Raw genomic sequence first — 61,712 nt, forward strand, 5'->3', positions numbered from 1 at the left:
TCCGAAGTGTGACAGTGTGACGTTGGACGGTCGGACAAAAAACGGTATACCAATATACGTCCCGTCCAAAAGACGGGCGTATAAAAATTGACCAAGACTCAAAAACTTAACTTAGACTATTGAACCATGAAAATGAGGTCAAGGTCAGATGACACCTGTCAGCTAGACATGTACATCTTACAATCATTCCATACACTAAATATAGTAGACCTATTGCATATAATATAAGAAAAACAGACCAAAAAACAAAAACTTAACTATGACCACTGAACCATGAAAATGAGATCAAGGTCAGATGACACCTTACAGTCCTTCCATACACCGAATATACTAGACCTATTGCTTATAGTATCTGAGATATGGACTTGACCACCAACACTTAACCTTGTTCACGGATCCATGAAACGAGGTCAAGTGAAAACTGTCCGACGGTCATGAGGACCTTGCAAGGTACGCACATACCAAATATAGTTACCCAATTACTTATAAGAGAGAATCTAACATTACAAAAAATCTTACTTTTTTTTCAAGTAGTCACTGAACCATGAAAATGAGGTCAAGGACATTGGACATGTGACTGACGGAAAGTTAGTAACATGAAACATCTATATACAAAGTATGAAGCATCCAGTTCTTCTACCTTCTAAAATATATTTTAAAATAGCTTTTAAGAAGTTAGCTAACGCCGCCGCCGCCACCGGATTACTATCCCTATTAATACTAATGTATGCAATGTATATGTTTGCATTTTGTTTGATTTCTCATGATGAGGGCCTCGGGGAAGATTAGTTATATAGCTAACTGTGTAACCCTCTTAAAAAAAAGTATTGTTGTTGTATAAATTTATTTGTGGTCATATAAAGTTATTTTGCAACATAGCCAGCCTTATCAAAATCCTGGGTCTGCACCTTTTATGAACCATCCTGGCTATTTGATATATTTATCTGTTTTCATGGTTTATATGAAAAAGAGCCATACCAAGCAAAGTCGAGGGAAAATCAAATATAATAATTAGTTGAAGAAAAACTTGCAACTCCATGACACACAATGACAAACATCAAAAAGGCAAACAATATCAAAACATATCAAAGGAGTTTTGGTATACATAGATAAAGGAAGATGTGGTATGAGTGCCAATGAGACAACTCTCCATCAAAGTTACAATTTATAAGCCGTAAACCATTATACTGTGGATTCATTTATTTTCGTGGGTACCAATTTACTTGGATTAAGGAAATCTTTCATGTTCGTAGATATTTAATTTTGTGGTTTTGCCAAAGTTTGCATACTCACCTAAGGAAAATTTGTCATTCGTTGAACATTAAATTTCGTGGTTTACATATACCCACGAAAATTGGTATCCAGCGAATAATAATGAATCCACAGTAGGTCAAGGTTTGGCCTTCAACAGGGAGCGTTTGTTCAAGGAGACAACTATCCACCAGAGTTCAACGATGTGGATGAAAAGCAATTTTAGGCACCATAATGCATTCAACAATAAGCAAACCACAATGTTTAACCCCACCACATTATTTATGTATGTGCCTGTCCCAAGTCAGGAGCCTGTAATTCAGTGGTTGTCTTTTGTTTATGTGTTACATATTTGTTTTTCGTTCATTTTTGTCGAGCCTTCGACTTTTGTCAAAAAAGCGAGACTAAGCGATCCTACATTCCGTCGGCGTCCACAAATATTCACTCTGTGGTTAAAGTTTTTGAAATTTTAATAACTTTCTTAAACTTTACTGGATTACTTCCAAACGTGGACAGAAGCTTATTTATGATCATAAGATAGTATCCAGAAGTAAATTTTGTAAAAATAAAATTCCATTTTTTCTGTATTTTACTTATAGATGGACTTAGTTTTTTCTGCAGGGAAACATTATATTCACTCTGTGGTTAAAGTTTTTGAAATTTTAATAACTTTCTTAAACTATACTGGATTACTTCCAAACATGGACAGAAGCTTGTTAATGATCATAAGATAGTATCCAAATGTTAATTTTGTAAAAATAAAATTCCATTTTTTTCCGTATTTTACTTATAAATGGACTTAGATTTTCTGCGGGGAAACATTACATTCACTCTGTGGTTCAAGTTTTAAAAATTTTAATAACTTTCTTAAAAACTATCCTGGGTTTGTACCAAACTTAGACAGAAGCTAGTTTATGATCAAAAGATAATATGCATAAGGAAATTTTGTAAAAAAATAAATCCATTTTTTTCCGTATTTTACTTTTAAATGGACTTAGATTTTCTGCCAGGAAATAACATGTTCACTCTGCGGTTAAATTTAAAAAAAAAAAAAACTTTCTTTTGCTACTTTTAATTTGTACCAAACTTAGACAGAAGCTTGTTTAAGATCATAAGCTAGTATTTAGAAGGAAATTTTGATAATATTTTGTACCTGTGTATCTGTATTTTACTTATAAACATGATAAATGGACTAAGTTTTCTTCCAGTTAACATTACATACAGTCTGCAGTTAAAGTTTTTAAACATTTATTAGATTCAAAAACTATCCTGGATTTTTACTAAACTTGGACAGAAGCTACTTAAAATCAAAAGATAGTATCAAGAGGAATATTTTTATTGATTTTTTTCCTCATTTTGTTGAGCCTGTGAATTTCAGCAAAAGTAGGCGAGACACTGGGTTCCGCGGAACCCTTACAATTTTTTTTTATATAAATAAGGCTGTTAGTTTTCTCGTTTGAATTGTTTTACATGGTCTTATCGGGGCCTTTTATAGCGGACTATGAGGTATGGCTTTGCTCATTGTTGAAGGCCGTACGGTGACCTAAAGTTGTTTATGTTTGTGTCATTTTGGTCTTTTGTGGATAGTTGTCTCATTGGCAATTATACCACATCTTCTTTTTTTATACATGTATATTGTGAATTAATTGTACCTTTATTATATTATTGTTCTCTGCTATCTGTTGTTTTGTCACATTGTATATACATGTACTTGTTTATGTATTGACATAGCATATTATTTATGCTTTCGCAAATAAAATATTCACTCATTCATTTAATTAGCAAAACTTAAACTGCATACTTAGATTATAATTGCTGGATATTACAACAAACTACTGGTTCATGGAAAACTAAAGATAAACTAACTTAAAACTAGTAGGCAGTGCATACAAATGAAGATATAAAGAAATAAACATCATTTTTACTCGGAAAATATTTGTTAATAAAGATGAAATGAAATTTGTGTTTGAAATGAATTGATAACCTCAGATCTGCATAATTAAGTTCTGTACATATTTATTTATGGCACAAGAATAATACATAGAATACAATAGCTGCCATTTAGGCTGAACACAAGTGGGTACTTGTATAAGTAAAATACATACATAATTTTATCAATATATAAATAACAAGTTACAAACGAACGTGAACCAACGCCTGTAGTTAGACTTATTCAATTAGATAGTAGTTTTAAGCATATTTCATAACAACTGTCTAAATAATGTGTGTCTGTCTGTATAACAAAACCGCTGTTACTTTGATGCAGAAGCTGGCTTACATTATTTCATAAGTGAGGGTTATCAAAAAGGTAAAACCCTGATATCACTTTTCCTTATGAATATTTAAAATAGAAATTGACAAAATTATAATTAATTATTCATAAGACCTATTCTATTTCCAATGTTTACGACTAAACTTGTTTCTTTTGCAAGATTTAGAAAAAAAACATATTTCACTTGTTAATATCTAGGGTTAGCAACTGTAATTCATTATGTTTTATGCTTAATGTTGATAGTTTAGTTCATTTTCAAACAATATTGTACACCATCGATTGCGGTTTTCAACAGGTTATGTACATTTCATTGTGTTGTATATTTCTCCGCCTGCATGATATGAGGCCTTTTTATAAAAGGGTGAAGTTTTCTGATATTTAAATCAAATAACAACATTAACACATTAAACAACAATTATCTATTGAAAACGTATCTTTTTTAGATTGCATTATGAAGACAATAATAGTGCATTGACTTGACATATCAACAATAAAGATAAGTCAAGTCAATGCACTATTATTGTCTATATATGGTATCTCTGTGAAAAAAGTCTGAAACTGTGAAAAAGCTTGGCAGAGCTTCACATGTCCCTGTTTCTAAGCCTCATCCTTATATCGTTGATATGTCAAGTCAAGGCACTATTATTGTCTATATAATTATTGAGCACAAGTATGGTAGCTCAAACAAATGCAAAGGCACCAAGTTCTTTGAATATTATGAAAACAGGAAGTTGAAGAGAGATTGATGGTGTTACATGCCACTTTTATTACTTTTGGCTTTAACCTGGCAGGTGTTTGGTGGACGAAGCAGGAGTGCAGTGAGAGAACCATGACATTCAACAGGAAAACAGGCACTCTTGGTTGGAGTGGAAATTACCCGCCATGGCCCAAATGTTCACATGAATTTTGTAGTTTTTGAGAAAAATGTGAAATATTGCATGGGACAGATATATGGACAGTTAGAGGAAGAGCTTAGTACCGGTAGCTTCCATCAGACCAGGATACCGCTATATATCATTCATTTTGAATTGCATAGATCAATTTTCTTAGTATATTTGAACACATATGGTGTTATGAAATTTGTGCCACTACAGTATATTTGAACACATAGGGTTATGAAATTTGTGCCACTACAGTATATTTGAACACATAGGATTATGAAATTTGTGCCACTACAGTATATTTGAACACATAGGGTTATGAAATTTGTGCCACTACAGTATATTTGAACACATAGGATTATGAAATTTGTGCCACTACAGTATATTTGAACACATAGGGTTATGAAATTTGTGCCACTACAGTATATTTGAACACATAGGGTTATGAAATTTGTGCCACTACAGTATATTTGAACACATAGGGTTATGAAATTTGTGCCACTACAGTATATTTGAACACAGGGTTATGAAATTTGTGCCACTACAGTATATTTGAACACATAGGGTAATGAAATTTGCAAACATATTTACTTGAATATATACATAAAAAAAATATATTATAATATTGGAACACATTGCATAAGTATTTTGGAACACATTTGGGTATGAACATCAATATAATTGAACACAATTGAACTAGGTTAAAAAAATTACAGATAAAGAGAAAAATATTCCTGATTAATTCTTACATAAAATTGTCTTGTTTTATTAAATCATCATATTCTAAAAGAAATTGGAAAAATTTCACACAGAGCAAAAAAATTTTACATATTGGGTAAAAAAACTATTGAGCATTAGAGAGCTTTAAATAATTCACAAACAAAATGTAAATTTAATATCTATAGTAGTATTCAAAGCATCTTTTCTTTCAATGTTCCTACAGGAGAGCAAATAAAATAAACAAATTTAGTGGATCTCTTCATGAAAAAACACACAACTATGCAAAATCTTGAGAGGACACAATTCTATGCAAAATCTTGAGAGAACACAAAAAATTGCATAATATTGAGAGAACACAAAACTATGTATAATGGTGAGAGAACTAAAAACTATGCATATAAATCTTGAGAGAACACAAAACTATGCATAATCCCTAGAGAGTACATAATTATGCATAATCTTAACAGAACACATAAATGCATAATCTTGAGAGAATACATGAGTATCTAGAGAGAATACAGCACTGTGCAGTCTTGAGAGCCAGAGAACACAAAACTAATCATATGTTTGAGAAACACACAAACTTTTGCATAATTTTGGGAGAACACATAAACTATGAAAAATTTTGAAATAACACAAACAAAGCATAATTTTGAGAGAACAAGAAACTATGCATAACCTTAAGATAACACACTATTTGGTTTCTAGTATAATTTTTTTTATAGCATTTCTTTTTACATATAAACCATCATGTATAGCAAAAAACATTCCAAGAGGGCGCTTCCTAACATTAATATAATGTCATACTTAATTTAATGTTTTGAGCTATACATAAAAGATTTGAGCACTTTTCAATGTTATCAAACAAAGGACCTTCAAAATCATTCTAAATTCCACTGATCAATTGAATGCACTGCCATTTCCATGATTTCCATGGCAACTAATAAACAATAACAACACTGTCTCCATGACAACCCCAGAAATCACACAGCCATCTCCATAGCAATTTTTGGATGAGGATTATAACCAACAATTTCAAAATCTTCAAATTTAAAATCATCAATGTCTGTAACTTCCCTTTTGATGACAAGTTTTGGAAATTCTCTTGGCACTCGTTTCAGCTGCAATAAATAATAGAATATGTTATGTTTCATACATGTGAATCTCCAAATAATCCAGTTTCTAATGGATCTCCTCCCATTGAATAGAAAAAATCCACTCTTTAAAAGTTCATGAATGAAAATTTTCAGACATTTTTTTCTACCCTGTTTATAAATGTTTATTTATACTGAAGATGAAAAAACCCAAGTGTATCAAATGTTTCCAGTGTAACTTGCCATTTCCTGTTTTCACATTGATAGAAACATTGTTGTCATTCTAGTGAAATTGCAATAATAAACAAATCCAACTTTTTGTGAATTTACAGTTGTACAATATATTTCATTTCATTTGAAATTTGTTTTTTCCTGTTTGGTATTTGTATTAGTTATATATAGATAGGAACGAGTATAACTAGTTCTGAAACTAGTTCTGCAAGAGTATGTACTATTTATAAAGTTTGATGTTACATGCACAAGGCACGAGAAAAGTTTTGTCAGTTTCTACGTGTGGGGTTTTATAGTACTATATAAAGTTTAGCATTTAAATGTATTAGTATTGAAGGTGCTAGTAGTTACTTCAAATTAGTTCCTTTACTTATCTACTATCAATTTATAACAGTCTTTTAAAAAGGTTGTTATTTTGAAACCGAGTAGCAAACATCTTTAACTCTATATGTATAAAACTACTATACCTGTTCCTTTAAAGGGTCCATATGATTAATGTAAATGTGGGCATCTCCAATAGTATGTACAAAATCTCCTGGCTGTAAAAAAGAAAAGAAGAAAAGTCATAAATTAAGAAGCATGTACATGGATGCCCCACACACACTATCATTTTCTATGTTCAGTGGACCGGGAAATTGGGGTAAAAACTATTATTTGGCATTAAAAATTAGAAAGATCATATCATAGGGATCATGTGTACTAAGTTTCAAGTTGTTCGGACTTCAACTTCATCAAAAACTACCTTGGCCAAAAACTTTAATTTGAAACGGGACAGACGGACTGAGGTGGGGCATAAATACACTGTAAAGTTTATATAGATAGCTCACTTTTCAGTTAAGGCTGTTAACATACTATATGCAAGTAATTCACTTTTCCTTTGCTTTTATGTTTATTTGCTGAGCTTGAACTAATTTTGTGATAATAAATGTGTCATGAATGTATACCGCATATTCTTTCTGACATCTATTTTATGAGGATTCAAGCTCAATAACTTTTTCAGTTGAACTCTTAGTGTATAGTTGTATTATTGGCAATAATACCACATCTTATTATTTTTACATATTAATGATATTAGATTTTTGTTTTTCTCTTGTAATAACACTAACCTTCAGATTTGTTACCATAGCGATCATGTATACTAGAAGTGAGTAACTGGCAATATTGAATGGCACCCCTAAACCCTGAAAACAAAATAAAATGGTTTTAATTCAGGCTTAAGAAGTAGTAATTATCTAGGAAATGAAATTTTAATATGTAATTAAACTATAAGTGAATTCACAAGCTTATGAAATATTCATTTCCTGCCATTTTCAAATGGTATCAAAATTGGTATAGTGTTAATTAATTCTGGCAGATTTCATGGAAAACAGATGTTCATCAAATTTTAAATTTGCAAAAGAATAAAATTTTCTAGAAACAAACCACACTCAATGTACAAAAATAAAACAATTATTATGAGGACATTACATTACGAAGAATATAAATTTATAACATTTTTTATATAATTGTGAAGTGAAATGTCTACCATATAGTTTAGAATGATTGACAGAAACTGAAGAAGGCCAATAACCACACCGTCTCATCTATCTATATATATTTCTCGCTACATTGAAGACCTGTAGGTGACCTTCTGCTGGTTTTTTTTTATTTGGTCGGGTTGTTGTCTCTTTGACACATTCCCTATTTCCATTCTCAATTTTATATATGTGTTCTTTATTATAATTGTGAATCAAAAATAAGAGAATTGACAATACATAAATGTAAAATGTGTTCCCTAATGAAATTTAAAACCAGAATTGACAATACATTACCATATCACCAGATCTTTGGTACAACTGACACGATAGTTCACCATTAGCAACATAGAATTGTACAAAAGCATGGCAAGGTGGTAATGCCATCTTCTTCAGATCTGAAAAAAAATCAAATGAAATGTTGCCAATAAATTAACTGTTAAAAACAAACAAATTAAGTCAAGTGGTGCTTGGTTTATAAATCACACTAAAGATTTTTTTAATATAATCAAAGCACAAAACATTTAAAAGTAAAACTGTCAACACATGTTAAAGTAGCCTAGGATCCGGCCCAATCTAGCTGCGCGCCAGGTGGGGAACAAATACCATGTGATCGATTCAGTGCCAGTTGACTCTGAATCTAAAGTGAGGCTGAATAAATATTTGCATAAATTTTGATGTTTGATGTAAACCAGCACAATTGAATTCCAATTGACACCTTGGACATGTGAAATCTTAAAATTTTAACTTTTTCGCCAGGCGATTGCTGATAAGAATTAAACCTTTTCTGCTCACTAATTATCATCATACTACTAATTAGATATGATAACACTATACATCAATTCATAAAGAAAAATAATTACAGTCTAATTTTTACTAATTGATGTTAAACAAGAATTGATGGGATACAGATGTAAAACAAACATTGAGGAAAAAATAAGTATTAACCAATCATTGACAGGCAGTACATTGATACATGCCTGGCTATACTGACAAGATTAGCCAGGACCCCAGGCTAATGTTAAAGGTACAATTGCTTACTTCCCCTTCATTTCAAATGACTTGATAGTTGTCTAATTGGCATTCTTACCACATCTCTTCTGACATTGTTTATATTAAAAAAAAATTTGAGGTTTTAATTAAATTTTCTTCCTGTGTTATTATCAGCTTATATTTACATTTCTCTAATTCTTGGTCAATTTATCCCTTTCTCCACCTGTTGTATAAAAAAAACAAAAAACATGTGGTTCGTTTGATCTCAGTACTTCATTGGTCAAAATCCAATTATGACGTCGAATTTTCTTGCTCTCCTCTGAAATTCCTATTGTGACAGCATGAAAAAAGGCGACCATGTCTGATGACGTCACATAGAAAGAACACATCTTTTTGCAGATCATTCAAAAAGATAGAATAAGTTTGCCTGCATAATGTTAGAAAATCATTAGAGAAACAGATTCCACCACCAAATCTCGTGTTAAACGATATTTATCCACTCTCGACAGTTAAATTTTAAAAAAATATCTAAAACGCTCGGGCAAGCCTCACATTTTAAATTTGAAAATTTAACTGTCTCGAGTTGATAAATATCGTATTACACTCGATGTAGTGGTAGAATTTATATTTATTGTATAGCAATATAATATTTCCCACAGAAAATAACCAAAAGTTAGCGTGCAATAAATCTTTTAAAAAAACATGACGTCATCAATGTCAAAACCTCATTTAAACCAATTTTTACTTGAAATATCATATTGCTATACAATAAAAGGGTTATTGCAAGCTCGTGCAATATAAGATTCTACTCGGGACAATATTCCCCAATATTAATGCAATAACCCTATAATATCATCTATAAAATCTTACCCACAGGGTTCCATGCTGACATAATAATTCGTCTGTCATCAGGATTTGTTTTGATCTTGCTGATGACGTCTGCCAATTGGTCAACGCCTTGTCCAGTATAGTCTGCATGCATATCTTTGTACTCAGCACCAAAATGTCTCCATTGAAATCCATAAACTGGGCCTAAATCACCTGCAATCAAAATCGGTAGGAATTATAAAGCCTATTCCATTAAAATGTATGTGGGAAGTTTAGTTATTGATTATTGGTCATGACTCTTTTTTCAGAATGAGTCTATTAGTATTACCATTATGCAAAAAATGTTTCATGGTTGAAGGGATATTTTGAAAGTCCCTTCCTGCCCTCCCACATACATATTAATGCAATAGCCTTAACTTAAAAAGAAGTTGGATAATATTGATCAACACAATAATTTTCTATAAAATGAAGATAGTTTTTAAGAAATAAGTATACAGTACTTAAAAGAGTACAAAATGTTTGCTTGAAACACCTTATCCAGAAATTTGATAGATCTGAGAACTATATTAAGCTTTAATTCTGCCAGCATAACAAAGTTTCGAAGTACCCAAGTCACATTATGTTTCTTCTTTTCTACATTGAACACGTGAAGTTGTAGAAAATTAAATGAAGTTTTTTCTGATACTGGACAGAAGAGTGCGATAATCATATTATTTAAGAATTGAATGCTTCTTTTTGTAACTTCATTGGGGTGCAAAAACTTGGCCAGAAGTTATGTTATATGAAGAGGGGAAGCGGTTCATTCTAAACAATGTGCGCAGGGTCAAGGCTTTTACAACCCTATGAAGTTACAAAAAGAAGCATTCAATACTTATAATTACATATTTTAGCTAGGATCATAAAACACAATTTTTATAAAGTTTTTATTTAATTTACCTGTGCACTTTATTGAGGGACCTTGTGTCATCATGAACGATAATTTATAATGTAATGAAGTTGATTAAGGACTAACGAGAGATTGCATTAATATAAATCAATATTGCAATTCCAAATCCATTGGTACTTTTTGACAATACTGTGTGGTAAACTTCCATCAGGCCAAATAGAAAAAGATGTGTGTTTCCTCTAATACCATACCGTCCCTATTTTTTAAACCTAAAAATAGCCTACCTTAATGTCTTTTTTGTCATTTTTCAATAAGCACTGTTTAAGTTAGAATGTCCCTCTAATAGACTCAATGTAAAAAAAAACAGAAAAAAAAAAAAAAAAAACATACTTACCTTTCCATTTTTTTTCCCAAAGATGTAATAGGAAACACACCTTTTTATTCTTTTTGCCTCCAAGCACCTCCTAAAACTACTACTTTTGTAATTGCATTTTTTTCACAATTTCATATTGAATTTTCTAAACCAAAAAAATACCTTCTTCTCTGTGAGTAAGACCTAACCCATCGAGGAAATCTCGGGAACCATTAGCATCCCATATCTTTACATTTTTATCACTCAGTTTCTTTCCACTGGTACAACCTGCCACAAACCACAGTAATTCTTCAGCAACTCCTCTCCAAAACACTCGCTTCGTTGTCAGGAGGGGAAATTCTGAAAATAATATAAAGTCTTGATGAAAGCTGCTTCAAAATAAAATCTGTTGTGGGTAGCGAAATGGGAGACACTAAAATTAATAAAAAATATGGGTGGTTGCATTTTCAATGGAAACTAAGGTTTCAACTCCCTCAGGCAAAGTTGATTTTAGATAAATTTGGCTTTTTATTTTGGGTACTCTTGTCATAAAGCTCTTCAACGGTAATTATACATCCTCAGATTTCAAATGTTTGGCTTTGAGAGTTCCTGATGAAGGTTAATCCAGAAAAAGCACTGGGGACGCATGAAATTATTAAACGTGTTGTTTTCAATTTTTGTTGGAATTATATTTTTTTTTTATAATTTTAAGTGGGGGTCAGGTTTTAAAGGGCACTAGCTGCCAAATTCATGTTCACCGATTTGACTCAATTTCTCATATTTTATTTATAACAATGTAAACCATTTTTCCACACAATCAAAAGTATAAAATAAATAATTTACAGGACATGGTCTCAATATGATGTTTCGTGTGAATTTTAATCAAGATGCCATCTAATTAAATATCGAGTTGACCGTGCATGATCATATAAGCGATGTTAACATAAAAATACATATAAATAGATAAAGCAACTCGTGCAATTGGAATTTTATAGGTCTGTTAAATTTTGTATTATAGATTAAAAATTTATGTTTACCGATGATTTTTTGTGGATTGAATCAGTCAATCAACATATTTACCTTTGTTTCACTTTCAATGTTAACATTCTTTTCCTTTAAATAACCGTACACAGACAATACATGCATTATTCTATCCCTTTCTACAGGGTTAAATTGGAGTTCACATGAATATGGATTTAATGAGGTCGAATTATTCGCAATTGAATAATTCATTATTAATGTTTATTAGGTTAATTTGACAAATTTGAACCATTTTAGCTGATAAAAGCAAATTATTATTTCACATTTTTTAACTTTCATTAATTATGATTGAACAAAAAAAATCATACTTGGGATTTTTTATATATCTCGTAGCTAGTGCCTCTTTAAAAAAGTGCTTCCCAGAACCACAAATTACCTCATGATGTACATGTTAATTCTGGAACAGTCGTATGATCACTGATGATTTTTTTCTGTTTGTTATACTGTTAAGGGTAATCATGGTGGAAAATATTTGTTCATTATTAAAAATAAATTCATACGTACGATCTCGTAAACTGTACCTCATCTGCATTCCAAAAATAGATAAAGTGTCTATACCAGTTCTGTTACTCTTCCTAACACCGTGGTCCATTACTTCTTGTATGGCATCTAAGTAGTGGTATTCATCATGTCTATAAATAGAAAAAAATAATACAGTACATAATACCGCAGAAGAATGTGACATTTCATCTTGCCAGTGAACGGCGTTAGCTCTAATCCAGTACAATTTTGTTGTTGTTTGTAAAATATTGAATACAAAAACTTATTTCAGTTTTCATTGTTTGTGTTTTAAGTTCTTGTGAAGAAAAAGATTTTTGTTGTATTACATGAGAGTTTTATAGACAACAAGATTTCCTTTATATTCTTAAAAATTTATACATGGGGCCACAATTAAAAGAATGTATGTTTCCCCAAACCCCTACCCACATTTTTGTAGGTGGGTAGGTAGGTAGGGTTTTTTTTGGTTTTTTTTTATATCTTGATATTTTTTTAATATCCAACAGAGCAAAACAAATCGATTATGTGTATGTCTGGCATATAAAGCCATCTGTAGCAACTTAAATGTACGTGTTAAATTGTCTAAATGTTTGTAGCTCTCTGTGTCAGGTGTCAACTTGACATTAATTTTATTTGATTTTATTTGGATTTGTATCTCAGAATTGTTCATGACTGATTTTTTTCCCTCTTTGACAGTGAGTCTGACAACTAAGTAGCAAACTGTTTTAAATATATATATGCATGTACTGTAGTTGTTCAACCTGAAGAATGTTCCATCAAACAATTTACCCTCTGACAGCTCAGGACTCAGATTTTGCTTCTGACATTGAGGAAATCACCAATATTAATAAAATCAAATTTTCTTGCTTTCCTCTGAATTTCTTATTGTGACATCTAAAACAACGACAACCATCATGACCATGCCCAATGTCTTTACATAGAAAGAAAACATCTTTTTGGAGATCATTGGAAAAGATGCATATTGTCTACATTTGAGAAACAGATTCCAGTGTTCTCTCCAGGATTTTTGGATAGCGCTGTGGTAAGCGCGTGATTTTCGACAATTCTCAGTAACTTTGTCGCGTCGCGCGGTTGGTTTGTTATTGATTTTTAGAGGTTGTGTTTGATAATTCTATAAACAATTGATGCGTGCCACCAGATTAGTTCTTCAATCTTCAATCTTTGTCGTGATGACAGAGTAATCTCTCTTGTAAATTATCCTCTCTTGTAAAATAATTATCACAAATGTAGTTTCTCCTTTGTACTTATATATTGTAGGTGGCGCTTTAAAAATATTATAGAATTATTGTATGAAGTGAAATAAATTTAAAAAATGGTTTATTAGGTTATTGAAATGGCATGAAAAATTAAAAATATAAAAAATTTAAAGAAATTTGTATCAAATTATCCACTTAAACGGTTTGTTTCCTCTATGTACTCCGCTAATAATTGATTGATATTTTCTGCATTTGGCAAATTGATTGTTAATAAATTATCTAGATCTGTTGGAATTTGTCCTGTTATGAAGTATATTTGATGAAATAATTTGTCTCTGGCATCTGAATACAGGTCACATTCAAAAAGGTAGTGTTGTACATTTTCTTTTTGTTTTTTCAAGATTTGACAATACTTCTTTTAGGTCTTTCCCTCCCAAATTATCTCCCTTACTGGCTGACATAACTTCCTGTTTACATTTGTGGCCTTTTTAGCATTAAATACTATTCCTAATCCAAGCCATCCTCTGTTTACATTAAATTTAAAGCAATATTTAAATACCGTATAGCGGGTTATTTTCGCGGGGTGTAAATTTTCGCTTATTTTCGCGGATAGAACAAAATCGCCAAAATAAATTCCGCCAATTTAAAAGTGTACATGCACAGGTTATGCTAAACATGTTGAATCCGCCAAAATAATAACCGCCAAAATTTTTCGTATACCTTATTCAATGAAAATCGCGAAATTTTACACCCGCGAAAATAACCCGCTATACGGTAATATATATTGATGATTGGTTGACAAATATTGATATTTCATATATATTTACACAAAATGTTCCTTTTGTTTTATTCCCTTATCCATTTGAAAAAGTAATCGTAATATACGGGCTTATAATGATTCCCTTGATAACAGGGTTGCCTCCTTCAAACAATGCAGGTTTGACAGTTCGGTAGTAAACGCGAAAAAGTAATGATATAGTCATAGTAGTCCAAATAATTATGACGTCTTGAAAGGCTATTATAATTTTTATCTTTGACGCCTTACATCGATGTAAGGCGTCAAAGAAAAAAAATATAATAGCTTTTCAAGACGTCATAATTGTAAGGCGTCAAAGAAAAAAATTATAATAGCCTTTCAAGACGTCATAATTATTTGGACTATAGTCATAGATGGTTCAATCAATGGTCGAGACCACGTTGTCAGAGAAGGGGGTAACACTTCCCTTATATTTTTTAGAAATGAGCTTTTCAGCACCTGAGACATGCATTAAATGTCTCTGTTCATTCCTTTCTTAAGTTTCGGTATCTTTTAATTTAAAAGCGAAAAATTGGAGGAAGGAAATGTTAATCTGGCAGTAAAAGTTTTGCAAATGGCACCATTTTGATCATTTATTGAACTGGTCCCTACGATATTTGACATCGTTGGGTGAATTAACGATCTCTCAGATAAATAAACCAGTCGATCACATGATCGGAATGTGTACAAAATAATACAGGATGTTTGAAATTCAAAAACAATACCGCTGATTTTTGGTCACCATAAAATGATCATCGGCACCGGAAACAACCCCGAAAAATTTCCGGAAATAAAATAAAAATGTTGCAAAAAAACGGAATAAAAACTTTTGAGTTGGCGGGATTTCTCTGAGTCGGTCGGGCGAGGGGAAACAAACCATTTTTTTTATTTTGGCCTGGCTTACAAAACTGACTCCTCTTTCAAAGTTATTTACCATCTAGCTCATTATAATTAGTGTATCTTATAGCAAAGTTCACAACAGACAATTATGACATCAAATACAAGATACCATTTTTTTGTACTTCAAGGGTTCTAATTTTGTATACTGTGTCCTCATGATACTGATCTATTGGTCCGAGACCACCATTGTTGTCCCTTGATTTTCGTTGTTCACAAATATAGTCCCTAGTGTTGACAGTGGGTTACTTGCCATTAATTTTTATACCCCTTCCAAATTTATTTCTCCATGTTCACTGCCTCAAATTGCAAGAAGGGGGATGAAATTACACTGTAAAAAAATTTGGGTCCAGAATTTTAAAGGAAAGTAGTGATTTGGTCCAGCTGAAAAAGGTTGAAAATGAGCACTTCGGAAGCTGTCAAAAGATTTCAAGACGCCCTAAACATAAAATTGTCCATATTTTGAGTTAGAGACGATGAAGTTTTCTATAAATTTGATATAATTTGTCCCAAAAGTAGTACAACACACTGTAAAAGTTTCTTTGAGAAAGCGCAGGTGGGATTTTTTTTATTTTCATTTATGTTCTAAAAGAAATGCACTACGAATTAATTGTGTTCTCGGACCTAAGAGGTGAAATCTGTAAATATAGAATTTGTACTCTGGCAACTTCCCTAAATGATTTGATGGTGTCAACTTGTCAAATAGCATGAAACTAAAGGATTTAAGCTTTTATTTTATAGAATTTCTGCAAAAATGACCAATTTTGGCATTTTATGGTCAAAATAGGCATTTTATAACTTTTTCAATATTGATGCATAAATGGCATCCTGACTTTCTATCTGACAGGTTTTTATGGGTCAATATTTGTGTTTCTATGCCTTTACCTGCTTCTTTTACTTATTTATGAACTCTGAATCTACAGAAAAGAAGTTTATCTCAGATAAAATGTGCAAAATGTGTTGTATAAATGACCCTTGTCTAACGCCTTGTTTGGATGAAGGCAATAGTGGGGAGCTTGGTATATAAAATTTGATGTCCATATTACAGACCTCACTAAATTTGTATCAAATGCACTTCACAATGTCTATTGTACCTGTTCCATTTCACATAATAAATTTCTTTTCTTCTGTAGGATAGCAAGTGGTTTAAATATAAGCCTGTTGAGAATAAATTGCATGCAAGTTTTTCCCTAAAAAGGCAAAAATCTTTGTTTCAGCCCATACTGCTTGTAAGAAAAGTTAATTGCAAGAGTCTTTTTGTGCTCAGATTTGTTGTATCATGTCACATGAGTATAGAAATGATAAAAAAGACACAAATTTTTATTTCTTATAGCCTCAATATGCATTTTTTAATGTAAATATGTAGCACGGCCTTAATTGACCCTAAATTTTTTCCAGTCTTACTTGGCCTAAGACCCTTTTAAACTAATATGATATGTTATTTGTAACTTTTCTTTCCATTTAAAGTACTTTAAATACATATGTAAGGATTATTTATAACTAAAAAGCTTCACAAATCAAAAATTGCTGGAAAATATTACATCTTCATGTAAGGCTCCCCTTCATTGAAAAACCTGAATTTTTAGGCACAGGCTCATATAAATTTGACTTTTGAATAATTATGCCAAGTCTGATAAATCAAATGAGTACTCTATTGCTTTTAGTACATGATAAGTTATATGTTAAGGCATTTAAAAAGTATTTTTTTGCAATATTTTAATTTTTAAAGCCCCAAATGTTGATAGTTGAAATTTTTCAATTTTAACGTCAAAATTTTACACGCAAAGATGAGTATAGAACTTAACTCAATGTCTATAATGTACATCCTATTGTCATGAAACTTTGTAAGCAGTGTTATAATACATTAAGCTTTGTTCATACCAAGTTTTTTTAAGATTTGTCAACTCTTTCTACCCTATTAGGTCCGAGACCACCATTGTCGTCCCTTGATTTTCGTTGTTCACAAATATAGTCCCTAGTGTTGACAGTGGGTTACTTGCCATTAATTTTTATACCCCTTCCAAATTTATTTCTCCATGTTCACTGCCTCAAATTGCAAGAAGGGGGATGAAATTACACTGTAAAAAAATTTGGGTCCAGAATTTTAAAGGAAAGTAGTGATTTGGTCCAGCTGAAAAAGGTTGAAAATGAGCACTTCGGAAGCTGTCAAAAGATTTCAAGACGCCCTAAACATAAAATTGTCCATATTTTGAGTTAGAGACGATGAAGTTTTCTATAAATTTGATATAATTTGTCCCAAAAGTAGTACAACACACTGTAAAAGTTTCTTTGAGAAAGCGCAGGTGGGATTTTTTTTATTTTCATTTATGTTCTAAAAGAAATGCACTACGAATTAATTGTGTTCTCGGACCTATTAGCGAAACCTATTGTCAATGCAGCAGTATTTTATATATTTATCTGACAACCCTGCATTCCATCTGTTATCCACTTAAGGGAACTCTATTAGCACAGAACATACATAAAATTTAGTTCATCGTACATATGTAGTTCATGAATATTCATGACATGTGACCATTTGTCCGCACTTAAAACCCGTGTGGTCACCTTTCTGACCATCGACTCTCGCTATAGCCTAAAGTAGACACGTGTATTCACGGTTGATTTAATGTGAATTTGTAATTGGAATTATGATATTATTGTTATTATGTGATACATACTTTGTTGTATTATATAGAATTAAAGGTTATAGCGAGAAGCACACCTACTTTGTGTCGTTTGTTCTTTGATAAGGCCATAGAATATTAATTACTTTATATTCGGACGAATGTAGTGAGGGAGAATATAAAAGATCTTTATTTACCTTCTAGTTGTACCATTTGTGTGTCCATTACACCCGTTCTGTTTTATTTCTCCTGTTTTGACCAAATTGTCGCCATGTCCATTCATCTGTTTCTGTTCTACTTCCATAACTACAACTGTCTAAAAAAAATCAAGATCAGATCACATATACATATATTAAAAAATCTTTAAAATAATACCCTACAATACAGTGGTTATGGTTTGTTGCTGTATAACATATTTGTTTTTTTGTCATATTTTTTATTTTGAATATAAATTGGTTAATTTAGTATTGTTATACATTTATCATCTAAGGTCCCTTTAAAGGGGACTATGCAGTGTGGGCTTAGTTTAAATAATAATGACGTCTGGCAAGGCAATTTTTTCCCCCTATGACATCATAATGCTGAAGCCAATATTTTACGTCTGGACGTTGAGAGCAAAATTTTGGGGAAACTTTGTGACCTAATTTTGACATACTTACAAAGTCCTACCTTTTTAGTGCTTATTGGTGCATAATATTTCCAGAAATATCCAAAAGAAATGATAAAATATGATACGATCTCATTTAAGGTGGACAAATATCTATTTTGCTTTCAAAATGATATCCCAGAACTCCTCAGAAATATCACTTCCGGTGAATATAAAATATTCAACTCGGTAAAATTTATTGGACATGAATTTCTGGAATGTTCCATTTACATAATCCAAAAAGTCAAATTTTATTGAGTTTAATATTTTGTACTCTTGCATTGTCTTGTGAATTGACGTATTTTAGTAATTCTGGGATATCATGTTGAAAGCAAAATAAATAGTTGTCCACCACAAACGGAATCATATCTTATTCTATCAATTCTTTTGTATACTCCTGGAAAATTTTGTCTAGCCGGCAATGAAAATTTCTTGTCAAAATTATGTCGCAAAGTTCCTCCCAAATTTTGCTCTCATTTAAGGTGGCTCGTGGGTACAAAACTTTTAGCAAAAATTTAAACCGTTATTTTTTCATTACAAATTTTATTTATTACACTATTAGTTGTTACTGTATGATATGGTACAAAAAAACAATCCAAAAAATTGATTTGGTTTGGCCCCAGATGACTTTAAAAATTGAAAAAGCTCCAAATTATCTCCCTTTGGTGCAAAAATGCCATTTTTTGGCCTTAAATTTGAAATATAATTTTTAACTCATCGGTGACCTATATATTTTATTATTGTTTTCAAATAAGCTGTACATAAACTAAATAATTGTAAAATTTAAGCGATTTCTTATATTAGGTTATTTTTTTATTTCGATATTTCCTCTTTTTCTCCTATTAGTTCAACAGAAAACTAGAGGCTCTAAAGAGCCTGTGTCTGCTCACCTTGGTCTATGTGAATATTAAACAAAGTAAGCAGATGGATTCATGAAAAAAATGTATTTTGGTGATGGTGATTTGTACATCTTACTTTACTGAACTTCCTTGCTGCTTACAATTATCACTATCTATTATAATGAACTTGGCCCAGTAGTTTCTGTGGAAAATGTTACCAGTAGTAAAAATTTACAAATTTTATGAAAATTGTTTAAAATTGACTATAAAGGACCATTACTCCTTAGGGGGTCAATTGACCATTTTGGTCATGCTGACTTATTTGTAAATCTTACTTTGCTGAACTTTATTGCTGTTTACAGTTTATCTCTATCTATAATAATATTCAAGATAATAACCAAAAACAGCAAAATTTCCTTAAAATTACCAATTCAGGAACAGCAACCCTGATTTTATCTGAAAATTTCAGGGCAGATAGATCTTGACCTGATAAATAAGTTTATCTCATGTCAGATTTGCTCTAAATGCTTTGGTTTTTGAGTTATAAGCCAAAAACTGCATTTTACCCCTATGTTCTATTTTTAGCCATGGTGGCCATCTTGGTTGGTTTGGCGGGTCACGCCACACATTTTTTAAACAAGATACCCCAATGATAATTGTAGCTAAGTTTGGATTAATTTGGCCCAGCAGTTTCAGAGGAGAAGATTTTTGTAAAAGATATATAAAATTTACGAAAAATGGTTAAAAATTAACTTAAAAGGGCAATAATTCCTAAAGGGATCAACTGACCATTTTGGTCATGTTGACTTATTTGTAAATCTTACTTTGCTGAACATTTTTGCCGTTTACAGTTTATCTCTATCTATAATAATATTCAAGATAATAACCAAAAACAGCAAAATTTCCTTAAAATTACCAATTCAGGAACAGCAACCCAACAACGGGTTCTCTGATTTATCTGAAAATTTCAGGGCAGATAGATCTTGACCTGATAAACAATTATACCCCATGTCAGATTTGCTCTAAATGCTTTGGTTTTTGAGTTATAAGCCAAAAACTGCATTTTATCCCTATGTTCTATTTTTAGCCATGGCCGCCATCTTGGTTGGTTTGGCAGGTCACGCCACACATTTTTTAAACTAGATACCCCAATGATGATTGTGGCTAAGTTTGGTTTAATTTGGCCCAGTAGTTTCAGAGGAGAAGATTTTTGTTAAAGTTAACAATGACGGACGACGACGACGACGACGACGCCAAGTGATGAGAAAAGCTCACTTGGCCCTTTGGGCCAGGTGAGCTAAAAAGGGCATTAACAAAAATGTATGCTCCTTCCAAAGGCAGATTTTAGGTTAAATGAACGGTGACCCCATTTTTTTATTTCATTTTTCTTAAGTATATGATAAAGTTCATTTAAGAAAAAATATAGCGAAATCCTATATTAGGGAAAAAAAATCATTTATACCCAGGAGCCCCCTCAAGTCCAGACTAAATCAAGGCTTCAGTGTTATGATATCCCAGAAAAATATAAAAATTGCTTTGCCAGACGTCATAATTATTTAGACTAGTATGGGCTTAGTCCGAGATTACTCTGATGTCCAACAACCATAATTGCATTGGCGACCTCCCTACCAACACTGCAACAGCTGTTTTGCCAGACAAGCTGGGGCCGTTGGAAGTCAGAGCTCGTCCATATAAAAAAGTGGGTACCTATCCAAAGCAGATGCGCTGCTTCGTCGATTCTGGTGCCAAAGGGCAGCTTTGCTTTAGCCATTTTCAAAAGAGAAGCCAGAAGGGTCCTGACCATCAGACCTAGGTTAGGATCAAAGGGGATCATTATGTCCCTAATCGATTGCATAGATAGTCCAAAAAGGGGAAAAAGAGGGGGTCCAACTTTAGATTATATGAAAATACATAGATTAAAAAGTTATGAGTATATAATTTGTCGGTAAAATAAAATGTGTCTCTGCATCACAATGTGATTGTGAATCAGATATCGAATATTTGCAAAGCGTACAAGACTGACGATTATAGATAGTTTCGACGAATACACAGCTATCAACTTAAATATAAAGTAGAGAATAGAAAAATTAAGACTTTGCAGCTTTGTTTACCTTCTTCAATTTCCCCGCCTAAATAACGCGCCAAAATTGTATAGGAAAACTCTCGAAAACTTCCGAGTGAAACAATTTATACAAATTCGACCCCGATTAACGTTCACCAAGGATCCATTTGCCCTGATTTTTTTCTTTCTTATTGTTGTCTAGTTGCATAGTGTTTATTATTTGAAAAGTATATGAACATTAAAGTTTGTTAAAAAATTCGCCGAACATTTGTAATGCTACAACCAATTTATAAATTTCCCTTTAATTTGCATAGTGCTAGAACTAGTGGAATACAATGATTTATATCTATTTAAATATTTAATAACAAATAATTCTAATTCTCAGATCCGGACATCCTGGCATTTACATTTTTCAGAGGGTGATGCGAACAGGAATTCTCTAGATTTTTCTAATTACTAATTTTAGGGTGATAACTGATTATTGATATTGCCGCCGGATTATTTTTTAACCAGAGGTTATAGTATGTTGAAAATCAAAATCAAGAAATGATATAGTGTCTTAAACAATATTAAAAGAGTAAAATATTCTATACTCAACTGGTCACGATATACATCAATTAAATTAATTTGCATTTAAGTCTATGGAAAATGATTAATCTAGAAGATTCTTATTTGCATCACCCCTCAACATTGTTTACATAACACAAATTCTAATCATTGATTGGTCAGTTACATGTTGTGATGTCACTGCAGATCTGAGAATCAGTCAACGTATGCAGTATAACTGAGACTACAATACCAAATGTGTTATAATAGTATTAGAGTATGATATGTGAAATCCTTTTCATAATGAACAATATTCCGTAAATCATTTTTTAAATTAATGTTAAGCTGACTTCAGTGTTTCTCCAAACAAAACGTTATTTTTATTATTAATCCATCAAAGACAAGTTTGACAACTATCAGTGAGAATTATATATGTCATTGAAAAATTAGTGCCAGAGGCGGATCCGGCCATTTTAAAAAAGGGGGAGGGGTCCCAACCCAGGACAAAAAAGGGGGTTCCAACTATATGTCCCAATTCAAATGCATTGATCGGCAAAAAAAGGGGGTTTCCAACCCCCGGACCCTCTGCACCTAATTACAAGCCATCCACTTTTAAATATTTCAATGTGGTTTAAGTGTCAAGGAGACAACAACCCGACCAAAGAGCAGAGAACAGACGAAGTCCACTAAAGGGCCGGTCTTCATTGGATGCAACGAGAAACTCCTGCACCCGGAGTCGTGCTTCACCTGACCCCTAAACAAAAATGTATACTAGTTCAGTGATAATGGACGTCATACTAAACTTCGAAATATACACAAGAAACTAAAATTAAAAATAATACGACTGAGACATGGTAAAGTTTGCCTAAACATGCATAAATGGTCAATTTTAAGGCCCCAACCCGTACTACCGTATTACATAGGATCACATGCAAATAAACATATATTTGTAAGGATCTCATTCTGATTTTAGTGGTTTGCGGTAAATAATGTTTATGTCGTGTACATATTATTATTTTGTACAGGTTATATTACTTGTACCACTATTTCATACAAGTTATTACCTGTACAAAACAATTGTACAAGTAATTACTAGTACATTTTTTACTGAGAAAAAGATTAAAACTTGTACAAATCATTATTCTAGATCTACCTTGGCCTATTTGATGTTCTTAACAACTCGTTTCCCTTTACAGCATATATATATTTAACCAAAAAAAAATTGGTTCATGGTACCCCCCCAGACATCGAAGTCCTGGATCCGCCCCTGCAGCAGATTTCAGTGAGTACACATGTATGTAGCTAATGGTAATATCTTTGGTTAGCTTGCTTGTTAGAGAGATAGATTGGTTATCTGTTGGGCTAGTCGACTATTAAAGGAGGGTAGTTTACCTAACCTAACAATGACTTCACGGTTCAGCTAACAAGCAAGCTACCCACATATATTACCTTTAGCTACATACTCACTGAAATCTGCTGTAAACAAATAATACAAATAAATTATTACGTTGACTCAAAATTAAGGTGTAAAGATGCAAAACAGTGTAGAAAAAATATACTCTGATGAAATAATTAACGTCTGGCATGACAATAAATCTTCTAACAATTCGGTACTCACATGGGTAAAATAAAGAGAGAAAATTAATAATGTAAAGCATTTGTAAAAGAAGCCAAATTAAACACTTCAAAAAATATATCTTACGGCAATATGGTGTTTTGAATGCAGCAAAAGCGTATTCACAAAGTGGAGAAAATTACTAGTTATTGTACAGGTCATGAACTTTACCCTTTGATTAGGACAGTACATTCTAAAACATAATTAAAAGATTTAGAAATTGGCAACAATGTTTTGATACCAGTGAAAAGAAAGAGCAAGGTCCGATGGACTAGAAAAAACGAACGAGTTGTACTGAATAATCATGATAATGCCGAAAAATGGATATAGAATAGGAAAAAAAATTGGTAAATCAAATCTAAAAAGATTCAGAGAAAATATTTGACAATGTTGGACATACACATGCACCAGAGAACATTGAGATTAAAGTCATGAAAGAAGTACAATTGCTATCTTTAAGTGGTGACCAAGGCCATGCAGTTATTAGAGTGACTGTACGACAGGCACATACAATAGCTTATTGTGTAATTCCAGCTGGGATGCTTACTTGCATGTATTGTGCACATGAATAGTAAATTTGCTCTATTAGGCTTTACTTTTGTTTCCAAAACATGATATAACATATGCAACTTTTTATTATGGTTTATGTTTTGAAAGGAATGGTAGAAGGGTTTTATTTATTTTTTGCTTTTAATGACTTTTGATAACCAGTACTCCGAAATTGAGTGGGCTGACAACCAGCTGTTTAGCTGACACAACGTGTCATGTTATCTTATGCTGTTACTTCGGCGCGTTCGTCGTTTGTCTATAATCTTCTTATCTTTAAAAAAAAATACTAATACACACTTAAAAAGGGGGGGGGGAATAAACCCAATATGCAATTCAAAAATACATGTACTGAATAATATCTACTTTCTGCAAAATAAACAAACATATCAAAAGATAAGTGAAAATGGTAAAAGAAAAAATAATACCTGACACTCGAGGAAGAAATTTTAAACGTACAAACCCAAAGAAAGGAAGTTTCTGATAACAAATTTCAAGCAAAAGTAGAAACAAACATAACTCTCATTGTCTCATTGGCACTCATACCACATCTTCCTATATCTAATAACTCAAACTTTTAAGATAATGTGTTGTACAAGTTATTATCTTTTTCTCAACAGAAACTATACAAGTAATTACTAGTACAATTATATGTGTACAAGTAATAACTTGTATGATTGCATCATACAAGTAATTACTCGTACAATGTTTTTGTACAAGTTATAACCTGTACGAAATAATAAAATGTACACAACATGAATAAAAAGTTTGGCACGACTTCCGAAAACACAAAAAAATAATATATATTTTTTTTTATGAAAATACAATTTAATATCGCTGGCAAAGTTAAATTTTCTATCATTGGTCAGAACTGACATCAGGGCCGTAACTAGCCTCTTTTAATATTGAGACAAAATATATTCACCGAGCGTAGAATTTTTTTTTTGGCGAGGCGTCCGTTGGAGGCCTAGACGCTCTGAGATAAATAACGCAAAATCATGCATTCTAAGCGCTTCCAGAACTCTTTCTTTTTGGTCCAAATAAGCAGATTACTATCGGATATTTGGGATAAATATGGGTATTTTGTAAAGAGTTCATCCAGAAAGGTTTTTCTTTCCTTATTGTAAAGGGTACATTTGAATAAAAAAAAAAATCTTCGTCTTCAACCGAGTTCATTGAACAAAACTGGCATGTTCTCTCTGATCTTGGCAACTGGATTATATATTTTTTCCATGTTCATCAATTTTTCGTTCGTAACGGCCTCTCTCTATGCGGAGACAATGATTACTTATTCTAAACTTAGTTAGTATAACTCTCTTATCTCTGTATTTAATATTGAAGTAATCTTCAAAAGTGAAATTATGTTTAAATTTAAAGTAGTTCCTCAATTTACTGTGATCATCTTTTTTTATTAAGTCTTTTTGATTGCTCCAATATGAAAAATTTCTAATTAAAATTTTGAATTTATTTTTACTGAGCTTTTTACAAAGTGATAAATTTAACCCAAGTTTTTCACTAAAACACTTTATGTTTGCATACAACGATTGATTAGCCACAGCTTTATCAGAGGAGCTTTCAATATAAGCATCACTTAAGAGATCACATCTTCGCTAGCCAAGGGTTACGATTCACTCCCGCTTTCTTCTTTGAAGAGAGCGGGAGAGAATCGTAACCCTTGGCTAGCGAAGATGAAGAGATCAAGGCGATGCCAATACATACACATTTGAATTACTATGTTAATATATAAAGGAAATCTACCTAGCTCTGATATAACTCCAATATTTGCGCAATTTTTGGAGACACCAAGAACATACTTGCAAAATTTAAGATTTAATATATCAGGTTCCCAATCTTTGAAGATTTCAAAAAGATGCATGGCTCTTCTTTTTGGAGTCAAATTTAACATATCCCTTATTTCACAGCCATATAAAGCTATTGGCTTGCCGGATGGTGTGATCAAATATATGAAGTAAAGTCTTAAAAGATGGAGAACAAGACTTAAAGTTTTTGTAAAATTTAAAAGAAGCCTTTAGTCCTTTATCATATAGGTTTTTTCTAGCTGCATTAAATTTTCCAGTATAAGTAAGAACTAGTCCTAAGTATTTATAGAATTTCACACACTCTATTCAGTCTACTCTATTCTGTTTGCACCTATATTAAATTCATCTGACAGTCATCTTCCATTTTTATTGAAGATTATAATTTGTGTTTTCATTGTGTTTATTTCAAGACACCAGTCATTACAATATTGGTATAAAATATCAAGTTGGATTTGTAACCCCTTTTTATTATCTGAAAATAACACCAGGTCATCCGCATAGAGAAGGCAAGGTAAATCTAGATCAGAGTCTAACGGAGAAAAAATACAATATTGTATAAGGTGCTTGGAAAAAGTCTATCTCAATCAACTTTTGGATGAGAAGCTTAGAGTTTAAGAATTTGAAAGAACGTTTTTCATTTCATACATTGAATATCAACTTTAAACAAATTCCCAATTTAAGTTAAGAAGGAGGGATATCAGTGAAACAACTATGTGAATTAAGTGTTTTTTTGTTTTTTTTTTTATCCTACATTGAACTTTTGGTGTCGTCCCTTGGTCATGTCATTGTTTCCGTTATTGGTTAAAAAAAAGGGGGAGGGTACCGTACTTTAAGGATTTTTTTAGTCAGCAATGGCCAACATCGAAGGTCGTAATTTTTTCAAAATAAGTTTTTTAGTGCACAGGTTCTTTAGTTTGCATAAGGATTTTCAGTACCTTTAAATTAATTTTTATTGCGTAACATTTTACAATAAATCGATGATAAACATATTTGTGAAGCATGCATATAAAATACGGTGTTAACAAAAGACCTTAATATTGACTGAATGAATTACTGGCATCGTATATAACACATTTACTTGGAGGGTCTAGATGGTGCTTACAGAATTATGGACAATAACATACAGAAGCAACAGAAAAACTATCTAAATTATATTTTTTACACAAAATTAGCAAATATTATCTAAGTCGGCGCCCCTGTTCCCTTTGTGCATTCTTATATTTCCAAGTCATCGATAAATGTACGATCATTGTTACAAAAACTGAAGAACTCATAGATGTATGTACAGAAAAGGTGATAATAAATAATCCTATATATTATATGTACATGTACTATAGTTTTAAACGTGTTTTCAAACATGGCAATACAATGTATCTCGTAATTCAAGACAAGTATGGGCTTTGCTCATTGTTTGCAACTTGAAGGCCGTACCTATAGTTGTTAATTTCCGTGTTATTTTGGTAAAATCCGATATTGTTATGATTCTAATGGGACTGACAGAGTGTAATGATCCAAGTGGATATGGTGTAAAATTAAACCCCAAAATACAATCAAACGGGACAGATCTGTATGGTTTAAATGCATACACCATTTAAGAAATGTGCACAATTATTATAGAATTTGAGAAAAATGCATATAATATTTCGGAGTTTAGTATGACGTCCATTATCACTGAACTAGTACACATTTTTGTTTAGGGGCCAGCTAAAGAACGCCTCCGAAGCGGGATTTCATCGCTGTGTTGAAGACCCATTGATTGCATTCGCCTGTTTTCTGCTTTTTGGTCGGGTTGTTGTCTCTTTGACACATCCCGGCCCATTTCATTCTCAATTTTATTTTATATAGAATTAGAACAAAATCATACAGAAGTTGAAAAAATGCATACACATTCTTATTTAGGTGACACGGGTGGGGATTTAATCGCTGTGTTGAAAATCAATTGGTCGCGTTGGGCTGTTTTCTGCTTTTTGTCTGGTTGTTGTCTCTTTGACACAGTCCCGCTTCCATTCTCAACTTATATAGAAATAGAGAAAAATGCATATACAGTTAGAGAAAAATGCATATACAGTAAAAGAAAATTACATTTACCCAGAATTCTAAATATGTCTACTTGCCCCACCTAGACATAATCTGCAAACCCTACCGGATTACATGAGATCGCCCCGTTTTTCGATTCGGTCCAGTCTTTAGTTTTTTTAGTAAACGTTCGTAGAATTGTTAGTATTTTCGCCTTTTCCTCGTATTTTGTCATGGTAATGTCTGTTTTTCTTAGACTTATATATATATTTTTATTGGATACCTATATATATATATACATATACAACTCGTCTAAACATCAACCCAACAATGTTAGATCTGTAAATTTGCTTTCGCAAATTTTTGGTTCTTCCCTCGCCGGGATTCGAACCCATGCTTCTGTGATATCGTGACACCAAATCGCCTGCACTGCAGCCGTCCCGCTAGACCACACGACCACCTGGGCTCTCTATATAAACGAGTCTAAATTGAACACTACGTTCAAACCTATGATTGCGTTGGATAAATATATATATGCAATCACGGATGGAGCCATTTTGAAAAGGAAAAAGGGGGGTCATTTTTAACCAACCCCCTTCCCCGTTCTGTTTTTCTTAGGCTTATGATTTTTGATTGCATATCCATCTAGTCAGGGATGAAGTCCGTTTTATAAAAGGGGAAAATGGGGTCCACCGACCGGAACACTTCTCCTTCTGAATGGGCCGATGTAATCGCTATTTTTTTTAATCTACCATCTGAACATCCCTTTTCCATGGATCCGCAAATGTTATCGATCCCTTTTTCAACCCCCCCCCTCTCCAACCTTAAAGACTGTCCTTTTACTAATTAAAGCATACACATTTTACTTTTCTTATATTCAGATATATGGAAATTACAATCAAATTTTAATTTAAATCCATTTTGACACATGTCATTTCTTCAGGTTACCTATATAACAGTGAACAAGGAAGTCCTCGTCTATAATATATACGTTTACAATCATATAAAACCAATATTTAAATATTCAAAGGAACATTTTTTGAACGATTCTTTTATTCAAACTTACAATGCCTCGATGCATTTTAAAGTAATATAAGTTTTAAAAACTTCTAATCGACAACATTGATCATTTACATGTTGTAAATCAATATATAAAAAAATACAATATTAGACGAAATTCAAAATGGCGAAAGTAAGACGAGGTCGTTTTACTCTTTCAACCAATATTATTATGACAGCATCATTAATCACTAGGGTAAGTTAATATACTTTTTAAAATAACTTATAATCTGAAATTGTTCGTTAAAGTTAATCATATACTAATGTAATATGAGACGGTCACTCGCTGGAGAGGCGGTATTTTTTTTTTTGGGGGGGGGGGGTGCCTGCCACCCTTTTGTCGGAAATTTTTCGTGTACATGTATAGGGAATTACTGGAGCGGGCAAGGAGTGCCCTCTATGTTTATGAAATTTCTGGATCCGCCGGATGGTTTGCTTTGATATGATAATATTAGATATATATTTGTATATTTGCACGGAGCTATACATATTTTAGGAGTATTTGCATTTCCCATTGTTAGTACGGACTAAACCAAAGATGAAAAAAATATAAAATATATTTTCGTCTAAAGAATTTTCTTAATTATTTTATTGACTTGTAAATTCTTTTTATTCTTTCTTTCATTAACTTACCAGGTTACACCCCGCCACTATGATCTACTATAAAAAGACCGAATTATCATTCTCATCTTGTTTATTTTTGACATTTCATATTTCCTATTTATCATTTGGATTTTTCTTTCTTTTTTTAACACGGATAAAAAAAAAAAAAAAAAAAATATATCAAAGGTCAAAATGAGGTAAAATGAAATATCGAAAGGTTAGAATATGGACACTCGGGAGACAGAAAAAAAGGTCTACTATAAAAGAAGTGAAAAGAAAAGATGCAAAACTATAGATTTTCTTCAAATGGAAGTGGTCCGCATTATACAAAAAGAAAATCATTTCAAATGAACTATAACGTTACATTTGATTATAGCAAATGTTCGATTCGGCAAAAAACGTATGCCTCTGCTATACCTCATAGGTGTTTTTCCTTTGTTTTCACTGCACCCTATGATAGTACACCGGTAAAAGTGAACACATTTATGCTCAAACTGAATGCCGGGACATACACAAACAGATATAAACTTCGAGGATCTGATAACTGAAAACTGAACAAAAATTCATTTGCATCTCGAGGAAGGTATTACAAATTTGAACAAAACAATAGCCGTATCAATATTGTCACTATCTGTACAGACATAGTTATTTACTGGAGACACCAGGGACAAACAGTCCACCAAGCAGAGGTATCGATACAGTGGTATTAATAACATCAACGGACTCAAGGGGAAAACCCGGTAACCAAGGGGGTAAACCCGGTAAGACCTCTTTATGGTCCCAAAATTTAAGTGTTTTACAAAGATGTTAAACTGTTAACTTTTACTTATTTATTGGAACGTAACATACTTTTGTTACATATGATCAATTCGAGCTGTTTTTGATAATACAATAGACATGCATCAGATACTAGCATCATTTTTGCATGTAAAAATAATAGCATTCAAACTGTATCAGTTATCTGGAATAACTGTATACCCATAATGTGTTTACAAATTATATGACTTGAGAGAAAACGAAATTATAGTATTTCAAAAAGACACCACAGGACCGTATTTGTCAAAAAAATGTAGCCTCCACACTAATATGATTGAAGAACGGACTGACGGACGGCGAGGCTTTAATGAATACAACCCCAAGTTTCAGTTGTGGGGGCATATAATCAAACCACTTATATTCTATAAGATGTTTTAAAAGACATAAATGATATATCATTCTAGATAATTCGTTAGCTACCAAGCGCTTTGCTCACTCGAATCCACTACCAACAAATGTAATGACTTGAACCCACTTGGGGCTCTCAGATCCCTACCCGAGGTTCGGTTATTCACGTTAAAATGATCTAGCTACGCCACTCATAAGACCTCATTCAGACCAGTGGTGGCTTTAAACTATTTCTAGAGATATCATCCGCACCCATTATAATCATTATAATCATTGTAATCATGATAATCTCAATCAACGTTTTCAGACTCTGGCTTTCGGATATATCATGATGTCAATCTACATCAAAGTTGGCGATGATATTCTGGATGAAGACGTCATTAAAGTCGTGGATATGGAAGATGTAGCCGGCATGCCTCTTGGAACAACAATAAAATCCATTGTGTGGTCTTTGATTGGGGTTTTTGTTCTCGAACTTATTACTGGAATATTTGGTATTTGGGGAGCTATTGGACGAAGACAGCGGATGTTAGCGATAGTAAGTATTGCAAATTAAAGCAGAGGTGGATTAAGGGGGAGGTGGACCCACTCCTTTTAAAAGAAAAATCATGTATCCACACATGGAAAGCGATATGTATTTGGACTTTCTGTGTAGAAAATCGACATTAACAGTTTTTAATTTCTAAGAACTTGAATTTTTGATTTAAATCTCGAACAAATCGCTATGTATACATTTTGCGCTGACTTCGAGCAACGTTAACTTGGGTTAAGCAATCATCAATCACAGTTTGTTAGAATCATATAGAAATCATGTGATTCATTATACTAGTAAGTCTTTTCTGTTGGTAAGTCATGTTGCACCATTCAATTACTGACACATCCACGCATTGATTAAAAAAACCTAAACAGTAATATAATAAAAAAGGAAAACAGTTTTTAAATGAAAAGAAATCGAATGATTTATTGCTGTTTTCTTAATGTCCAGCGGCAGATATTTCATGCATGGTCAGGATGATAAAATGAAATATTAACGACAAAAGTGTAAATATTCACGATCGTGTGTACAAATTCTCATATTCTGTTTACAAATTATGTGACCTGAAAGAAAACGAAATTAGAGATTTTTTTAAACGACGCGACATAACATGTGTCCAAAAGTGTATGGCCACCGCACTCACTTGATTTTGTTGCTTCGTTATGCAATATCTAAATAATAACTTACGTTTTATTATAACAGTCATCATCTTCTAAAGTAATAAAATACGTCAAATTTATATAGTTAGCTGAAAACCAATATGTTTGAGAAAACTTTAAAAATAAAATAAGATTTTGATTATGAATTATTTTTCAATTACAGACCGTTTTGATGAGTTCATTGATGATAATAATCTACGGTATATACTTAGTGATTCTTTCTATATTATACCATCAGGTTAGTATATACATAATACAGTGAAACCTGGCTAAACCGAATCCTGTATAAACCGAAAACCTGTATAAACCAAACATGTTCTGAAGCACCTTTGTTTCAAATTGTATGAGTTGTGAATCTGATAAAACCGAACATCAGCTTAAATCGAATAAAATATTACGTTCAAAAGAGGTTCGGTTTAAACAGGTTTCACTGTATATACATACAGCCCCTTTTTTATGCATTTTGTATTTACATTGTGTCATAGATCAAATTATTCGTTCAGCGTATATTCTCTAGTTTGTGTTAATTAATACGTCTTTTGATTGAGTTCATTTCAATAGATAGTTTATGGTGTGTCTATCTATGTTGTAATGTTACACTATTGTTTCAGCTTAGGGTGAAGGTTGGTACCTATTAAAACGATTAAACTCGCTGCATTTGCTAAATAATATATCAGTCCTGAGTCAAGAACCTGTTGCTCAGTGGTTGAAGACTTTACTTTGACTTATAATGGGTTACTTTTACAAATTGTGAGAGGTGTCTCATTGGCACTCATATCACATCTTCTTATATCTATGTACTAGTACTCATGATTTGAATACCGCTATATGAGACAAAGATCTGCAAGTGTCTTATGGTAAGCGTTCTATTTCAAATCTACATCATAGTAAAACAACAACATATCATCTAACATTTTATTTTGTGGGGATGCTTCATTTGGCCTAATGTTTTACTGCCTTATTTGCACGAGGATTTGGTGGGGTCTACAGAGTACAGAATAATGTTTAAAAATAAAAGATAGAGAAACTGAATGGATCAACATATTAATAATTGCATAATGAGGTGCTATAACATGCAGAGAGAAGATATTGGTTATTAAACTGCTTGTAGTTCTCTGTTGTTAAATTGTTGTTTTCGTAACATCCAGTGGCAAATATTTCACAACTTCTTCATGTTTAAACAGGAAGAGAAAAAATATTAACGAAGTGATCTTGGCAAATCTTTTACGGAGTTGGTGTGTAAGTGATAACTGACAAGCCGACAGACTACAGTATGAGGAAAGCACATCTGAAGTCCAAAAGCTATAAAGGACATTCTGTTAACTCGTTCTGATCTTCGTCATCGTACCATGTCTTCAGAGAATGATTTTTTTCTCTCAAAACGATAGATTTGACTTGATACCAAAATTTGAAACTTAGAAATACTGAATTTTTGATATTGCATAGGTGGCATGCATAGTTCACCCCAACATCTTAAATTATTACCGGTCACACCGGTAATCTCACATCTTTTGAATATAAACAATGGTAATGTCAATATTCAATTTTCTCTGCGTGCATACATAAACTCTTATACATTCTTTTTTTATTTTTTGAAATACAAATTTTAAATCATTAAGATTTGATGTTCTTATCACAAGGACTCTCATAAACTAGTAAACTAATATTTGCCCCCTATTTTCAGTCTTTGTTATAAAGTCAATATTCGTATATTGTGTGGGTAGTAAAAGTAAAAACACAAAAATACTAAACTCCGAGGAAAATTCAAAAAGGAAAATAAAAAAACAAAAGGCAAAATCGAGAGTCCAAACATATCAAACGAATGGATTACAACTGTCATATTCCTGACTTGGTACATGCATTTTCTAATGTAGAAAATGGTGGTTTGGACCTGGTTTTATAGCTAGCTAAACCTCTCACTTTTATGACAGTCGCATCAAATTCCATTACATTGTCAACGATGAATGAACAAAACAAACATACTCAAAGAGTAAAAATGTCAAAAATAGGGGTACAGCATTAATAGTTAATACATGTATACTGTGGCAGATGTTATATTTTTTTTCTGAAATAGGCAGAAAATAGGAAAAATAATACGATGATTAAAAAGGTGTCTTCGGTATCAGACCCTTTAGATACATTATAAATGTGCCAATAACTTAAAACAACCGTCATTGTAAGATATAAAACATAAAAGAAAATGAAATAAAATGTCTGTTCAAAATTCTTGACTTTGCTTAAGAACGTCGAAATATATTATTGTAGAAGTCAAGCCTACGTGATACATTGTACACTTATACGCAAGCTTATCGCCAAGGTCCGTCTTATATGTCAAGCACATACTATTATGATACTTTTCCAAGCTTTTTATCTAAGGTAAGTTCTATCTTATTTTGATATAGCATTTTTAAGAAGAGTATATAACGTCCTTAGTTTCAAATACCAAAAGGACATCTCCAAGTGTATGGTCAGTGACTATTTGCTCGTTGAATCTATGCATACTAGAAAGAAAAACGCATAAGCGCGGATATAAATGACGTTTTGTTTATGTATCAATGATAACAGCAAACTCATATTTTTAGCTCACCGGGCCCGAAGGGCCAAGTGAGCTTTTCTCATCACTTGGCGTCCGTCGTCCGTCGTCTGTCGTCTGTCGTCCGTCGTTAACTTTTACAAAAATCTTCTCCTCTGAAACTACTGGGCCAAATTTGACCAAACTTGGCCACAATCATCATTGATGTATCTAGTTTAAACTTTGTGTTTTTTTACCCGGCCAACCAACCAAGATGGCCGCCATGGCTAAAAGTATAGGGGTAAAATGCAGTTTTTGGCTTATAACTCAAAAACCAAAGCATTTATAGCAAATCTGACACAGCGTAAAATTGTTAATCAGGTCAAGATCTATCTGTCCTGAAATTTTCAGATGAATCAGACAACCCATTGTTGGGTTGCTGCCCCTAAATTGGTAATTTTAAGGAAATTTTACTGTTTTTGGTTATTATCTTGAATATTATTATAGATGAAGATTAACTGTAAACCACAATAATGTTCAGCAAAGTAAGATTTACAAATAAGTCAACATTACCAAAATGGTGAGTTGACCCCTTTAGGAGTTATAACCCTTTATAGGCAATTTTTAACCATTTTTCGTAAATCTCCATGATCTTTTACAAAAATCTTCTTCTCTGAAACTACCGGGCCAAATTAATCCAAACTTAGCCACAATCATCATTGATGTATCTAGTTAAAAAATTGTGTTTTTTTACCCGGCCAACCAACCAAGATGGCCGCCACGGCTAAATAGAGAACATGGAGGTTAAATGCAGTTTTTGGTTATTACTCAAAAACCAAAGCATTTAGAGCAAATCTGACAAGGGGTAAAATTGTTAATCTGGTCAAGATCTATCTGCCCTGAAATTTTAAGATGAATGGGAAAACCCGTTGTTGGGTTGCTGCCCTTGAATTGGTAATTTTAAGGTAGCAATACACAGTTAGGAAAAAAACTTAAAATTGACACTCATAATTTTTAAACACCCTCTTTCCCCTCCTGTCTAACAAAGAAGGCTTTATATGTGTGTTATGCATGTATATGTCGTGTACAAGTTGCGATTTTGTACAGGTTATAACATGTACAAAAATGTTGTACATGTTATATATATACAACTTGTATAATGCAAAAATACAAGTTATAACATGTACAAAAGTACCTCTACTTTGAAAACATGTGTTTGTGGCCTTTGGATGTTGTCTGCTCTATAGGCGGGTTGTTATCTTTTAGACACATACCCCATTTGCATTCCCAATTTTATTTGTAGACACATCTGTCCTGGCTATACTCTTATGTCTTTTAGTGTCAACTAGAATGAAAGTATTTTACTATTGCCCTCAAAGTGGACACTCATAATTATAATTCATCAAATAAAGATATGACCATAGATAGACATAACAGTGATCATAAGACATGTTCTAAGATATATCATAAGATATGTCCTAAGATTTATTTTATGACAGGTCTTAGGAATGCTTCGTAATACCGACCCCTGGCCATTAACTATATCAAAAAAGGACAAAACACACTAACATGAAGGAATAATAAAAAAGTTATGAAAATATTATTGAGGTTAATAACGTCTGTTACGATAATAGAAACATATCCTTATTTTTCGATTTTGTACAAGTTAAAACCATTTTTAAGCAATATTTTGTACAGGTTATAACATGTACGAGGTACTTTTGTACATGTTATAACTTGTATTTTTGCATTATACAAGTTATAACATGTACAATATTTTTGTACACGTTATAACCTGTACAAAATCGCAACTTGTACACGACATATATACTTGTAGAAAGAAAATCTTCCATAGATTTGATTTCTAATGGTCATAAGGGTGAAATATAATCCCTTTTGGGTGTAACCATGGCAACAATCTGCATTTCTTAGATACAAAATATAGCGAAAAAGGGGAGTGAACATGTCACAAAAGTCTCCAAAATTTGGTCTAAGGAAAATTTCAATGAATTACAGTGATACTTTATGTGTACTAGTAATTACACCCATATGCTGCAACCACGAAATCTTTCGTTCATTTTTATGCATTATTTTACTTTTGTCATGGATAGCACGTGTTGTCCTAATTTTGAATTTTATACGGATATAAAATATAATTCTAGGAACCATTTTGAATTTAATGCGGAAATCAAATAGAATTTTAGGAATACGGCCAACCATAATAACTGAATGTAATGTAGTAATATATGTTTATTGTAGTTGGGATGTGAACAAATATACACGTCTGGTGTTTATTACTGCTATGAAAACTATAATGAACAACTAAGTAGTTACCTGAAGACCTATTTTGGTTTGATTGTAACATCTATCGTGTGTCAGGTATGTGAATACAATTAAATCATTGTAGAATCTCAGATTGATACGTTGTACGTCGTCTATCAATAAAAGCAACAGTAGTATACCGCTGTTCAAAACTCATAAATCCATCGACAAAAAACAAAATCGTGATAACAAACTAAAACCGAGGGAAACGCATTAAATATAAGAGGAGAACAACGACACAACACCGAAACGCAACACACACAGAAACGGACAAAGCATCGACAAAACACCACGAGAATAACAAATATAACATCAAAACCAAATACATGAATTTGGGATAGACAAGTACCATGCCACGTCTTATCTCAATATCTCAAAAATAAGAGAAAACACAAACGACTCAACGTTAAAATGCAACACAAAGAAACGAACAATAATATAACAATGGCCATCTTCCTGACTTGGTACAGGACACTTTTAAAGGGGAATAAAAGTGGTGGGTTGAAATGACGCTCTTATTAAAAAAAGGTAAAGAGCCAAACAATGTTCAAAGATAAGAGCAGTAAGGACCCAACATTCCAAATGATTGGTACCATTATCGATAAATCAGCATCATATATAATTATATAGTTAAAAAAAGAGTATGCTTATGTCTGCGAGAACACCATTATGTTGTAACATTCTAAATAAACTCATTGTATTACAAACAATAGACACCAAAGCTTCCATACATAAATCAATTGACAAATATTCTAAGAGGTAGGGCCAATATGCCGAGGATTTTTTTCACAGAAGGGCCAATTTCAAAAAATGCCAACAGAGTAAAATTTACCATAAAAACAAAAAATAAAAATGCTTTTTGATCTCGATTTACATATAGTATGATATGTGTGATCAATTGTTAATTTAACCCTAAAAAAGGATGAAAGTCCAATATCCGGATTTTCGGGTGTTTTTATGTGGAAAAAACAGGGAATCCCCCAAGAAGGACATTTCAAACTAAAAAAAAGTAATGCTTTTTATGACTGTTGTTATTCATTCTGAAATACACCATTTTTTTCTGCATCAAAAAGTAAATAACCTATGCCTTTATCAAGGAAACAATTACTCGGTTTCACTTATTTAAGTATCGTGTTTATATATTGTCTTAAAAGGCAACTTTTGTACTATTAATCTTCTTCGATGAATATTATTATAGCTCATAATCAGTAATGATTCCTCATTAGAAAACCATGATAATGTGATGTTTTATTTGTTTCTTTTTAGATAGTAACTATAGTTGCAGTAGAATATACATACAGGAAGTTTGAGTTTAAGGAAAAGAAACCGAGAATTTCAGATAACAAATACTATTTACTGTTGACGTTACAGCATGGAATATTTCGAAGATTTGCCATATTTGTAAGAGATAATTGGAAAAGGTAACTAAGGAATATGAATATGATATAGGAACAAATTGTTACAAAAAGAACAAATACAAATATCTTTTTTACATAAATGTCATTGTATCCTATAGTTACAACAAACTCATTACACTAAAAATATCCACCTATAGGCAAGAATAGCAAGACTTCGATTTAAAAGAGTAACCGAATAATCCTCTGGCATGTAACAGTTCCATTGTCATCTTATATTTACACCATCTTGCCATTGCATTACTAGTGATCTTAACACAATTCAACATAAATGTCTCCGAAAGTTATTCCATGGTCCTAGATGCAGAGAATCCCGACGCATCAATTGAAACCATTACTTCAAAATTATTATGAATGACACAGGGGAATCCGCCATAACTTAAAGAGAAGTTGAAATAGACACATTGTCAGAATGGATTAAAGCTATCGCTGGTCTAAAAAAAATCCAGTCTAAAAGTTGAAATATTGTGAAAAAGAGAAAAAAATGTGAAATGTCTCATTTTTTCCTGATTAATTGTCATTGTTCCTGTGAACAAAGATTTACATATTATTGTTTTTGTATTTGAACCGCACTACTACGAGTGTCTTGTAAACGAACTAGGAATAAATGAGCACTCAGGTTATCCCAACTCAATAACATATAATTTAAAAAAAGGATATGATTTTTGAGAATCAGAAGTTTCATGACTACCTTTAACATCAAATTCAACTGCAAACTGAGGAATAACTTTGTGTGAACTGGACACCTGAAACAATGGTAAATTGCCTGCTCATCTGCAGGTTCTACAAAGGAAGATTGACAAAAATCTTGACACAAATCCATCCACAGTGAAAGAAAGTTTTCCAAAATACTGTGTAACTGTTTACTCGCGTATTGGTATTAATCATATTTGGATTCTTAAGAACTCAAAAGAACTTCTGGATAATTTCAAATCTCAATATTAAATTAATTTTATCAAAATTTTGATTTTCATCCCTTTATACCATTGTTCCCCGTGTCAAATTGAAAAATCGTCTTAAACTAAAAATCCGTAACGCTTTTTTATTTTGTTGTCCATTCGTTTGATGTGTTTTATCATTTGATTTTGCCATTTGATAGGGGACTTTGATTCTCTTTTTTTTACAATTCAAGATGGAGGAAGACACACATACCACCTTGATTAGGGACTTTCCTTTTTGAATTTTCCATGGAATTCAGTATTTTTGTGATTTACTTTTCAATATGAAAATGTCAGCTTAGTTATAAATTTATTTTTGGGGTACAATACGTCAAATTTTGTTCGAATCAGTATGTTTTAGTTTCTTCTTGACAACATATATTTTGAATTCATCGGCATTCCTATGAAATCGAACTGTTTGCATCTGTTCGTATTTTCATATGGATTGGAGATCTTTCAGATAATTTTCTCTTCAGTGAAAAATTCAAATACATCTCAATTTCAGGTCAAAATTGATGTTTATATCAGTAACCTTCAAGATTTGTTCACTAGTAAGTATACATTATTTGAAAATACTTCATCGATGTATTTGTGAACATAATTATGATAATACTAATTGAGTCGATGGCAACATTAAAGAAATACAGATTTTAGAATTTTCAGAAACATATATTTGGTATAGAAAAACAAATCAGGCAACTTTAATGAAAGCCTGATACGTGAACATGAAAACAATACGTTTTAAACATCATGCATCCAACTGTCCAAAGAGCTTTCTAAATGTGACTTTGCTTAAGATATTTTGACCAATATCAGTTGTAAATTCCCGTGCCAAATTATGCTGCAAAGTTGAGTGTGACTTTGCCAACTATATGAGTCCCAGAAAAAAACTGTATTGATTAGTCCTTATAAATCTTATATGTATATATCTGTTTCTTAAATATTTGATTTGAAACTAACTTAAGGATGTACTTTGGTGAGGTTAGGTAAAAATTAATAAATTAAGAAGTTAAAATAGATACTTTAAGTTGGTAGAGCATCAAGTAAGAATAGAAATAAGTTAAAGATATTGATAGGTCATCGAACTCCTTTTCAAGATATTTGAGATTTAAAATATGGCGGGAAAAGGCTGACTCTGACTTTTACCTTATATTTGCATTGGTATTATTAGGTCTCAAATCAAAAGACAGAAAATTAAGAATTTTCTAAAAGTTTGGTAAATGACCTTTCATGAGCTATTACGTCTTATGTGAAAAAATAAATGGGTGTTATGGAGCAAAATATTTTACAATGTATTGTATGGAAAAACACCAAGAAGTCCGAATATTTGTCACAGATTCCAAAACCTCACCCAAGTACATCCTTAACTCTGGTTTTCACCGAAAACGTACTATTTTGGTGTATTGGTCGGAATTAGTCAGGTGACATCGAACTGCTATGTGATAACGTTACGAAAAAGCACGCGATTATAACCGAAAGCAGTCGATATTTTGTCACCGCTAAGACCGATTTCGAAGAGTATGGAATTCACATACTAAAATGTAAAGCTTTTATGATACAGTAACGTTGTAAGTTATATGCTCTGAGTCTATAATAATTCGTATTAATATATTACTTTTAGGTAATTGGAACCGGATTACTAGGGCTTGGACTAACTCTGATTGGAGATATATTCATAAATAATTCAGCATTACGATATATATTTAGACAAATACAATTCCACAATTATTATTTCTATGACATTCTTGTGGGTGTAGCCGCTTCTGCTGTAGTGATTGGCGTTTTAACGATGGTTACATCTATAACTGGTTTAATTGGTTCATGGAGAAAGTCATCCAAATTATTGATCACGGTATGTAAAAGGCAAATTTATACATGTTATATGTCAACGCACACAGGTGATTGTGGACGGCGCTAACATACTTTTATATAAAAAAAGAAGATGTGATATGATTCCCAAATGAGACAAATCTCCACAAGAGACCAACATGACAAAGAAATTTTAAAACAACTGTAGGTCACCGTACGGCCTTCAAAAATGAGCAAAGTTCATACCGCATAGTCAACTGCTGTCGATCTTCAAGGCTTCAGTTAGGACACAAAAAAGAAAAAAGGTACTCAGAAAAACTTACAAAGACCGTATATAACTCAGTGTTGGCTACAGGTTGAAAAAGAGGAATATATATCTACAATTTCTTGTAGAATTTCTTTTGTAAATTGAACTTTGTTTAAATAAAAAGAAAAATCACAAAAATAAAGTCCCTAATCAAATCAAAAGCCCAAACACATGAAACGAATGGATAGCAACTGTCATATTCCTGACTTGGTACAGACATTTAATTTTGTAGAACAATTGTGGATTAAACCTGGTTTTTAAGCTCACTTGTACATGATTATTTAATTAATTTCCCTTGCATTATGGTAGTTAAATAAGTTTCTCTTTTAATTCTATTGTTTTGCAGAGTTCTGTAATGTCGAATATTTTACACATTCCTAGAATCATTGCTATAATCATATGGATTTATCTAGTAGAAGAGGTATGTATATTTATGTGGTTTTTAAATATTTTTTTTCTCTTAATTACAAAACAGTATGAATTTTTCCCCTGCAAACTTCGGATAGAGAAAACTCTGATAAAGCGAATTTTGTACATTAAAAATTGTACCGTTAATGTTATTTCCCCCTACTAATCCCCGAGGATATCACCAGCCTAATAATCAATACGTCAGTACTGCCATGAAAATACAGATATTGGTTTGTAGAAATTTGAAGGTCCTGAATATATGAAATATTTGAACTTATTTAGTCATTAGAGACGCCCAAATTCAAGCTTGAATATGAAAATTCTACCAAGTATGCTACATAATATGTCACTTTTTAGATGTTTTTTTTTTTTTTTTTTTTTTTTTTTTTTTTTTTATCATAAATGAAAGTGGCCATTTCCGTTGTTTCAGATACTACTTACATTAAAATATCAAGAATGAACACAAATGATTTTCGACTATTTTGGCCTCGATTATACCCGAAGAAACATTAATTCTCGAAACTTGAAACTGGTGCAGTAAAAAAGTATCATTAATGGCATCTATAAAAATGAGGAGGTATTCATTTGGTAGTATGTGAAAGGAATGCTTTCCATTTTGATCATTCATCATACCATCGCTGCCATAATGATTGATTATTCTATCTTTTTATCCTTATTTGGTGAAAAATATTGCAATTGAGTAATAATGCAATTTAACAATAACAATAATGACAGAAGAAACTTGAAATGTCACAATGTGAGCATTAATATTAATATTGTCACGACCACTGTGTCGATATCTCTGCTAATGGCCTGTTAGTCTCCCAGGGTATCACCAGCCCAGAAGCCAGGTCCTGACATACAATACCGATATTGTTCCCTTTAAATGTGCAGTCAAATTTTCAAAAGCATTTGAATTAAGAGATATATCTCCCTTATACTAAGCTCTGATTCCTGGTCAATGATTACTTTTGCTTGTAGTCTTTTTCTAATTTGTGTGCTTTTCAACGTTAATACTAGATTTAAAATTTCACATACTTTGGTTATCACAGAAAAGACGATAGATGTAGCGTCTGGTACTATAATATTAACACCGTTAATGTAATTCTCACAATCAATCTATATCTTTTATGGATGTTTGACTACCATCTATTTCATATCAAACATGTTTTAGTTTTGAGAAAATAATGTTTAAGACACGGACATTGACATACAGTAATAAAGCATGTAGGAATCAAATCTGTGGCATGTTCCATATTTGACGTCATGCCATCCAAAATCTATGGCAGATTTTGTAATTTTCTAATCTTTGACGGATTTTTTGTTGTTTCAAAATAAATGCCAAATTTTGTGCAAATGGAAAATAATGCAGTACATATAACCAATGACTTGTCTAAAACAAGTGGAAATGTACGGGAGCATGTCTATAAACATTTGTAAAATAAACATTTCATTATGTCATATTTCATAATGGTCAACCAAATCGTGATGGCAACCAACACATTTTGTAAATGATGATGTAATACACCTAATGTAAACTTCAATATTGAAATGTTGTGCCAATAAACATGTTCTAATCTGTGCGTTGTACCTGTTTTACTCACTCATTAAACAAACTAGTAAGTCACTTAACAAACAATATGGCATTTTTTTATATAAACAAATTTGAATTTTCACATTAAATTTATTTCATCGTGTCCAACACACACAGAAACGAACTACGAGACAACAACTGCCATTTGTCCGACTTGGTGCAGGACATTTTAAGAAAGAAATGGTAGGTTGAACCTGGTTTTGCGGCTAGCCAAACCTTGCGCTTTTATGTCAATGTTTAATAAAACACATTGCATGACAGGACAACAGTACAAATAAATGCAAGATCATTCAGGATAGAGAAATACCCAACTAAATATTACAATATGACATTTCGACCTGCTAAAAAAGTACCAGGCTTATAATTTTATACATCATACGTGCGTTTCGTCTATATCAGACGCACAGGTGACGAACAGTACCCATTGTTTTCATTTCACTGTCTTGATATTATTTTAGTGTTGCAATTGTTTTTGATATGTCACAAAATTAAATTCAAAGCCTCAAAGTAAAGCCTTAAAATGTTAAACATGTTAAGATGAAGCAAAAATGCTTGGCATTTATGAACGAAAGCGTAATTTAACTGACGGAAATGACTGAAATGATTGTTATATTTTGTTTAGATTGACGATGGTATGAAATATCAACTCGGTGTACAACAGCAAGGTTACTACTACGGCGACAACCAGAACACACTCACAAGAAATTGGAATGAAATGATAATGACAGTAAGATTTTAAACTGTGTCCGATTGTTATCATTTTCCGATTGCGTGTGGTGTTTTTGTCTACTTCTATTTATTATCTACGTTTGCTAAAACTGCCTCTATGTTACAATCGCTAAATTATATCAATCGCTTAGTTGATGTGTAAAGCATTTCTTTTTTTTACAAAACACGTCATCACGAATCATGCTGGTGTTTATCTATGTATTAATTAGTATAAGCTGCGGTAAAACGTCAATGTGACATCGATGAATAAACCAAGAAATCCAAAAACAAATATAACAAATTAACTCTTGTTGCACACATTGAAATTCAACAAAGGGAAGTAATTAAAACATTTCGAAAATCTAAATCTTTATATCACAATTAACGCGACGAATTGAAAAAAAATATCATGATTTTTTAGAATTATGAAAAGCAGGTAAACTAAATAATTCCATAGTAAAATAGTTTATTATGTAATTTTAAGTTATAAATCACGTATAATAAAAAAACGAAGGAATTCTTTTTAACCATACCATTGCTGTAATAACAGAACAGTTTAAAACAATATGACAACGTAAAGCCTTCAACAATTAGCAAAGTTCAAACCGTATAGAAAATCATATCCTGGTATGTCAAAATGTGAAACAATTTAGAAGAGAACTCACAGTAATACTGGTAACGTTGAAAAATCTAAACATATTTTATTGACAGTTACAATGCTGTGGAGTAAATTATTATTACGAAACTTTGTCCACTACATATGGAAATAGATTTTGTTGTACAAATGCTCATGAAAGTCGTATGGACCCTGGAAGCCATTATAGCGGTGCTGATAATATTATTTTGTCTTATTTCGGTGGATGCTATGAGCACAAAACAGATGTAAGTTTCGTAATTAAAGAAGATTCAAATATAAACTAGTAAGAATGAAAATGATTTAAAATAAATTCTACATTATAAATAGTTTGAAATCACTTGATCTATAGTTTATTCAGTGTAATAAGAAAAAATTCTAATTTTGTGTAATCTCCTTTTAATACGACCGCAAAATCAAAATGATCGCGTGAGTAAAATGTTTTGACGCTGTCAGCATCGTCGTCGTCATCTTCCGAAGACGTTTGGTTTCTAAACAATAACTTGACTATTAAAAAATGGATCTCTATGAAATTGTGCCACAAGATTTCATATTATACAAAAGGAAGGTTGGAATGGGTTTTGGGAGTTATTGTCCTAGCAGTTTTATGGACCATAACGGGACCGAAAACTATATTTGTTCTTGATACAGTACCTTAACATGTGTATGAATCTATGGATTTCCATATTTCAAAATAAAGATTGATATTGGTTTTGGGATCGTTAACATACCGTCAAGTAAAAGGGGCTAAATAAAAGCAACAGTAGTATACCGCTGTTCAAAAGTCATAAATCGATTGAGGGAAAACAAATCAGGTCAACAAACTAACACCGAGGGAAACACACCAACTATAAAAGGAAAACAACTAAACAACAAAAACAATGAAGTAAACAAAAAAACAAACGACAATGCAACATAAAAAGAAACGAACGATATTTTTGTACCAATTGTATTTAGTCGAATAATATATAATTGCAACACTTTACGTTTGTTTTAGACATGTACAGATGTAATTCTATTTAAAACCAGAATGTATATTGGTTGGTTCCTAGCAATTGTGTTGCTGCAGGTAGTCATTGAGGTAAGCATATTGTAAAATAACCAGTATATACAGTAACGGTAAGTAACAATATTGTTTAGCAAACACAATTATCGAACCTGACCTTAATTCCAAAATAGTATGCTACTTAGTGTTGCTAGAAATTATTTAGCAGGAATTTACAACTAAGCACAAGAAACTGAAAAAAGATTGAAAGCGTAAATATAAGAAATGCCTTGCATTACCAAAAATACTAAAATGATAATTAAAAAATTCTCGTACAATAAAAGTTATTTGAACATGACAGAAGAAATTGCTTCCTTTAACCTTAATATTTTGATAGATTTTAGGTTTGATATTTGCTAACAAAGAATATCTGTTCATATCTACACTGAAAAACGGGGAAACCACGACGGACAATGTATCAACTGCAACATCAATTTTCAGGACAGCATTTCAAGGGATACAATCTTTCCTCGTGAATAACTGGAGAAGGTCTGTGGTGTAATTAATTACAGGTTTAAATAAACACATATACAATTTGTATCGATAGTATGTCAATACTCTGATAATTACTAAATGTTTGTGTGGAGAAAATGTGATAAAAAATTTCTGATAAGATTTTTGACATTTTTATTCTAAATATTACACAATTGTACTCATAGGTCAAAGTTATGATATTATTTTTTAATCTGATACAGATATACAATATGAAGCACCAGTAGTTTACCCATGATAAAAAATTCGTAAATCAATGACTATTACACAGAATACATAAAAATAGAAAAAAACAATAATCACAATTACTCTGAACAGAACGAGATTTTGAGGGTCGACTGAATAAAATGAGTTTCAGATAATTAACCGGTGTTTTAAATTTCTAAATCAATGAATAACACAGAAAACATAATAAGAGAAATAATGAGATCACGATGATTTCAAACAGAGCGATACCATGCGCGTCGACTGGATAATGAACTGTATGTATTTTTTTAGGTGATAATAGTTATCAAAGGTACCAGTATTATACTTTTATACGTCAGACGCGCGTTTCGTCTACATAAGACTCGTCAGTGTCGCTCAGATCAAAATAGTTATGTAGCTAAAATATACAAAGTTTCCAAAAAAGTTGTGCCAATACAGCTTAGGTAATTTATTTCTGGGATAAGAAAATCCTTAGTTTTATCGAAAAATTCAAAGTTTTTTAACAGAAAATTAATATAAAATGACCATATAATTGATATTTATGTCAACCCCAAAATGCTGACTACTTGGCTGGTGATACCCTCGGGACCGAAACGTCCATCAGCAGTGGCACCGACCCAGTTGTGTAAATAGATATCAAAAGTACCAGGATTATGATTTAATACGCCCGTCGCACGTTTCGTCCACATAAAACTCGTCAGTGTCGCTCGGATCAAAATAATTATAAAGCCAAACAAGTACATAATTAACAAACTAAGTTCATAGATAAACTTATCCACCGATCTTTGCCACAAATTAAACAACAATTAAACGATCTCACATACAGACCTTAACACTTCTCGATAGTATTGTTTTAACTATATCAAAAATAAATAAAATAACAAAATTTCGTAGAAAAAGTAATGTTAAAAAAGAATTATACGATACGGAAGGTAATGATTGAATACGTACAGTCATGATTCCGAAAACTACACACGACATTCGTTCTTGAATAATCTCTAGTTGATAACAAATTATTATTCCATAACTGTTTTGTTTCAGATCGAGAATTACATTGGTGTATCTAATTTCACTTATAATTTTGTTTGTGAGTTTACTTTAAAACTTTCTTAACATATAACAATTAGTGACAATTCGTTTATGATACTTGATTACAAAGAGAGAAGGGTTATACCAATGAGACATTCAAATCTCATAAGTCAAACAAAAAACTGACAATTGCAGGGCATAAGCTAAAACACGACGAAAAGACAACGAGCTCATAAAATACGACAATACCTCGGCTAAGCATGAAGGGTAACAGATCCAGCTCAATATGCGACTCCCGTTGTGTGACCCCTGCACGTAGTATCAAGTGATTAGGCATCGTTGATATAGGCATAACAAAATAGCGGATAAGCAAAGCATCAATTATGCGAATTTTCTAATCACAAAACTGTGAATTTTTGAAAACGAATCAGTGTTTTCATAACCGAGGATAGTCAAGACAAATACCGATAGAAAGTGCACACACATTTGAAAATTAAAAGGACAGAAAAAAATATTTTAAAACTAAAGTAAATTCTACACAGACCACTTTTAAGCAGAGTTGAGAGCTCAGACACTACGATGTAATCTCACCCACATGTGGTACCATCATGTTACTCATTATAAGTACGGTGACTCGGCTATTTATAGGATGCTACAATTGAGAAAAAAACATATTTTGAAAATAAGCGTTTATCACAAACTGATAATTGATTATGTTTCACGTCATTTATACTGCCAAATCATTTCCAGCATATTTTAATTTTTTGTACATAGTTATTGTTGTTATCATCAACTATATCCATTTCAGATATCGAATGTTGGTTTACTTGGAATAGCAATAAACATAAGATATGATACTGTGTTTGGAAATTCAGATATCCAGGATATACTTTCGAGATTTAGTATAGCAAATCACACATTCAGCAAAGCTCTCAACACGTTTTCTATCGTGGTTTTAACCTTTTCGTCATTGTCGATTGTTGCAATTATCTACTCTGTTGTTGCCATTGTTTCATGGAGATGGAGGAGAATATTTTTATATACAGTATGTTAGCCTGTTGGTATATACATGATGCGCATATGCTACTATAAACACATAGAAAAATAAAATCATGCCTATATACGAGGAGAAAAAATTAAGCAAGTTGTACCACGGTTTTCAGTAGTACTTGTACATATATCGAAGAAGGCTAAAGTTTTATTAATACACACACTAACAAAAAGGACGTGCACACATTTGGTCAGTCAATGAGTTAGTAAATTGTCCAGAATAACTTATAAAATAAGAAACCATATTAATCAAAACTAAAACCGGTTCGCGATCTGCAATGCAAGACCTTACACATTTTAAGTCGTTTTCCATTGTCTTTGGAAAATGCCTGTACCAAGTCAGTAATATAATTGTGTTTTTTATTGGTTTCTTTGGGTGATGAAGTCTAATTTTGTGTGTTTGAAAGTATTCTCATTTTGAAATGAACCTTGTAAATTTGAGAGATTTTTGTACTAAATATAGAGTTATTTTAGATATAAAGTGACATTTGTCGAGACAAAAACGGCATAACAAGACAAATATCAGACAAAACGTCCCATCGTCAATTGCAATAAAATTATGTCTAGATGGCTGTTAGGATGATCAAGTTTTACCCCATCGTAGCCATATATTGAATTCTATGTTTGTTTATATAAAAGGAACAGACCAAGAAAATTCTACTCTAAGATCAGGTTTAAATATCATTTCAGAGTGCTGGATTGTGGTGTGTTATTTTGGTTGCAAATATAGTACAGATAGGTTTATGGGGGAAATTTATCTCCAGTGTAAGTCATATTATTTAATTTATACATACTAAATTGAGAACCTTTAAATTTCGTTATTGGATACAGAAAGTACCGCTACCTTATCTCGGTCTTGTTAAACATATATTATATTGTATATTTAGATTGCGACTAGTTAGTAATTGCTTGTTTTCAAGGTCATGAAATACATACACTATATAATTATGTATGCATTATTTAATAATGTTCAATAAAGAAAGAATTGTATTTCTGAGAGAAAGAATGGAGAGAAAAAGAAAAAAAGAAACAAATAAAAAACATTATAAAAATAAAAATGAAAAAATAATATTAAAAAAACTCTTGAAAAAATCAATGAAATTTGATCAAAATATTTGTGTAGTGTTAATGACTATTTGTATTCACATTTAGGTTTAGGTTTTTTTCTCATAAAATGTTTTACATAATTATCTAACCTTTTTTTGATAAACAAAATATTCTTATATCATTTGGAATAATCGGTCCATGTGTTTTATAGATATTGTTTATTGATGTATATCATTCTCATTCTCGAGAGTTTCTATTATACGATTTTATTGATGAAATTACCCCAATATAAGTAAGGAAGATTTTGAATTGTTGAAAAGTCATTAATTATCCCTCATCGTTTACTAGATCATTTATCAAAAAGATCCCTATTTTAATATTTCCATTATTAAAGATCGATTCTGATACAAATCCAACTTCATTTTTTGGTATAATTTTCTTTTGTTAATATTTCCAAACTTTAAAGACTTTTTCTCGAATAGGGTTTTAACATCTATTGTTTGGCAAAAATAAACAAGGCTTTCAAAACTATTTTTTAAAGTACTTTCTAATATCTTATTAAGCTCCGGGTTGTTATTCAACAACCGTCTAATCCATTTTAGTTTCAACCCTTTTATATATTTATAAGTATCTATCATGTCAGACCCCCTTATTCATGTTCAGAACATAATATTTCTCTTTTAATCATTTTGACTGGTTTGTTTTCCTAAATTAATGAATAAAGTTTGTCAGTTAGTTGTTTCAAATATTGCATGGAACTTGTAATGTTTAATGACTTTTCTACTTTTTACACAAGTATTCCACATTCCAAACTAAAAGACAAATTAAAACAGTTGGTATTACTTTGCTTCATAAAAAAGAATGGCCAACGTAGATACAAGTATCTTGTCTTAGGGAGGGATGAATCCTACTTTGTAAAGATTCACTCTGATTCAAACAAAAAATTATCTGAAACTGATATTATCAAGATGCTTGGTTTTTTAAATGACAACATATTTGTTACGTTCGGAGCACTTGTTTTTCAACAGACTGGCATTCCAATGGGAACAAACAGTGCCCCTCTACTTGCCGACTTATTTCTTTATTATTATGAGGCTGACGTCATGCAGGACCTTCTCAGGAAGAAAGATAAGAAGTTAGCAATATCCTTTAATTATACTTTCCGCTATATAGATGATGTTCTTTCACTAAATGATTCAAAATTTGGCGACTATGTGGAACGCATCTATCCCACCAAACAGGAAATAAAGGATACTAGAGATACAGTTAAGTCGGCTTCATTTCTTGACTTACATCTAGAAAAAAAACTATACGACAAAAGAGATGATTTAAGCTTTCCAATTGTGAACTTTACATTTCTAAGTAGCAACATTCCAGCAGCACCTGCATACAGGGTATATATCCCCCAATTGATACGAGATTCCCGTGCTTGCATTTCCTATCATGATTTTCTTAATAGAGGGTTGCTGCTCACACGGAAGCTATTAAACCAAGAGTTCCAAATGGTGAAGTTGAAATCATCCCTCCGTAAATTTTACGGACGCCATCACGAGTTGGTTAATCGTTATGGAATAACAGTTTCACAAATGATATCGGATATTTTCCTTACGTCGTAACTACAATACCCTTCCTTTTCATGAATGTGACCTACCGAATTAGACTATTTACCGGATTTGTTATCACATAAGCAACACGACAGGTGCCACATGTGGGGCAGGATCTGCCTACCCTTCCGGAGCACCTGAGATCACCCCTAGTATTTTGTGGGGTTCGTGTTGTTTATTCTTAAGTTTTCTATGTTGTGTCATGTGTACTATTGTTTTTCTGTTTGTCTTTTTCCTTTTTTGCAATGACTGTCCCTTTTGTATCTTTCGTCCCTCTTTTAACGCAGAGGGTTTTATTTTGAAATAACTAGTTTCTTGATCCTTTTTATTTTTCAACCGGTGTTAATGTTTGCTTAGATAAACATGTTAAATAAAAGGAAAGTAGTAAAACATGGTAAATAATTATATTATCTGGAACTAAGTTATTAAGTTTTTTTTAACAGTAATGTTGATTTCTGGAAACCTTCATCCTTAAATAGTAGCATAAGAATATTTCACATTTAAGTTTAGTTGAATTATTATCATCGATATTTTGGTTCAAAATACATCAATTTTATAAAACACTTTGTTGAAACGGTTGCTTTATTTCAAGAAAAATCAATTGTCATAGTTTTTATTTGAACTTTAAACTTATTTGAGTCAGTGTCTGTATAACATATATTTATTTATGTAGCCTACTCAATGTTAATATTGTATAAGTTTTATGTCAAACACGAGAAATTTAAGCAACATACAAAATACACAAAGTACACAGCTAGTGTATAACACTGAATTAAATTAAGTGTAGAACTATGTCAGAACATTACGCCTCTTTTTCTGTATTGACCAGGTGTACTCATTGCTTCTGATGCCTATTTGTTTTGTGAACCAGCCGTACTCATTTGAATTTTACGCTTAATTTAACGCGTGTTTTTTGCCTCAGTTAAACTTGGTTTCCCTTGGGTTTCCGCCTGGTTGATGCCAGTAAATGCATTCCTTAAACAATAAAAGTATCTACATAAATGACTGAGGGCGTCACTATTTACAATTTATATTTATGATAATTTAAATTTTGTTTTACAGGCAGACTCAGATTTAGAAGGAAAAATGAGAACGGAGTTAGCCAGTCGATATAGCTATATGTTTTCTCATGCATCAGGCCACAACCATCGCGAAACATCATTATCTTGGAATACTTTATTTGTAAAGGTTCGTCTATGCATAAACGTATACCATTCGTTTGATACGAAAAGTGATAAGTTGCGAATGCACAACTGAATTAATTCTTAAACATAAATAAGTATCAATCTTGGCGTATAAGAGGGGTCATAGACAAAGCCTGCATCAATCATTATGACCAAACAATAAGGAAGAAAAATAATGAAATATTTGTTAGCCCCCCAAAAAACTTAAAAAACAAAGTTGTACCATTGTCAGAATATGGAAATAGTCGACACACTCATGTTAATGTCCACTATTATTGAAATAAATATTCAAATTGATTGTTTATGTATTTTAACAATCATTTTAATCACTGTTTTTCGAGCACTAATATAGATAACTCATACCGATTATAGTCACAACTTTATGGAGTTTTCTGTATTTAACGCTTGTCTAATAGTTTTTGATTAATTAATTATATTGTATGAGTCAAGCGCAAATGATAGGTGTAATATTGACGAAAAGTCCGTTTTGTATATAAATTTTTTAAAAATGTGCCTTCGTTAACGATTTGTTTTAATATAAACTGGTAAAAATATTAATAAGATAATTGCTATACGGATAAATTAATATGATTTAAAATGACTTATCCATTGCAAAGCAGTGGTACAGACAGCTTTTATAACTGTTAAAGACACATTTCCAGGTAATTGCAGTGTATTGGTAAAAACAGTGAAGGTTTTATAGATAAGTTCCTCTGACTAAGAAAGTTTTTCAATTTGCCGTTTTAGAATCAAATGCATTCTGGGCAATATATTCATGAATACACCAAACCGCTATAAAAGGCTAACAAATACCAAAAAAATTGAAATTCATTATTTTACGAGCTGCAGTTTTCATTTTGGGGTACAGAAAAATCGAGATAACGATTGGAAGAGACATCTTATATTTATTAGTAGAAGAGAAACTAACAGCGTCGGACGAAAAAGGCTGTCTACATGATACTACATACTACACTAAAATATAAGCAGCATTGTACCTGATATAATTCATAATCATTTTCTGGTTTAAGATCTGAGGTATCAATATTGATGGTGAAAATGAAGTAGTAATAAAAAGAACGACATAAGAACACAAAAGGGACCCTTAAATAATGCTAAATCGATCTCAGTGTACAGTTTTTGTCTAAGAGATGATTATGTTTCTGAATACAAACTCATAAAAACGACGACTGTCAATGAGACAAAAAAAATACCAGAGGAACATTTAAACTCATAAATTGAAAATGACCTGACAACGCCAGGACTAAAAAGGAAAAAAAAGACAAATAATAGTTCACAAAACACAACATAGAAAACTAAAGAATAAGCAATGCGAATCCCACCTAAAAATCTCAACGAGAGACAAAATGATACAGAAATTACAGCTTAAGACCAACGTATTACCTTCAACAATGAGCCAAGCCCGTACCACATAGTCCGCTTTACAAGGCCCCGAATTCATAGATGTATAACAATTCAAACGAGAAAACTAACGATCTGATTAATATACCAAAAAAATAACAAAAAATTATCTGTAACACAGAAACAAACGACAACCACAGAATTACAGACCCTTGATTTCGGACAGGCACATACACGCTAACATGTTAACGGGATCTCAATCATCCCCTAATCTGGAACAGTGGTGTTACAGTAAGCTGTTAACAGACATTCTAGAAAGATTACTGAATAGATGATACAACTGCCCTGGGGATAACAATACAACAGCATTGGAATATACTTACTCCAAAATAAAGAAAATAATGTGAAATTGTTGCGTTCAAAATACTTTTCGTCATTTACCTTCATCGATGAATGATCAACCCGACAAATTAATTTGAAAACTAAGAATATATAAGTTGTAAAATGTCACTGGGAGAGGCTTACAGTCTTTAAAATGCAGAAGACGTTGTATTTTGTTTGGTTTTTGTTTGTTTGAAGAAGTGGTATAATTATGTACGAAGATCGTCAATTTCATATACTCTGTAGCCGTAGATATTATATGTTGTCCTTCGTTTTTTTTAATGCGTCCATTGATCTAAAAATAATATATATGCTTATGTATATAGGCTGAATGCTGTGGTGTTGGGACCTACATGCCGGACTCATTTATCTCATCGGATTGGTATATAAGCCGGCGGGATTCGAACTCACAACGTATACCGGTACAGTGTTGTAAATCTCAGACAGATGTGTATCCATATACAAGTCAATACGACACGGACTGTACATATAATCTATTTAACGGTTATTACCATAGTCAGGTAGGAGTTATGTTACAAAATCGTCTTATCTGTAGTTGCCTTAGTAAAGGTTCTAAGTTTACCCAGAAAACTTAAAGCTTACTATAGACACGATAGAACAAACTTAAATTACATTTTGAAGTTTCCTAAATCAGTGGTGTTGTTCGAATTGTTTTCAAATATTGGTTCGATTTTGGATTTGACGACTCAATGTAAATACGATTGAAGTTATCGATAATTTTGTTTTGATACTTCGACATTTACACCATTTAACTTCTGCTTTATAATACTGTTAATCGTAATAGTCCCACTGAAATGGTGCGTATTATCTCGTTTTAAAGTGTGGAAACTCGGAATGGGACATAAAACAAACAAAAAATTCAGAGGTTGGAAAACAAACCTACCTAAAGCGAGTTATTTGAAAAAGACAATTTTTCCGCATTGACCTATGTTCTTAAAGGCCGTATTGACATCAAGAGGACAACACCAACGGAACTGATCAATCTATTTCAGGAATACTAGTTTATATATATCCTCTTCAAATTATAAAAACAATTTTAAAAAAGACCTGCTTTATGTAAATATCCTAGTAGTCAAACAATTTATATATTCATTTGATTAAAATCCAGACTTTGTGGTATGAATGCAAATGATATACTTTCATAAGAGAGACCCAATGAAGTAGATGTAAGAAATTATAGGTAACCGCACGTCCTTTAACAACGATCAAAACCAATATTATATAGTCAGCAAAACAATCCATCTAGAAAAAAAACAATGCCAAAGTGTATGTACAAAAACAATAAAGAAACACAATATTCGATAGACAGCAACCAAACACAACACTCAATGGGAAATGTCTTAAAAGATGCACATATAGAAGTGGCGAAATTTAATATGTTTGCGATTTGTCGATCCGTCATAAACATGGGACAGTTCCGTTACATCACATTTGTAAAATATGATTTGATCAATCTAATCGATACAAATGACAAACGCAATTAGATCGAAACAAAGCACCGATCTAAGAATTCGTTGCCTAAGAAAAAGAAGCATAGCTATAATATGAAAAAAAATATGTAAATTGATAAGTGACTCGGCAAAACTCGCTTATTGTTCCAATAGACATTTGTATAATACAAACTCACACAATAATAACAAAAAAATACTTTCAAAAAGTTTTGTTCTTATTAAGAGAAAAAGAAAGGAATTTAAATCATATATATGCTATAATTTTGATTTATTTAAAAAAAAATATTGAATGATTGCACATAAAAGATAAATAAATAAAAAACAAATACATTTTAGGGATGTGATTCTGTAATTGAAGACAGATTAAAAATGTTCAGCACACCGTTCTTTGTGTTTATGGCAGTCGTCATTTTAGCCGAGGTTTGTAAGAAAAGTGCACTTTTTACGATATTGTTTTCCATATGTTTAAACAAAATGAAACACTGAGAAGAAAATGAATAATCGGAAATTAAGCTGGATAATTAGACCGTTAAAGATCGTCACAAACCAAAAAAAAAAATAGCAGAGAAATATATTCGGGGGATTCATGTAATTCTTTTTAAGAATTCTTTCATTTAAGCGGATGCCTCTATCCGTCAACACATTATGTTAAAAAGGTGTACGAAAAAGGAATATTTCTTAGTAAAAATGTCACAGTTTAAAACGTGAAGTGTTATGAGTGTCAATGAGAAAACTCTCCAACATAACAAATTGATCTTCACTCATCCTCAAATAATGTGCAAAGCCCATACCATTTAGTTGGTCAAGTAGGTTTTTGTCATCCGATACAAAACACGTAATTTATTACAATACATTAGTTGCAACACCCTTAATGTTAGGGAACAAAGGTAAGTTATCGGGTGTATTTAATACTAGAATTATCTGAGGAAGGTCACATGTGCTGCAGAAGGGCACAAAAATCAGGTTCCCCTTATGGGATCCGTATGGTTTCTCATGAAAAAGAAATTTTCGCCAAAAAGTCTCATAATCCGTGGTCATTTATGACATATCAAACTTAACGAGGAGTTTTTATTACCTATTATCTCATTTTTGTATACACCTATGGCTCTGTAGTTCTTTTTACACAATATTGTACGATTGACATTTAAATGTGCCACTAGAATATTGTGGAAAATATTTTGTTAAAAAAATACTAGCTTAAACATAGACTAATCAGACAATAAATATATATTTAAAATATAAATGGGTTAGTTTTGGGTCTTTTTTTGACGTAGTCTTGTTTGTTTTACTACGCTCTTGGATTTAATTGCAATAAAAAAATATTTTCATTTCAGATTTCGTGTATAGTGATGACAATATATGATGCTGTTCGCCTACCATCTGAACCAAATATTATGCATCTAGAAGAGAAAGCAAATGAAGGAAACGTAGAATTAGTAGAAGTAGACGAAAAGCCCTCATCAAAACCTAGAAACATCGTTTCTGATAAAAAAGATAAGAAAAAGAAGAAAGAAAAAGAAAAAGAAAATTCCGAAAAAGCTGCAAAAAGTGAGCGGAAGCAATCAATTGAAAAACAAAAATCATTCGTTAAGCAAAAGACAGATGAAACTGAGAAAGTTAATGACAATGTTGAAATACAGTCGTTGGAAGAGACAAAGAAAGAAAATGAAAGAACAAGAACGAATACTGAGGAAATGATTGATTCAAAACATTTGAATCAAACAGAAAACACAAAAGATGACAAAAAAGAGGAAACAGACTTAAGATATCAACATAAAAACGAAGAAACAGAAAACATGCATCAAGAAAAAGAAGATATAACAATGAAAGACACCAGTATACAAATCAATGAAGAAACAGCTTCAGATAGAACCGAATTGAAAGACAAATTAATAGCAGATGTTGATGCCAAAGATCTAGTTGAAGATGACTTATAGTGTTGAATTCGAGTGTCGTATTCGAGTGTCGAATAATACATTATGCTACATACTCGTCATTAAATAATGATACACAACATGTAACATTTTGATTTAGATTTTTAAACTATAAACTATCAACTTAAATAAAATCAGCATGAAGTTCTTTATGTTTATAGCAGTCGTCATTTTAGCCGAGGTTTGTAGCACTAATTCAACTTTTTCAGATATCGTTTTCGATGTGTTAAAAAAATACAAAATACACAAAAGAAAATAAACAATTAGAAAAATAAAAAGATAAAACAGGGGTTGAAATCATAAAACTTTGCTCACAAAAATCATGCTCGAAACATAAAATCCAGTATTTCGATTAGGTGATTTTGGAGTATGAGTTCAAAAAATGAATATCATTGGTTTTAATGATTTCTATTAAAATGTTGACTGTAAGGATTTTTTTGACAAATTTTCGATTGTCCACACAAGGATGGACATCGAAGAAGTAGAAAACAGATCATTTTCTTTCCTATTTAAAAAAAAAAAAAATTAAACTATAAACTATCAATAAAAATAAAATCACGTTTTCGAATTTCTAGCTAGATATAAATAGATTATCGAGTCCAACATGTATTTTTAATAAAAACGAATAAATATTACGACTTTCAAAAGTTGAAAGTGATAACACTTCTGAAGAATTGACATGTTTTCCTCTAATGCATGTTGCGATATGATAACAATTCAGAAGCACATGGCATATTCAATAATTTGACTTTTAAAAAAAAGTCCAGTTCTGAACAATGCATATTCTAAACAAAGGTCCCGTAAATTTTCCTAATGCAATAGACACCAAAATATTGATTCCAAACAGTTTTTGAAGTAATATAGTTATGAAAAAGGCTTTTGTTATTTTTGATTCTGCTGTTTGCATTTTTAGGGGCATTATGTTTTTCGGTCTGTGTGTCCGTTCGTGCGTCCGTTCATTCGTCCGTCCATCCGTTCGTCCGTCTGTCCTGCTTCAGGTTAAAGCTTTGGTCACTTCAGGTTAAAGTTCTTGGTCAAGGTAGTGTTTGGTGGAGTTGATGTCCAATCAACATGAAACTTAGTACACATGTTCCCTATGATATGATATTTCTAATTTTAATGCCAAATTAGAGTTTTGAACCAAATGTTACGGTCCACTGAAGAAATGAAATGATAGTGCGAGTGGACACATTCTTGTTGTATATGATTTGTTAGATAATGAGTCTTTAACGGTTGTAAGGACACTAGTAAAAAGTATAATTTCACCGAGGCTAAAAACCTGGAATTTCAAGTTTTGTGTTTCATACAAGGAAAAGCATTTGTTGTTGCAAACGATATATAAATGTTCTGTGTTAAACCGAGGTTGTACACTATAAAACTGATAACATCATAACAACAAATATGACAAAAATACGAACGTCAGTATCATTTTAAAATATTAAAAAGAAACCCAAAGATTTATTCACAACAACCCAACAAATACCGGAAGTGAACTAATATGCTACGAAAGGTAAGCAGTTTCTGGTCTATGTGTGGTATCCGTCCTTTAACCTATTTTTTTGTGCGCCTCTCCTTGCCGACCTCTTCTTATTTTCATATGAATCGGAGTTCCTTTAGACACTTGTCAAAAACAAGAAGATCAAAGAAGCCAGTTTATTTGATTTCACTTTTAGATACATTGATGATGTTCTTTCCATTAACAATCCGAATTTTTCTGATTGGGTTCCATTAATATATCTGTTCAGGATCATATGAGTATTTGGACCATACGCGTATGGTCATGACCATATGCGTATACTCATATGGTCCGACCGTACGCGTATGGTCGGACCATATGAGTATTATACTCGTTTGGTTATTAACGGGCCGGACCATATGAGTATTTGGACCATATAGGTATTTTTTTCAAAAATACAATAGAAATAAAACAATAAACTTTATCTTAAAAACAAATGTGTTTACAAAAAAATGTATTATTTTTACATGTCAAAAGCTACATATTCATTAAATATTGATGCCACAGTCAGATGATCTTAGTTTTCATCGCTAATTGTATTCGTGTATACTTTTGTATATTTCGAATGACCTTCACACGGTACCATACATGTAGCCTTTCTGCGATTGCTTGTTTTAGATCGAAAATGTCCAACTCTAGATCTCCAATATCGTAAAATGAATATTAAAGATGAAATCAAATAAAGGCAGTGGCTATTTCATAGCTCTTAAATGCTATTTTACCGGTCTTATAATTAAGATTAGAATAGAAATATAGAAATAAAGAATAGAAAAAAATTAAGAAACATACACTTTTAATATTTTACTTATCAAAAATGTCTTAAAAAATATCATGATCTTTAAATAAATATCATGATCTTTAAATAAATATCATGATCCTTGCCGGTGATGTAACCTACTTTAAACAATAAAATTCCTTTATCAATATGTTCATTTGATTTTGACATCTTCTTATAATTGTACTTACAAATAGTAAGTATTATTAACTGTGTGAAACTGTTTTTTTTTTTAATAAGTTGTTTTAATATATAATAAAATTACATTTTAGTGACGTAACAACCAGAAGGGTCAATTTCCCCCACCTTAGTAGCAATATACCAACTTCACCTGCATATGGGATATACATTTCCCAACTTATTCGGTATTCAAGAGCTTGCAGCTCCTACTCAGACTTTGTGTCTGAGCAGAAAGTTGATGAACCAGGGGTATGTCAAAGAACGTCTCGTCCTTTTTCTAAAAAAGTTCATCGGAAGGTACCAAGAACTTGTTGATAAATATTCCGTATCAACTTCACAAATAATATCATGATCTTTAAATAAATATCATGATCCTTGCCGGTGATGTAACCTACTTTAAACAATAAAATTCCTTTATCAATATGTTCATTTGATTTTGACATCTTCTTATAATTGTACTTACAAATAGTAAGTATTATTAACTGTGTGAAACTGTTTTTTTTTTTTAATAAGTTGTTTTAATATATAATAAAATTACATTTTAGTGACGTAACAACCAGAAGGGTCACACCAAATGAAGAGTTTAAAAGTATACGTGTTGATTACCCCGACCATACGCGTACGGTCCGACCATACGCGTATGGTCGGACCATATGAGTATATACCCATATGGTCATGACCATACGCGTATGGTCCAGATACTCATATGGTCCGGAACATATCCACCAGAACTAGAAATTAAAGAAACAACAGACACGGCTTCCTCCGCCTCATTTTTAGACTTATAACTCGAATTTGACATATACAGTCATCTCAGTACCAGAATCTATGACAAACGAGACGATTTTAATTTTGAAATTATCAATTTCCCCCACCTTAGTAGCAATATACCAACTTCACCTGCATATGGGATATACATTTCCCAACTTATTCGGTATTCAAGAGCTTGCAGCTCCTACTCAGACTTTGTGTCTGAGCAGAAAGTTGATGAACCAGGGGTATGTCAAAGAACGTCTCGTCCTTTTTCTAAAAAAGTTCATCGGAAGGTACCAAGAACTTGTTGATAAATATTCCGTATCAACTTCACAAATAATACACGATGGTTTTGATGTATAAATTTTGCGTACTGACGTTGTTTATCATCTTGATAACGTTTTATAGTATTCTTTTATTTGTCTTTATTAATATTACTTTTACTGTTAAGTCTGTTTTTTGAGAAATCCATTTGACGTGACTCTGTACTTATGTATCCCGTCATACTTTGAACCACACAATTATTTTATTTATTATTATTACTTTTACTGTTAAGTCTGTTTTGTGTGATATCTGTTTTACATGACTCTGTATTTATGTATCCCGTCATTCTTTGAACGACAAAATTATTTTATGTCTACCTGTGGGAATTTCAAACGCGCACCTTTACACCAGTACTTAAAACCTTCCATCCTTTATGGGTGGATTTTGTGTATCCCATCATACTTTGACCGACAAAATTACTTTATTTATTAATATTACTTTTACTGTTAACATGGTTAAGTCTGTGTTTTGTGATATAAATTTGACGTGACTCTGTACTTACGTATCC

The 61,712-nt window shown here is 32.0% G+C and overlaps 3 protein-coding genes and 1 long non-coding RNA gene across 5 annotated transcripts; 3 read left to right on the forward strand and 1 right to left on the reverse strand.

Moving 5' to 3' along the window:
- Positions 1-3,158: 3,158 nt before the first annotated feature.
- On the reverse strand, positions 3,159-21,751 carry LOC134699415 (thymidylate synthase-like). 2 transcript variants are annotated; one of them, XM_063561015.1, is made up of 9 exons: positions 21,692-21,751; positions 18,293-18,411; positions 12,568-12,695; positions 11,206-11,382; positions 9,827-9,997; positions 8,261-8,361; positions 7,556-7,630; positions 6,917-6,988; positions 3,159-6,245 (listed from the first exon to the last, which is right to left on the reverse strand). In XM_063561015.1, exons 2-9 carry the CDS (start codon positions 18,397-18,399, stop codon positions 6,108-6,110), a joined length of 969 nt encoding a protein of 322 aa, XP_063417085.1. In that variant the 5' UTR covers positions 18,400-18,411; positions 21,692-21,751; the 3' UTR covers positions 3,159-6,107. The 2 variants fall into 2 exon arrangements, with proteins under 2 accessions (XP_063417085.1, XP_063417086.1); XM_063561016.1 differs by lacking the exon at positions 21,692-21,751 and adding an exon at positions 21,604-21,640.
- A 7,532-nt stretch (positions 21,752-29,283) lies between these two features.
- Positions 29,284-41,310, forward strand: LOC134699533 (uncharacterized). The gene is made up of 8 exons (XM_063561128.1): positions 29,284-29,440; positions 31,319-31,549; positions 32,369-32,443; positions 34,471-34,581; positions 36,977-37,096; positions 38,306-38,460; positions 39,898-39,943; positions 41,014-41,310. The coding sequence occupies exons 1-8, from the start codon at positions 29,369-29,371 to the stop codon at positions 41,308-41,310; spliced, it is 1,107 nt and encodes a 368-aa protein (XP_063417198.1). The 5' UTR covers positions 29,284-29,368.
- Positions 41,311-41,853: 543 nt separating this feature from the next.
- On the forward strand, positions 41,854-45,009 carry LOC134699458 (uncharacterized). The gene is made up of 3 exons (XR_010103600.1): positions 41,854-41,929; positions 44,133-44,237; positions 44,930-45,009. It is a non-coding gene; the product is annotated as an uncharacterized LOC134699458 (long non-coding RNA).
- Positions 45,010-45,857: 848 nt separating this feature from the next.
- Positions 45,858-57,795, forward strand: LOC134699451 (uncharacterized). Its single transcript, XM_063561045.1, has 9 exons — positions 45,858-45,933; positions 46,235-46,386; positions 47,638-47,683; positions 48,434-48,670; positions 49,366-49,440; positions 52,389-52,514; positions 54,577-54,771; positions 56,059-56,142; positions 57,057-57,795. Exons 1-9 carry the CDS (start codon positions 45,883-45,885, stop codon positions 57,657-57,659), a joined length of 1,569 nt encoding a protein of 522 aa, XP_063417115.1. The 5' UTR covers positions 45,858-45,882; the 3' UTR covers positions 57,660-57,795.
- Positions 57,796-61,712: the final 3,917 nt, after the last annotated feature.

Source organism: Mytilus trossulus, unplaced genomic scaffold, assembly GCF_036588685.1.
Source record: "Mytilus trossulus isolate FHL-02 unplaced genomic scaffold, PNRI_Mtr1.1.1.hap1 h1tg000070l__unscaffolded, whole genome shotgun sequence".
NCBI lineage: Eukaryota > Metazoa > Mollusca > Bivalvia > Mytilida > Mytilidae > Mytilus > Mytilus trossulus.

Coding starts and splice junctions, on each gene's coding strand:
- LOC134699451 (XM_063561045.1), top strand. CDS start 45,883: ATGTATATTGGTTGGTTCCTAGCAATTGTGTTGCTGCAGGTAGTCATT. Junction 49,441..52,388: donor GGGGGAAATTTATCTCCAGT/GTAAGTCATATT, acceptor TTTGTTTTACAG/GCAGACTCAGATTTAGAAGG. Junction 56,143..57,056: donor CAGTCGTCATTTTAGCCGAG/GTTTGTAAGAAA, acceptor TTTTCATTTCAG/ATTTCGTGTATAGTGATGAC.
- LOC134699415 (XM_063561015.1), bottom strand. CDS start 18,399: ATGGAAGTAGAACAGAAACAGATGAATGGACATGGCGACAATTTGGTC. Junction 11,383..12,567: donor GAGGTACAGTTTACGAGATC/GTACGTATGAAT, acceptor TATTATTTTCAG/AATTTCCCCTCCTGACAACG. Junction 6,246..6,916: donor TGGACCCTTTAAAGGAACAG/GTATAGTAGTTT, acceptor TATTTATTGCAG/CTGAAACGAGTGCCAAGAGA.
- LOC134699533 (XM_063561128.1), top strand. CDS start 29,369: ATGGCGAAAGTAAGACGAGGTCGTTTTACTCTTTCAACCAATATTATT. Junction 29,441..31,318: donor CAGCATCATTAATCACTAGG/GTAAGTTAATAT, acceptor CAACGTTTTCAG/ACTCTGGCTTTCGGATATAT. Junction 38,461..39,897: donor GTAAGAGATAATTGGAAAAG/GTAACTAAGGAA, acceptor TCTCAATTTCAG/GTCAAAATTGATGTTTATAT.